General features: G+C 36.8%; 2 protein-coding genes and 1 long non-coding RNA gene across 3 annotated transcripts; 2 read left to right on the plus strand and 1 right to left on the minus strand.

Moving 5' to 3' along the window:
* Positions 1-13,895: 13,895 nt before the first annotated feature.
* LOC114267078 (flowering-promoting factor 1-like protein 2) lies at positions 13,896-14,243 on the plus strand. The gene has a single exon (XM_028208064.2). The coding sequence runs from the start codon at positions 13,896-13,898 to the stop codon at positions 14,241-14,243; it is 348 nt and encodes a 115-aa protein (XP_028063865.1).
* A 2,472-nt stretch (positions 14,244-16,715) lies between these two features.
* On the minus strand, positions 16,716-17,657 carry LOC145800668 (uncharacterized). The gene has a single exon (XM_082890391.1). It carries the CDS (start codon positions 17,655-17,657, stop codon positions 16,716-16,718), a length of 942 nt encoding a protein of 313 aa, XP_082746517.1.
* Positions 17,658-36,426: 18,769 nt separating this feature from the next.
* Positions 36,427-42,421, plus strand: LOC145801288 (uncharacterized). The gene is made up of 2 exons (XR_014342536.1): positions 36,427-37,008; positions 41,860-42,421. It is a non-coding gene; the product is annotated as an uncharacterized LOC145801288 (long non-coding RNA).
* The last annotated feature ends 29,668 nt before the right edge of the window (positions 42,422-72,089 follow it).

Here is a 72,089-nt window from a genome sequence, read left to right on the forward strand (position 1 = left end):
GAAGTGAGGACATCGGCTAAAGTGTGGTTGGCTGGATTAAACCAACTCTTTGTTACTCTTTAGCCGAAGTGAGGACATCGGCTAAAGTGTGGTTGGCTAGATTAAACCAACACACCCCCTAAGCCCAGGATAAGGATCCAGGCTGCAGGACGTTTGGTCGAAACAACCAAACATTTTATTTTAAGTTGGCTGGAAAAACCAACTTAGAGGTTGGCTGGATTAAACCAACTCTTTGTACTCTTCAGCCGAAGTAAGGGTATGGCTAAAGAATGGTTGGCTGAATTAAACCAACTCTTTTGTTACTCTTCAACCAAAGTAAGGGTATGGCCAAAAAGTGGTTGGCTGGATTAAACCAACTTTTGTTACTCTTCAGCCGATGTAAGGGTATGGCTGAAGAGTGGTTGGCTGGACTAAACCAACTCCTAGTACTCTTTAGCCGAAGTAAGTACAATCGGCTAAAGAGTGGTTGGCTGGACTAAACCAACTTAGCGGTTGGCAGAATTAAACCAACACTTTGTACTCTTCAGCCAAAGTAATTATGTCGGCTAAACAGTGGTTGGCTAGTAAGCATAGTCAGATTGACCAGCTAAAACCGGAATAACAGTTAGAACAAGAAAAAAATGATTTCCATTGATCTAGTTCAGAAAGATTACATGGGAGGGGCTCCTAGCCCGGTTACAAGTCAAAGCAAACAAAAGAAAAAGAAAAATTACAGAATCAGTCGAAAAGATTCTCCAGATCGGCGTCAACATCAATAGGAACACTGGTGTCAGAGGTTAATGCAGTCTTAGTTTGAAGCCCGGTCTCTATCGGAAGCATGGTTTCGGTTGTGAAGTCTTCCACCGTTAGCTCCAACCGAGCTGATTGATCATTTGTTTGCTCATTGATAGCCGGAGTTTCAGTTTGCTCATTTTCTTCATCATCAGAATCCTCAAGAAATTGCTTCTGGAGATCGACAGCATACTCCGCTAGTGAGTCTGGTATGAAATACTGTGGAGCATTATAGACCTCGGTGTCAAGACCACTACCAAGCTGCTCCACAGCACCCCTCCAGCCGCATTTGAAAAAAAGGTCCTTCGCAGCTTCGCACTGCTGGATATACAAGGCTTCACCTTCTTTGAAACCTCGGCTTTCAGCTTTCTCCAGCTCCTTCTCAAGTCAGCTATTTCGGCTTTCTTTTTGCCTTCAAGTTTGGCCAACTCGCGTAAGTATTTGTCTTTCACCGTTGCTGCAATTTTTTGTTTTTCTGCTTCAGCCGAGCTAACAAGTCCGGTCAAGCGACCGTTCTCGGACTGTAGCTCGGCTATCTGCTTCTTGGCTTGCTCTAGCTCGGATGTCTTTGCCTCGACATCTGTCATGGCTTGTCTGGTAGTCTTGCGGAGCTCCAGCACTTTCTTATGTGCAATGTTGTTCTTCTGAATGGCCTGCAAAAGAGTAGTGACTCTCTTTAGTCGGACTGACAGTTGGGAAAAGTTAAACAAAGAAAAAGGAGAGCCACTTACTAGGATCATTGATTTTGTTGATGACCGGATGGCCTTAAGCTCGGAGTTTAGTTGTTTGTTGTGGTGCTCCATGTCTTTTGGAAGGCAAACACTCTTGGCTAGATTGAAAGCCATTAAGTGATCCTTCTCAACAACAACCGAGTCAGTTTCCTGAATATCTCGATTTTGAAAGGTGAGACTTGGAGCCCATTTGGAGGAGTCAGCTCGGTCAGAGTACTCCGGTTGAGGGCTTGGTTGAGGGCTGGGCGGAGGAATGGTCTCATCCTCGTCAACAAGTCGTTGCTCGGTTTCACCCGAGATGAGGAAGGCTGTTGAGAAGGAAGGGCCACAACGGCAGGTTGCGTTTGACTTGGTAGAGGTACTTCGGGTCTGTTTGTTTCGGTCAATAGTGCCCTGACTCTATTTCTTTTGGCCATTTCTTCTTCAGCGGTCAGTGGAATTAGTCTTATTTCTGGCAAGGTTGGGTCCGGTTCTGGGGTCTCTTCTAGCAGAAAGTCAGTCACTCACGCTTTTCGGCGGCCGCTGTATCTATAGGTCGGTTCGAACTTTAGTAGCTTGGCCCAACTACGTTCTGGATACCGTAGTGCGGCGCGCAAGGTCGCTAGATTTGGGTAGCTATATAGAGAATGGAGGTGGGCAGAATCTACGAAAGAAGACAACTGTTAGTTCGGCTGAAAAATTGGAAACCGAAATATAGTAAAGCACGCAAGAAAACCGAAGTAATTATACCAGGTGTTCCTTTTTTCCAATTGATGCTTCGGCCAGGAATCTGGGCTTGGTGATCCTCGAAGTTCCCAGACACCCAGAAAAAATCGTCGTCATTCAAGTCTTTGTCCGGTGTGTTTTTTATTATTTTCTCACATCGACGGCGTATTCTAAGATAGTACACTTAGCTGTCTTCCATCGAACCAATGGAGTATTGGTGAAAGATTTCGGCCAGACCGAGGTTGAGACCGGCTTGGCGATTTAGTTCGGCTATTCACATTATTATACGATATGAATTGGTGGATAGCTGGGTTGGGAATAGCTTGGTTTGCCTAAGAAACTCACAAATTAAGGGTTGGACTGGAAATCGTAGTCCGATTTCAATTATGGACAAAAGGGTGAAGGGGACAAAACCTTCATTGCCCCAAGGTATGACATCTTTTTCGGCTAAGATCAGGTGGACATCATCGGGTATATTGTAATCTTTTCGGAATTCGGCTAGATCGCCCGGAGTATCTACTAGAAACCTATACTTTCCCATTTATTGTATAAATTATGAATAAGTTAGTTTGGTCCAATAATTGTGCTCAGCAGCTCGGTCGAGCACGCAGAGGAGTGCCTAGGCAACCTAAGTCTGCAAAGTGAAGAACAAAGGTGTTAAGCACAGATCATTGGGCTGTGCTACAAATTAAAAGCAAGATGAAAAGAAGTCCTACTTCGACTATGTGGGATGCTGCAGGTTCTGTCTCGGTTTCTTCAAGGTAATTGGTAGCTCGGTTTGAGCAGGGCTTTTATTAGCTCGGCCTTGGCAAGCGCCTCAATATCCCGGTTATGGAAACGGTTTTGTTTGACCGGTTGATCATCTAGGGGCAGCTTTCTGAGTTCCGTCTAAAAAACTAAGAAAGCTGGTTTAGCCCTAAAGCCCTAGATCGGTTGAAGTTCAGGTATCTCAGTATGCTAAGTGCAAACTTAGTTCGGTTGGTTACCTCGACAGAGGTAACGCAAGAAGTGGTGTATACATGAAGTGTTAGTCTGGTTGTAAACTGACTAGACTTTTACCTAGCTTAAACAGTGTCCTAGTTCGGTTGCATCATGATTGTGGATCAAAAGTGATGTTCTACAGGTTTCGTGAAGTTGAGTAGTTCTATTACATGTTTTTGCAGAAAAGACGAAGGCTAAACAGAAAAAGTGTTTGCAAAAAGCACACAAAACAAAATATGAATTGAAAAAATACAAAAACAAACAGAGCAAGAAAGATGGATTTGCTTACCAGATTGAAGTAGAAGAGCTGGAAATGGAAGCATCGGCAGTAAAAGAGGAACACGAAGCAAGCTTCACAGTTACGAAAGTTGGAGAGCAATGGATCTTGAAAGAGAGAATGAGGAAAATAAGAAATGCAGTGGTGAATCCAAAAATGAGATTGTTTTGTGAAAAAGACGAAAGTGGAAGGGCGGGAACTGTTTAAATTTTGCGAAGTACGAGGGCGGCAGGACAGCTGCAGAGGGCCAATCAGGACCGGCCACGTGTCATTAGAATAAGAATCGATTCAGTAGCTGTGATTGAAGGGATGTTCTGATCGAACAAGTACGGCCCGGTATGAATTTAGTTCGGCTGGAACAGAAGAGGAATCTTAGCTCGGCTGGAAGTCAAGTAATCCCTATCATGCTTTGCAGATGGAATTAAGGGGCAATTGAGAGGATAATTTATGTGAAAATTGGGCCAAGTTGGGTAATGGGCCGATATGGGCCGCAGTACAAAGGGCCGAGTAAAATGGCCATGTAAGTTATTCCGGTCGTGTGGATATTTTGAGTTTAGTCCGGTCCTAAGGCCGTGAAGCTAGTCCGGTCCAACAGAAAATTGAAGTTAGATCGGTCTAACGGTACTTTGGAGTTAGACCGGTCTTGGAGTTACACCGGTCATGACATGTTAGTTCGGTCTAACCACGCCATGGGTTGTGCATAAGAAGCCGACGTAAGAGCAGTAAAAGGAAGAGCTAGTTCGGCTTATTCTGCGACTATGCATAGTCATGTTTACTTCGGTCAAATTGGAGTTCGGCCATGATAAAACCATCTCACTTGGTTTAAGCAGTGAGGGGGGTGTTGAAGGATAAGCATTATCTTTTAAGAGTATGAATCCTAGGAAGACTCTGCATGGAGAAGTAAAAGTTCTACTAGGATTGTGCTACACGGAACCTATAAAAGCTCACAACATCACCTTTGGAGAGGTAACACAACTTTGTTTTCTGAATACACAGAGCTTTTATCTATTTGTCAAGCTTACTGACTTAGGCATCGGAGAGGTTTCCGGCACACACCCGCCGGGTAGCTCACGTTTGTGTTTTCAGGTGATAAAGAGACGACGTACAGAGGAGTGCAGACTTGATCAACATGATTATATGAGAAGGTTTATTTCTTTCCCGTACAGGTATGATTTCATACTTTTTAATGATGCCAATTTTATAAAAATTAAATTTACATATTAAAAGTTATTTGTAATATAATAAAAAATATAGAATGAATAGTGTTTTGGAGGAGATCCTCTATTTTTCATCCTCCCTCCAAATATAGAGGATTAAGTCATCCTCCTCCCAAATAGAGATGGATTTAGAGGATGGGTTGAAGGAGCAAATCCTTCATATTTGAAGTTATGGAGGATGCATTGGAGATGCTCTAAGCAACAACATAAGACTATTATTTGTTAATTATGAAAAATATTACATGACATTTCTACAAGATAATCTGTTTGTCAACATTACCTATCTATTTAAGTGTCGTCTTCTTATTTATTTATATGTCACTTATTTGTCCAATTAGTTTAAGTATTTATCTATATCATCACCACTATTACTGCTGTCATCTTATTTATTTATATGTCACTTATTTGTCCAATTAGTTTAAGTATTTATCTATATCATCACCACTATTACTACTGTCAGCAGCTCTCACCTCTCGCTACCAACCACCTCCAGCAATGAACTTTTCGACTACCGGTCGATGGTGAGATAAAATCGAAAAACAATTACAAAATAATAATTTATTATTCTCATCAAATAATTTTGTTAAACATATTCTTATCACCAAAAAAATATTAAGTCTTAAACCATACAATCAATGGTTGTATCTGTGTGGGCTTTTCACCAATTATACTTTTTAAATACAACGTAAATTTTCTAACATTGTTGCATCATCATAAGATGATGGTAATATATATTTGGAATAGTACTTTGGCCCGGTTTCGCAATTGGGTTTTGAGTTATTTTTGGCTAAAATTTACAAAAACATAAAATAGATTAAAATAGTTAATAAGACAAAATATCACATCAAATTAATAATCATTTCACTTTTTCTTTCATAAATTTCATATCCAATTACAAAAAAATCAAATCATCTTTTAAAATACAAAAATTTTAACGTACTAAAATAGTCAAAAACTAAAATAGTCTACTAAAATAATAACTTTTCAAACACCCACTTTAAACCTATGTTGGATGTATTCAGGGGCAGAGGCACGTGAGGACCATAAAGGTCACGTGTCCCTTCTCCACTTTTGAAAAATTTCACTTTTACTTCTAAAAAAATAATAATAATTCAATTTAATCCATTCAAGTATGTTATTAATTTTTTAAATCACTATTTTATTTACTTTTTCTCTTAAAAAAAAAAACTTAATTTGTCATTTTAATATTTAATTGTACTAATTTACTTTATTTATTTATTAGAGAAATACTATATGTCACCAATTTTTTTTGTTCTACATCACCTCTTATATGAATACTCCTAATTAGTTCCTTTATTTAGAGATGATTATTACATAATTAACGACAACTAATAATATATTACTATGTAATTCAATAATTTAAAACTGTCAAAAAAATAAATAAATAATATATAGAAGTGTCTTTATATTATTCATTCACATTCTATCTCATTTCTTTTTTTATTCCTATATCTACATCTCTTTTTGTGTGTGCAACTTAATATAATTTCTTTTTCATATTTTATATGACATGTGATTATGTTTTGACCATGTGATCATCATACATAAAATAAATTAAAACAAAACAAAAAAAAAAAAAATCATTTAACTTAAGCTTATACTTAAATATAACATTAACATTATAGTGATTTTTATTCCTGCCATCAAATAAAAATAGGATCAAGTTTGATTGTAATTTTTATTAAAATTTTAATTTAATGGTGTCATTTTAAGCTAAAATTGGAATATATTAGATTAGAGATGTTGAGAGATAAATATCTGGCAAAGTTTGAAAAAAACGATAGAGTTGAGGAGTGAATGACATGGATGGTTGTGCTAAAAAACAATAGGATATTGGATTGGATGATAATGACTCGAGTCAATGTTAGCGGCTCTCTCTTGAACTTAAAGAGAGAATCATCAATAGAAAATACTAGAATATTCAATATTGGCATTTTGGTTGATTTTGATATTGACTTTGATAGATTTAAAGAGAATTTAATGGATTTGTGAAAGCAATAATTCCAGCCAATTCTGTTGTCCTATTCCTATTCTGAGAATGACCTTATTTTTTAAGTTGCTAGCTAGTGTTAAAGGTTTAGCAAAACATTTTTTAACCAGCCCTGATTTCAAAAATATCTTATCACATTGTAAAGGATACGATTTGTTGTTTTATATTTTTTTTTTTAAAAAAAGAGAAATTATAAATAATAAAAAAAATCTTAGAATTTGACACTTGTAACAAAATAAACTCTAAATTTTTATTTTTATTAATTTAAATCTTAATTTTTTAATTTATTATTAATATAAACTATTTATCTATTTTTATTAAGTAAAATCGATAAAAGAATAGTGTTTTAGTCATTAAACAAAAAATAATATTTTAAATATTATATGTACACCTATAGTGATTTTAATGACTAACATATCACATTTTTCGTTGATTTTCCTTAACGAAAATAAAACTTTTGGTTTAAATTGAAAATAAATAAAAAAAATTTATGGTTTGAATTGATAAAATTAAAAATTAATGATTTATTTTTGGGTTAATTATAAATAAATAATTTTAATTTTTTTTTTCAAGATTTCATATGCTTTTCACTTTAAACCCTAGTTTTAATTTCAACAAATTAAACCCTAGAGTTTCATCCGTATTTCCATTTACCCCCTCTGTCCATCTCCGTTTGTGTAGTGTAACGAAGGGGGGTTTGAAGTGAAAAATACTGGGGTTTAAAGTGAAAAATACGTGAAATCTTGAATTTTTTTTTTGTGTAATTAACCATTTTTTAAAAAATTAAAATCGCTAAAAACAAAAAATGATTAATTACAAAATAAATCCCAAGATTTCATGTGTTTTTCACTTTAAACCCTCTCTGTTACTCTACACAGACGAAGATGGACGAATGGGACAAATTGAAATACGGATAGAACTCTAAAGTTTAATTTGTCGACATTGAAATAGTACTAGGGTTTAAAGTGAAAAAGTATGAAATCTTGGGGTTTTTTTTGTAATTAACCATTTTTTTTTTACAATGATCAAATTCTAACTTTTTTTTGTAACTAAAAATTTGTATCAAAAGTTTTTATTTTACAGATCTATCTACTAGAAAAAAATTAAAATTAATATTTTTAGAGGATAGCTTTTAATTTTTTTTTAGAGGATTTTTTTTAAACTATAATTTTTTTAAATTTTTTTTTTTTTAGGTTTGAATAATCTAATATGACATAAAAATGAAAAATCCTTTTAAATTTTTTTAAAAAGTTTACTAAAACAAAAACTGATAAGAATATTACTAAAAAATAATTATCAAACCACTCATATTTTGATTGTGTACTATAATATTTTTAATCTACAATTTTATAATAATATGAAATAAAAACAAAACTCTACTTTTTGTTGCAAATCAACATATATGTCTGCATGAGTGCCTCAAAGAGTGTAAAGGATCAATAGGATATATCTCCAAATCTGTCCCCTTTGGATTCACGTGGGAAGCACGTGAGGATAGTGGGGACTTTGACAGCGTGCACTTCTTGTTGATTGACTTTTCTAAATCTATAAAACTTAGCCCTCGGGTTTTCATGCCAAGTTTTTTGATTTTTTAATTATTTTAATTATAAAAAAATAAAATATATTTTTTAATTCAATAAAATAAAACATCGTATTTAATTCATAATTATTATTATTTTTTTTTATAAAAATTTAAAAATTTATTTTAAACAAAACTTTTCAAACCTAAATTAAAATAATTAAAAAATTAAAAAATCAACCAAAATCCGAAACCTTCAGGTCAATCCTCCCAAGATTCCCTGGTGGGGGAGAAAGACAGAGAGATAGTAAAGTAGGAAAAGCCTATACAACCTAACATAGATTCTCTACCTTTTAACACGAACAACACACCCCCTGGCCATCCCTTGTATCCTAGTTTTTAACCAAAGGGGACCCACAATATCTGTATTCTACCAAAATTGTATCCCATTTTTTAACCAAAGGGAACCCACAATATCTGTATTCTATACCAAAAGGCAAACATGCATACGTACGTAAATACAAAAATGGTAATAACACAAAATTAAAGGGTGATTTAAATAGTGTTAAATTAATATTTTCTAATTTTTACAAATAAATGTGAAATATAAATTAGATTTAAAACGATGTAATAGAGAGGTGATGTGATTCAAATAAAATGATTACAATCCAAATAAGATAACGTGTTAAAATAGCATGTGTTACTTTAACACATACCAAACAAAGCCTAATACCCATAAAATATTTATTATATGATTTAAATTTATTTGAATTAAGTATTATGTAGGTCATTCTTAAATTGAATTTAAATCATAGTACACTAAACCAAATCAAACCAGACTAAACCTTAAGTCTCATCAAATAGGATTGGCTGCATGAATCATTCTTCTTCACTCGACTATATCTAAGGTCATTTCGTTAGTTAAATTAAAGAGATTCATATCTCTATTTACTATTTAATGCAAGTCAATCTAGGTCTACCTTTCACCTAACACTACCATCTACCGTCATTATATCGCATCTATTCATTATTTTCTCTGTTGGTCTTCGTTGTATATGATCAAACCATCTCAATCTATTCTCTCTCAACTTATTTTCTATCGATACTACTTCGACTCATTCTCGAATATACTCATTCTTAACTCTGTCTTTCTTGTTTTGCCACGCACCCACTTTAGTATCCTCATCTCTACAACACTCATCTTCACTACATATTGTTTTTTAGTTGCCTAACAGTCTGTCCCATATAATATTGCTGGTTTAATAGTCGTTTTATAGAACTTTCCTTTTAGTCTACTGGGTACTTGTTTATCATATAGTACTCCAGACACACTCTTTCACTCAAGCCATTCCACCTTAATTCTGTGGACAACATCTGCACCAATCTCTCAAATTGTTGTAATAATTAATCCTAAACACCGAAAATGTTCACTCTTAGGTAGTTCTTAATCCTCAATCTTCACTTCTCTTTTGCTCCCATTGTGACTATTACTAAAATTACACTCTATATACTCTGTCTTAGTTCTGCTTATCCTAACTTCTTTAAATTCAATTGTTTTTCTCCAAATCTCTAACCTTTTTTTTTTCTTTTTTTTATCAGCAAAATGAAACTTTATTAATAAAGAAAACAAAAAAAGCTAAAACTTATATCAATAAAGAAGGAAAGTGCAAAAAGTATCATCGCTAACCTTAATAATCCTAACTAGGTTGGCACCATTAAAGAAACACAATCATATGCGAGCACTAACCCAAAGATTGGTGAGAAGCCAATCAAGAGTAACAAAAAAACAAAAAAAAAACAAAAAAAACAGCAAAAACAGCCTATAGCAGTAGCATATTGCTGCAATTTAACAGCCTACAGCAGCAGACTTCACCCCAGCATCCAACATTGCACCAGATCCTTGATTATACTAGCCACACAGCAGGAACATGCTACCCCAGCAAACTCTTCCAGAACTTATAATCAATACACCAACATGCACTAAATAATTAACACCCAAGAGAACCTCAAACACAACAGCCAATACACCAGCATCTGTCCAAATTTGAGTTTGTGCTTGAATTTGCTCAGCAACAGAGGTTCTGCTTGACTTTACTCTGCCACAGATCAACATGCATTTGCTCTGAAACAAGTCCTTTGGGCCTTCTTGAAGAATCAAAGTTTCTGCTTTGCAGCAGATCAGCAATTCAGCCTAATTTCCAAATCATTGAACCCCCATTTTTTATACAAACTTCACCAAGATTAACCCAAATTCTCATGCCAAAATTTTCAAAAAGCCCAGATACAGAGCAAGACCATAAACACCTGCTTCTACACACCAGGAGATTTGGATGTCATTGTAAATTGCAACGAACCCTACCACCTAGACAAGCTTTAACATGATTAAAATTGAAAATTAAGTCAGCCACAGAGTAATGGATGTCTTTTACTTAGGCCTTGAGTCGTAATGCAAGCCTAAGCTTTATAAGCTCACTCAAATCAAAGCAATTAGGTTGCGCTTCATTGTAAATGCAATCATTCCTCTGCTTCCAAAGTGACCAAAGAACAATAAGAGGTAAAGCATCCTAGATCCTCATTTCAAGTCTTTTAAACTTGCCACCCTTCCACCAATGGAAAAGATCATCAATCGAACTAGGTATCACCCATTGAAGCCCCTACCACTGCATCATTTCTGCCCAAATGTTCCAGGAAAATGGGCAGAAAAGAAGTAGATGAGTAGCTGGCTCAGGTTCTGTTCTGCAGAAAGTGCATAAAGTGGTAGCATTGATACCAAAAATCCCAAATTTCTGAAGGAAAACAGCTGATTTGATTCTGTCTCTCCATGCTAACCAGCTGAAGAATTGAATTTTGGAAGGGATGTCTTTATTCCATATGAATTTGCAGATTGAGAACTTGGGACCAAGAGAAGTAAAGCAAAATTTATACACATCAGCAGCTTTAAAAATACCTGAGTTTGAACCCAGCCAAACAGGACTGTCATTCACCCCATTCCTGAGTAAGGGAGCAGCTGATAATACATTTGACAACCTAGCAATCTCCTCATTTTCCCATTCATATGGATCTCTTCTAAATGATAAATTCCAATCCCCTGAAGTTGATCTTCTTGCATAGTACAAAGGTAGTGTGTCTCCTTATTTGTTGATAATCTAAAAAGACTAGGAAATTCATCTTTTAGGTAGAAGTTTCCACACCATTTATCCAGCCAAAATCTGACTCTTCTTCCATCACCAACTTGAGAAAGTTGTCCAAAAAGAAATTGCAGAGGGGTTGCTTGTGAATGGTAAGGGAGATGACATCACTCCATACTCTAGAGTAATTGCAGGAAGTCCTCAAAGATGGTTGCCACCTGAATTCATCAATCACGTATTTGCTACAAAGTATCTTTCTCCAAAGAGCAGTGAAATCACTTCCAAACTTCCACCACCATTTTAATAAAAGGCTAGCATTAACATCAGTGATTCTTCTTATTCTTAATCCTCTAAGAGTTGTGCTTTTAGTGACATCTATCCACTTCACCATATGAATTTTCTTCTTTAGGTCAAAACCTCCCCATAGGAAATTTGCTTCAATTTTCTCTAGCTCTTTGGCCACTCCCACAGACATTTTGAAAAGGGATAGATAATAGATTGGTAGATGAGACAACATTGATTTGATTGAGGTAAGCCTACCTGCGAAGGATAGTAGTCTTCTCTTCCACCCTACTAGTCTTGACTTGAATTTGTCTAAAATAGGTTTCCGGGTGGACTTTCTTCCAGGATTTGCACCAAGAGGTAAACCCAAGAATTTTAATGGTAGCCCTTGCACCTTACAATTAAGGAGATCAACAAAGGAAAAAAGTAACCCTTCATCAACACCAACTCCATATAATAAACTTTTGTGATAATTTATTTTCAGTCCAGATAGCAACTCAAAGCATCTTAACACTCTTTTAATGTTCACTACTTGCTTCCTATCTGCTTCACAGAAGATAATTGAGTCATCAGCAAATTGAAGGTGGGAAATGACTACTTCCTTCCTCTCAATTTTCACACCCTTAAGAAGATTCAACTCATAAGCTTTAGTCATTAGTATGTTGAGCCCTTCTACTACTAAGTTGAATAGAAATGGTGAAAGGGGGTCACCCTGCCTCAAACCTCTTTGTGGAGAAAATTCTGCAGTTGGAGATCCATTGACTAGAACAGAAAGCCTTGCTGAGGAAATACATTCTTTCATCCAAGAAAGCCATTTTGAACCAAACCCAAAGTTAGAGAGTAAGGAAAAAAGGAAGTTCCAATTGATCGAATCAAATGCTTTTTCGAAATCAAGTTTGATAATGATACCTTTCTTCTTGGATTTTTTCCAGCCATCCACAACTTCATTGGTAATTAGTACACCATCCAAAATATTCCTATCTCCAAGAAAAGCAGACTGAGTGGCACCAATAACTTCGGGAATAACTTTTTTCAGCCTGTGTACTCAGACTTTTGAAAGGATCTTATAAATGGAGCCCACCAAACTGATAGGTCTGTAGTCCCCCAATCCCACAGGATTTTCAATTTTGGAGATAAGAGTGATAAAGGAGCTATTAATCCCATATGTAAGTTTGCAAAGAATGTGAAAATCTTTCATAGTGTTAAATCCTTCTCTAGCATCATTTACTAACACGATATCATCTACAAAAAGCAAACACCATGGCGTATTATCCTGAATATTGCACGCCAAATCATCCATAACTAAAGTAAAAATATACGGACTTAAGATTGATCATTGGTGTAACCCTACATAAATTGAAAATCACTCGTCTCCAGCAGGAGATCTAATAGTGGTCACAACACTTTCATACATATCCCTTATCACATCAATGTAACCTTTTATTATCTCTTTCTTCTCCAATGCCCACCAGATCATAGTATACTTTTTATTATAAAAATAAAGGGATAAATTATTAATCATTCTTATGTTTGAAGAAAATATAATAAGTCATATACGTTCTACATAATTACATATGATTCTTTTATAATTTTAATTTATATAACATTTAATTCAGTTTTTATCAGAAATTCGTTAGTCATATGAATAAAAAAATAATGTTGTTATCTTTTTTATATTAAAATTAATATTTTACCTTATATCTTTGCGCCTTCATATCATCTTTATCGGTCTTAGTTTTTTTGAGCTTATCAAAATAGAAGTTAGGGGTCTTTTGGGAAGTGGATTATAATCCACTTCCCATATTATAACACACTTCACTATCTCACAAAAAGCTGTTAACCAAAAAGCTAATTATAACCATCTTTCCAAAATAGTGCAAGTATGTAAAATTGGTAGAATTTATTGTATTTTCTTTTAAATCTTAAAAAATTATATTTTAATTTGGTACAAGTAAGCTATTAATGTAAATATTATCACTCTAATTCCTTTTGTGCCCCACTCCAAAGAGTGAGCGTATTTTGCCCTTGTTTAATATGTCCCCCATGACACCCTATATGTAGCCCTCCCACAGTGCCTCATCTTTCACCAACCAACCCACACATATCCAAGAGAAGTGCCATTCCTTCCTTTCTTTCTCTTCCGATACCCCAAACCACACCAGAGCATACCAAGAAAAACAAACTAACAAACTTAGTAAGTCCAAACTAAAATTTCCTACCAAGAAAAGACCCAATATTAATTTTTATTTTTTTTTTTAAAAAAAGAAAAGAAAATGTCGGGTGTATGGGTGTTCGAAGAGAATGGAGTGTATCGGCGAGTGGAGAATCGATCAGCGGCTGAGCAGCAGGACGGAAGGCAAGGCAACGCGTCCGGGAGGAGAACAGCGTTGGTGTACTTGGCAAGTGGGGAAGTGGTTTCATCATACACATCGCTGGAGCGAATCCTAACCTCCTTGGGTTGGGAAAGGTACTATGGAGGTGGCCCAGACCTCTTCCAATTCCACAAGCAATCTGGCAATGATCTAATCTCACTTCCTAGGGACTTTTCCAGGTTCAGTTCAGTTCACATGTATGACATTGTCATCAAAAATCCCAACGTCTTCCACGTCCGAGAGATATGAATCCAAACCTCGCACTTGGTAATTCGTTATATGTCTGTGTTGTTTGTTTGGTTGTTTGTTTCCGACTCCTGTGTTTCGATCCCTCCCTCCCCAGTGTTTATGCCCTCTTCTCTAGTCTGCTTTCTTGTCTTGTAATATATATTCAACAAATAACTGTATGAGCTGCTGGTGTGAGTATCTATCAGGCAGTGTGTGTGTATCAGTGTCTGTGTCTGTGTAAGCTACATATTGTCATCCTTTGTAAGCTCCTAAACATGGCTTTGTTGCTTGGAATATATATATAATGCCATGAAGTTTCCTGTTACTATTGCTATCATGAAAGTATCTACAAATTTTTTATTCAAATGTTGTGGCATCTTTATAATACTCAAAAATAAGAATTACGATATATAAGAAATTACATCTTTGCCGATTAAAATTCTAGACTTTATAAATTTAGTGATATATAAGTGACATGATTGATTGATAATTAAAAAGTCTATGAAAGAAGAAAAAAAAAATAACTCATGAAAGTGATTGGTTGATTGATCATTAAGCTTGAAAAGTAAATTTAATTTTTGAGTTATAATGAGCCAACAGTGCCACTTATAATTTGAATATATATATATATATTTTGATTGACGAAAATCAGTTGTTAGTTAATAGATTCATTCGTATGAGAGTTAGTCCCCCCATCCTTTACAAATTATCAAGTGTTTATCCTCTCAATTCAACTCTCGTAAGGGGATCCACCAAAAAAAAAACTCTTGTAAGGGGGGTTGAACTTATAAGTTCTTAAGAAAGTTATGGTGGTCAACCAAGTTAACTCCCATATATTAAATTTTTGTATAAATTTTCTATTTATAAATTATTTTATGAATATGATTCTTCATATACATATTACGTAGTTGCTAATCAGTATATATGCCAGGTCACATAACCACGATCCTTGTGCCGTTTTCAGCAGACTTTTACCCAATATATATCACCCACGTAATTATATATGCATAAAATTTGTAAGCACAAGTCAAGTTTGAGCTGTTTGAGATTCTTCATATATATACAAATAAAAGTAGTCGTAAATGAAAAACAACAAAAGTATGTCTGGAAAAGTGATTGGGTACTTTCTTGTTTTCACTTGAACGAAAGCATCTGAACTAGTTGGTGTTATGTTCTTCTCATCATCACTGAATAGCAATGAATTTAATGAGAGGTTCATATATTCTTAAGGTTGTGAAATTGAACCCACCTCACCTCACCTCCTGCCCACACTTTTTGGTTTTGTGATGAATTGATGGGTAAAAGTTGACCACTGGATTAGTTTATATAAATAAGACAACAAGCCAAATAATTCTCATGGGACAGGCAAGAGAGAATCATAATCCAATCACCACAAGGCTACTTTTTGATATCAACAATTTAGGGCCATCTGTGTTTTAAAATAATTATATTTTTTTTAGACGATTACTTTAATAAGAATGTGTAATTATTTTAAATTTGTTATATATAAAGATTAATTACACTATTAATCCCTAAATATATGCTCTATATTAATATGTACCACAATATTTTAACCATATCAATTTCATTCTCAATATATTAAATGTATCTAATGTGCTCCTTTGTCTCATGATGTTGGTATTAGCCATCAAGATGAGAGGTAAATTTAGAAACTTAAATTACACCTTAAAAATAAAATTATTGAGAAAACCCTCTGAATGACAAAGTGCAACTTCCCTCCCCCCCCATAATTTACCTCCTATTTTGATGGTTAATATATACACTCAGACACGAGCCACTTTTGAACATATTTAATATTTTCAGATCAAATTAACCAGTGATACCTCATATTCCTAACATGAGGTCAACTTTATGTGACAACATCATGAATGCATTTTCATCTCGTGGTGTATTCATCTATAATAAGTAGCAGGCCCGGTCCTGAGATTTTCGGGACCTAAAGTCGAAAATCAACTACTAAATTTCTGGGCCTTTCACATTTTTTTTATTGAATGAAAAAAAAAATTAAGGTAAAGGACAAAAGGTTTGTATTAAAATCACAAAAATACTTAACATTACATTATAATAACTAATAAATATCACTTGATCCTCACTCTTCTTTTATTTTTAGAAGCAAATAAATCAATCATACTTGCATAATCTAGTTTTTTTTTGCAAAATCATTTTCAATGGATAAAAATGCTAATCCATTCAATCTTTCTTGTGACATAGTTGATCGAAGGTAATTTTTGATGATTTTCAACTTTGAAAAGCTTTTTTCCCCCTATGCAACTGTAACCGGAATAGTCAAAAGTATCCTATAAGCAACCCATGAATTTGGGAAACAATTTGCCATCAACTGCAGATGATTGAACACTTCAATTGGTTTATTGACATCTTTTGGCAATCTCTCTTTCAAGACTTTTAGCTTCATCAATAAATCTCTTCCATCAATATCGGAAATCTCAATATGTTTTAAAAATTCTTCAAGGTTCACACACCCGTTTTCAACGATTCATCGCTGCACTTTTTCAAGTCAAACAAAAAGCCAAAGTTTGTCTCATATACTTTGAATTGTTCGAACCTATTTTTGAGTGAACAAAGGGCTTGATTAACAAAATAAAGGAAGTAACCAACTCTAAATGACTCTTCAACCGACTGGGTCACCTCTTCGCTAACATTCTCATCAAATTGTTTCTTTCCAGAAATAATGCGTTTTTCAACAAATGTAGGTTCAATTCCCAATTCACTTGCCATTTCTTTAGCTTCAACCATAGCCTCCATGAAACCAAGTTCTCTATACATTGCAACATACTTAACAAGCTCATCTAGCTGTTTTACAGCAATTGCTATATCTATATCTTCACTTTGAAAAAGCTTGCTAACAGAGTTCACATGAAACAACAAATTATACCAAATTATAATACTAAACAAGAACTCAAAAGTCTCAAGTTCATGAGTTACCAGGGATTTAGCTTCACTTTTTGTAATCGAATCTGTGGTAGGATTGTTGTACAAGTCAACTAAAGCACCTCTTATTTTTGAAGCATGGTATCTTAGTGGTTTAATACTTTCAATGCGACTTTCCCAATGTGTTTGCGACAACGACTTAACCGTGAGGCCTTGCTTTAGATTATTTTTTAAAATTGCCCAACGTTGAATGGAAGATGAAAACAATACATATATGCGTTGTATCACACCAAAAAACGTTTTTGCTTCAGAGCAAGAGTTGGCCATATCACAAAGCACAAGGTTAAGACTATGACAATCACACGACGTATAGAATGCTCTAGGATTTACTTGAAGTACTCTTGTTTGAACACCTTTGTTTTTGCCTTTCATGTTAGAGCCATTGTCATATCCTTGCCCTCTTAAGTCACCAATATCAAGTTGAAGGTTAACTAATGCTTTTTGAAGTTTATCAAAAAGTCCCATCCCCAATGTATGATGCACATTCAAGAATTCCAAAAAAAACTCTTTCACTTTAATTGGACTTGTTGAAACATCCACTCATCATACAACAAGAGACATTTGTTCTTGATGGCTTATATCCGGTGTACAATCAAGTATGACCGAAAAGTATTTTTCTAGTTTGATTATCAACAAAATTGCACTTTTGACTTCCCCGGCCAACATTTGTATGATCTCATTTTGAATTTTGTGACTCAAATAATGGTAATGAATCTCACCATTTTCTATCTGCCGCAAGTGTTGTTCCATCGTTGGATCAAACTCGCCAATCATTTCAATTATGCTTAAAAAAAGTCAATTGCTCTCTTCATAAATCTTCTCATGGCTTCCACGAAAAGGCAAATTATTCTTGGCAAGTGTTTTCACAACTGCAATTATCATCAATAAAACCCGTCTCAAGTGCTCTCTTTCTTTGTAAACTTGTTCTTGTATACTTTTATCTATTGTTTGATGCTTTCCCAATCTTTCCTCCAACTCAATCCATTTGCTTATGCAAGTAATGTGCTCGTTATCACTTTCATGGCCTTTAAGTCTCTCACCAATATTTCTCCAATCTTTAAATCCTTTGGTAGCCAATTGAGTCTTATTGCCCTCCTGCTTAAACAACTTACAACAAAAGCAAAATACTCTATCCAGAAGTTCCGAGTATATCAGCCATGTCCTATCAAATTTTTCTCCATTTGGTAAATGTCGAATGTAATGAACAGGTGAGAAATGCCTATGCCTAGAAGAGTCATCCTTAGGAAAGTTGAACTCACAATTTCTTCTTACAGGACCTCTTTCGACTAAAAAATCTCATAAATTGTGGTCAATTATTTTCCAAGTCCCTGGATCATCTATATTTGAATGCTCACATTCCGTATTCATCTCATCATCTTGATTGGCTTCTGCACTCCCAAATTCCCCATTTCCTTTTTCATCCACCAAATTTTCATTCTCATTATCCACCAAATTTTCATTTTCATTATTCACCGAAGTTTCAAATTCTTCACTATTCAAGTCTTCAACTGATTGTTCTGTTTGTTTGTCACTCGTAAAGAATTTATCAATAGCTTCTCTTTGACACTCAACTAATTTTTTGACTCTTTTCTTCTTTTTCCTTTTTGCGAATCCAGACGGATAATTTCTTTTAAGAGTCATGATGAGTTAAGATCAAAATATTTTTTTAGATCAAAATTCAAAACAAGAGCACCACCACTTAACAAAACACAAAACTTTTAAATTATGTGATGTGAACTATTAAACTTAAACAAATTCTTCTTGATAATGTAAATACCAATATTATAATAGCAATTAATTGTGCAAAAGACAAGACAAATATTTAATTAATTGAATAGGAAAAAAAATTACCTGTGCTTGTTGTGCTGAGATCAAAATATTTTTTTAAATCAAAATTCAAATCAAGAGCACCACCACTTAACAAAACATAAATCAGAAAACTTTTAAATTATGTGATGTGAACTATTAAACTTAAACAAATTCTTTTTGATGATGTAAATACCAATATTATAATAGCAATTAATTGTGCAAAAGACAAGATAAATTTTTAATTAATTGAATAGAAAAAAAAAAATTTACCTGTGCTTGCTGCTTCGTCCGTCCGTGTGCTGCTGTTGCTTCGTTGCTTTGCTTTGTGTTTGTTAGCTTAGGCTGCTGGTGCTATTAGGATTAAGAGAAGATAGGGTTAGTGTTAGGAATTAGAAAAAAAAAAGGGCCTTTCAAAGTGTTGGGCTGGGCCTTAACTATTGGCCTTTTAATGGGTCAAAAAAATTAAGTTAGTTTGGGCCTTTTTTTAATTTTTTTTGGACTTAAAACATACCTAACATATTATACTAAATATTAATAGGAGGGGCCTCTTTTTTGGGCCTATTTTGAGGGGCCCTAAGCCATGGCCTTGTGAGCCTATGGCCAGGGCCGGGCCTGATAAGTAGAGCCTCTTTTTTAATTAGTTGACCTCCACTCTATTGAAAAAACTCCATTCCTATGGTGATTTTATTAACAAACACATCTCAGACTGTATTGACTAACCTAACCCTCAAAGAAGCGTTGCCATAGTTGAGTGCTCCACTTGAGTGCGATTGATGAAAGTTAGGTTAGATTCAGTAATACCCAAAATAGAAGACACAAATTTATAATCGTCAACAAATCATAATAGTAGTAGCTTTTACTCATTGTTACATCCTCTCAACTATCAAGATACACTTGAATCCTTTTTTAATTTTAAGCCAGTCGCTAATTTCATAACAATGCTGGTTGTTCGCCTTCAGTTAGAAGTACTAGTAGTAAATTGGTCGGTGTTCTTCCTAACTACTATAGTAAACATTCTAACACCCCATTAAATCTGGTGCTTTTGTCCTATTCTAGTTGCTAGACTGTATCTTGTTACTAAAAAAATGTAATAGGCTATTGCAACTTGCTTTGCTCTTCCAATGCTACCCCCTTTACTCAACCTCACTCTAAAAATAAAATTTAATAAATAAAATACCTTTATTTTTTTAATAAATAAGTAAACTTTAAAGGTGTAATTTAAAGGTTTTTCCATCTATGAGACTATGAAATATCCTCTCACATGGATGTTGTAGAGATCCAACGAAGAGATGAACTTTGTCTCAGTGTGTCTGCAAAGATGAGCATGATCGGCGCCACCCAACCAGGGTTGCCGGCCGGAGACACTCCGATACTAAAGTTAGTCTTTTGATTGAAAGAATAAAGCTATGGAAATCAAGAGTGTTGGTGTGTAGTGTAGGGAAAGATCACATACCTTTCTTCTGGGATGCCCCCCTTTTATATAGATAGGGGGTTGTGATATTTGTTTGGGCTAGACCCATTGTAGGCCTAGTTTGAGTTAACCCCAATGAGCGAATACATATTTTTTTCTGGCTCCTACAATTGCTCCAAAACTTTCATTGTTTGCGGTAGAAGGAATGAGAGTTTTTCTAGCCGAGTTACGTTGTTCAAATATCTGTTAGGTTTTTTGATAAAGAACACTCTGGATAAATGAATATAATGTATGAATGAATAACTGCATGTATGCTTGAATGTATGCATAAATGTACGTATGTCTTGAATATATGTATAAATGTACGTATGTCTTGAATGTATGTACAAATATACATATGTCTATCATAGGATGAAATTATATCACATGAGTTCCAAACAAATCATAATGATGGGCCACAGAATTGTTACCCCCGGGCAAGGGCTGTAGGCCGCGGTATTATTACCCCCGGGCGCAGGTGTAGGCCTGCGGTATTATTACCCCGAGTGAGGGTGAAGGCCTGCGGTATTCTAACCCCTGGGCATGGTTGTAGGCCTTTGTTGATGGCGCTCCATGCCGAGTGCGAAGATTACGTTATACTCGGAGACTTAAGCTAATTTTAAGTGGCGATCAAGTGCTAATATTGCAAGGATTTTGAATAATGCATACCAAATGAGGTAGACGTGTTAATCACAAATAATATTGCTTCGCTTGTAAGGAATTGTCAAGTAGATATTGGGCCAACTATTTAATTGCCGAGTTGCTTGGTTTGCGTTTAGTCTCGGTTTGGGTTTAGTCCAAGGTATACTTGCCCCATTGCTTTCGAATGACAAGTGTTAGTCGGAAGGAATGCAAATTCCCAGTGCCTTATGTTGCAGGGAAGATTCGGCTTTGGTAAAATGACAGCGCACAACAATATGCGAACTGCTGATTGCCAAATGTGAATTGCCGCCTGCCAGGTGCTAACGCCCGACTACCAAGTGTGTAATGTATTGCCCCAAAACTGGCGTTTGCTTGGAGCGGTGTGAAAAGGAACGGGAGTGTGGAATTCAAGTAAATGTCGTTGTAATGTTTGTACCAAGTTGGCTGAGTATGCATGCATATCAAAGGTGCCGAGATGATGATTGGCTGATGTGCCTCAATTGGAAAGCGAAAAATTGACTAAGATGTCCCAGTGGGCAATTGTTTTGCCAAATAATGTTGTTAGGCATATGAAGTTGCCAAATACTGTGGCCAATGTTGCTGCATAAAGTTTGACAATGCATAAAGTTGACCAACAATGTTGTTTAGCCAAATAAAGTTGATGCACGGCTGAATAATGATCATACATAATGTTGAATTAATAGTGGTGTCGAATAATATTGCCATGTAAAGTTGATCCACTGCCGAGTAACTAGTGTCAAAACATCGGTGTCCGTTTCCATAGATAATGTAATTTTGCCGAAAAATTGGTCAGCTACACTTGGGTCGGTGATTGTGCCGATCTTTTGGTCGGTGATTTTTCTTAGTTTCGCGATGTATCGGCATCCCTTTGGAGTTGGATTTGCTAAGAACTTGGTTGGCAATGGTTGCCAATTTATTGAAGTTGAGTTTCTTGTCCAATGTATATTTGCCCCATTGCTTTTGAGTAAGATTTGTTATTCGAAAGAAATAAAATTGACTTGGGCCAAAATTGCCGAGTAGGTCGATAACAATTTGAAACGGATTCTGTGCCCCTGTTCGGTGTCGTGGCGATATCGGAATGAAGCCGAGACAAAGTAGGGTGCTTAATGATATGCGAAGTGAGCCATCGCGCTCAATTTTTGAATGAAATCTGCAAATATATATATATATATATATATATATAGCTGAATTTGCAAATTCTGACCGTACGAATGGACTCAGAATGCATCAAATAGCTGGAAAGGATTATTAGATCGCTATGATCATACTCCTGATGGCATAATTGTAGCCAAAATGGATATGAGGGTTCAGATCAACAGGGTGTAAGGCAACTGCGACGCACAGGATTATTTCTTCATTGCTTGCTGGGTCGTTTTCTCTAGCGAAATAATTCATTTTTTGGGCAAACTTTGATCGGCCCGTACGGCTTCATTTTAGTACCGATTTTGACGTGGTTTGTTGCATTGGATTCATCTCGATGAGTACTTCACATTGGGATGATCAAAGCTTGATTTCGATAACTTTGAAAATTTTAATGTTCGGAAAATGTGGTCCGTTTCGCAGTTTCCAGTGAACTTTGGTTTCTTCTTGGCTGCTCGGGTTGGTGGGTTTGGACTCCTTGATTTGATACGAATCCTCTTGTATATTCAGACGTTGATTTTGGCAAGCCTAGATGCTAGTTCTATGTCGAGATAATAAGCATGAGATTTTCGCCAAAGAGGTAGGCACGTTAATAATTGTAGTTTTGTGCCAAGGATGTCCAATGCTATGGAGCATGTTACGAGCATGTAGTTTTGAGCCGAGCATGTAGTTTTGTGCCGAATAATGTTAGCCAAATTGCTGAATGATATGCCGAATAAATAAGCCAAATAAATGACATGCAAAGTAGTTTTGGAGCTTTGCCGAGCAATTGGCTATGAGTTCTCAGTATTGCCGAAGTGCAATATAAATGGAAAGTCTTGCTGGATTGCCTAATAGCTCTGTCCGTTTGGCCGAATGTTATGGAATTGAGTGTTCCAGTCGTTGGCAGAGCTGTCGACTGGGCAGCATCATGTCTATACCGAAAGTGAGTTAACTCACTTGCCGCAAGCCAGTGGTCAGCCTTCGCTTTGAGTTTGACTGGCCGAGAACAAATGTGCAGCAATTCCCTTCTTGGCTTGCCAAATACGTGGTCGGCATGTTGGCAACGTGGGCTTGCCGAAATACTTCGACAACTCTTTGGTCGAGAATACTTGATCATCTCCGTTTGGCTTTGTTTTCGCCGAACAATAACAGTGACCCAATCCAACTCAAACTATGAAAAAACTTTAGTAAAGATCATAGTTTTATATAAACAATAAATTGGTGAAATTATACCTAAAGAGATAGAGTTAGAAGTTTAAGGAAAGGAAATATGATGAGCCTTTATGGTAATTGAAGTGGCTCTAACATTGTCAAATTTTCTTGCCGATGAGACTTCTAGAGAGGGTGAAGATGGTATAATTGCAATACGTGATTCTTGAACCCAGCCGGTGATTAATAAAGTTTCGTATGCATGCAAGTATATATATATATTTGTTGTTGTTGTTGTTGTTTTTTTTTTTTTTTTATTATTATTACCTGCAAACGCAGAATTGAAAACATATGAAGCCGAGAGATAAATAAATAAACAATATATGTTAACTTCATATTATATGGGAAGATCTACTAATTTTATTTTAGCCGAGAGATAAATAAATAAATAACGACCAGGGGTGAATTTGGATATCTTCGGTTTTGTCAAGATTTTGGTCGGCGTCATCATGAGCCGTTCATGACAATTGAAGTTGCCTCCAGATCAAACTGTTTGAATTTATATGCAAATATATATATATACATATATACAGCTTGCCGACTACCACAATTAATTAAATAATAATAATAACTTTTTTTATCATAACTTATGGTCCATCCTATGGCAATGTCTCTTGTTGGGAATAATTCTAGAGAGAGAAAACCTGAAGACCCAGCCATTTTGAGAAATAAAGAAGAATAAATAAATGAATGGACAGACCCATGTGTAGATTTAGCCAAACAACTATATTGTATTACTGAAAAAATGTTTGCACCAAGAAAGGTGTGAAACCCATTTTTAGAGAGAGAAAACAGCTACAAACTTCATCTTGTTTTGACAACCTTTCTAAGCAATATTAATATTCAACAAGGGTTTGATCAAATCTGTGAGCATAAATAGATACATACATAGACGTGTACATATATATATGTATACATGAACTTTAGCAAAAAACATAATCAGAATGAAAGAAGCCAAAAACCCAGCTGTGGTCTCCTTTTTTAGAAAGAGAACGGTTAACCTTAGTGCTCACTGGCCTAAGTGTACCTTGGGTGTCGTATTGATTCTTCTCTTCGTTGAATTCTTTAGCTCTTTCCCACAGACGGCGCTAATTGTGAGACCATGAAATATCCTCTCACATGGATGTTGTAGAGATCCAACGAAGAGATGAACTTTGTCTTAGTGTGTCTGCAAAGATGAGCACGATCGGCGCCATCCAACCGGGGTTGCCAACCGGAGCCTCTCCGATGCTAAAGTTAGTCCTTTGATTGAAAGAATAAAGCTATGGAAATCAAGAGTGTTGGTGTGTAGTGTAGGGAAAGATCACATACCTCTCTTCCGGATGCCTCCCTTTTATATAGATGGGGGGTGTGATATTTGTTTGGGCTGGACCCATTGTAGGCTTTGTTTGGGTTAACCCCAATGAGCGGATACATATTTTTTTCTGGCTCCCACACTATCATTCAAAACCATAACAAATCGAATGAAACATATACTCTAAGAGTTAATAATATAATTAACCTAAAAAATGTTTAAAAAATATTGCATTTAATAAAAATAAGTGAAAATGATTATATTAAAATGGAGATGCAAGTGAATGCAAATGAAAGTTGTGTTACATGCCATAGTATTTATTTGCACCATGTACAATCGAACTTATATTTTCATACCAATATAATTCTCATTAAATTAAAGTAGGTAAAAGACAAATCCTAAATATGATATATAATAATAAAACATAGAGCAACACATTATAAGTCTTGATGGAAAAAACATCACTTAGTGTGGACCAATCAAAAACATGTCTTTACCTTTGTAAATTGTAAAACTCTTAAGTATTAATGTGCCTTTAACATTTTAGGGGGATTGAATTGGAGGAAAATTTCTTTGAGGTCCCCTAGCCAGTAGAACAGGAGAAAGAGTGGTAAGAAAGAAAGGGGGAGATGGAGGGGTTTACGTGAAGTGGATTGTGAATACAATAAGCCAAAGACCTACACACTACAAGAAAATGGGGAAAATAACACGGAAGCATTTGCGACGGCACCACTTGTCGTCGCCAATATATCGGGTTTTAGTGAGGGCAGCACTTCCTGTCACAAAAATGCAAGTTTGTGCAACGGCAACAACCGTAGTCGCAAATAATGCCCATTTTTTGCAACGGCAACCTCCCCGTTGCAAATAAAGGTTTTTGGCGATTACAATTCCCTCGTTGCAAATAAAAAATTTATTGTTTAAATTTTTATTTGTGACGATAAAACTTGACGTCGCAAAAAAAAAAAAAAAAAACCAAAACGTGATTTTCCCTTCGCGCTCATTTTTCCCCCATTCAACCAAAAATCCCCAATATCAAAAATCCATAATATTTTGAACCAAAAACCCTATCAAAAATCCCATCTCTTCTTACGACTCTCTCTCTCTCTCTCTCTCTCTCTCTCTCTCTCTTTCTCTCTCTCGACTGTGAGTAGTGGTAAACAGCAGCGAGCATCGAATCGACGGCGGCGAGTGACGGTAGCGATGTAACAACCCCGATCCATGATTAGCGCTAATTCATGCTTAAGTATGTCTAACAAGTAATTAAGAAGAAATCCTGAATTAATTATATGTGCATTGCATTATTTTGTGTTTATATATGTTTAACATAGGAAAATCTGTTCATGTTTTCGTTTCGGCTTGCGAAATGAAGGTCTTATCGGCATCCGATTCAGAAATTGACTTGATCTATGTGTTATTTAGAATTTTAAGAATTTTACGGTAGGTCTAATTGAAATTCGATTTGGAATGATTAAATTAGAATAATTAATGTCAATTAATTAACCAACTTTTAATTAAGCTTATATAAGACTAATTTGAGACCACTAGTTCATTGTTGCACCCTCATTTCCTCATCTTCAAGCTCCAAAACGTGTAGTGAGAGAGAGAGAGAGAGAGAGAGAGAGAGAGAGAGAGAGACTAGGAGAAGGTTGAATTCAAGCAAAGGAATTGCTAGAGAACTTGGAGATTGGTTTGGAACTTCAAATAATTACCTCTATAGAGTATAGTTGGACACTTGAGGTAAGGAACCAAACTCTTAGTTGTGTAGTTGAGTTGGTTCATGTAAGAATATAAGTTGTAGAGATGGGTTGATATGAGAATTGAGTTAGAATTAAGAGACTTTGAATATATCATGCATGCATGCCCATTTGAGCACAATTTGAGTTTGATTTCAAGAAATTCCCTCATGCATGTGTTCATCTTACCTTTATTTGGAAAATTCAACTTGTTTGATACCATTTTATGGCAAATGATCATGGTTTTGAATCTTGAAGGCAAGATAAAGCTTGCATGATATACATGTTATGTTTTCAATGAAATGAAGAGTTATTTTGCACAATTGGCAAGCTTTTGAGCCTTAATTTTGTGAGATGATCTTTAATTCACCATGTGTTCCAAATTTATACAAGTTTCCTCAAGTTTTTGGCCCAAATGATAAGTTTTGAAGTGTTGAAATCAAGATTTGCAGCTAGGAAGCAATTCTGGAAATCCAGAATTCTGCTTCTACGCTCGAGCGTAGGAATCCATGCTCAAGCGACCACTCTGAGAGTGTGCACTTCCGCTCGAGCGACCAAAAGTCCGATCGAGCGTGAAATGCATGCTCCCAAAAGTTCATGTGTTTTTGTAGATCGCTCAAGCGACAAAAGTCACGCTCAAGTGAAGCTCTGAGTCTTACGCTCGAGCGAGGATCGAGCGTCCGTTGAGCGTAAAAATCAAGCAACCAGTATTTTTTCAAAGTTTGCAGACCACTCGAGTGAAGGAAGTTGCGCTTAAGCAGACCCTCGCATTTTGCATGTCCGCCCGAGCAAGGAAAGCCACACTCGAGCGTAGACCCTGTTTTCAGCAAGTTTTAAAAAATGTTTTCAAGTACATTTTTGCATTCTCATTCCATCCTAGACATTCCTAAGCCAAGATTAAGACACCATAACGAGGATAAAGGCTAGAAATACACTAAGAACAAATGAAATAAGTTGTATACAATCCGAGCGTGTGCTCAATGTATGTATTTGTCATGTTATGTAGGTCGCGCACCTCAAGTTAAGTGAATTGCCTATTCTACTCATCTTTTTGGAGCCACCAGCTATCTGTAAGTAATAACTTTGTAAAGCTATGTTCAATTATAAGTATTTTCTGCATGATATAAGATGATCTGTTTCTGAAATATTATTTTCTATATGAATGAATGATTGTCCAATGTTTGTGAAATGTATTCGTGGCATTCTTAGCTTCAGATGACATCTGTTATCTATTCTGTTACGTCCCAATTATTTGTCAACTGTATGTCTCATGAGCCAACTGTTATGGATCCTTATGTATACGTCCCATTTATGGGCCAACTGTACGTCTCATGAGCCAACTGTACCGTCTCCGTGCACGTGAGTCAAGTGTATGCCTTTATGGCCGTCCCTTTATGGGTCAACTATTTCTGCTAGTGCTAATGGATGCACCACGTATGATTAATTGCAAATTTTGATTATGAGTATGATTCTGAATCTGTTTCTATTATGAACTTTGATTTCTGAACATGACTATGAACCTATTTTTGTTTTCTATAACTGTATGGACAACATTCATTAAAACCCTTTACTTTGTTATTATTCACTGGGCTCCAGCTCATTATTTATACTATGTATGTAGGTGAGTAGGCACGTGACCAAGCCTAGAGTTGATGGCCTAAGATTCTGTTTTGTTAGCCAACTATCGTGCCTCTTGAGGAGGTTCATTTGTGAGGATCGTGTCAAGGCTTAGTTGAGTTTGTTATGTATATCTATACTTGGGCTAAGTTCCCTTCGACTCAATCCGTGTAATTTGGTGACATAAGACTATTGTATTTTTGACGTCACATCCGTACATATGTTTATAAGTTTGTTTTGAAATTTCAGTCCCATGTATGTCTGCACAGCTCTATGGACTATGTAAATTTTGCATATTTGCTTCTGTAGCCCTTATTATATGTTATTCTGTTCAGAGGCCTTTGGTAACCCAAGGGTTGCTGGCCAGTTACAACGCTAAACTCATAGGGGTGGGTTCGGGTCGTGACAAGCGAGCAACGTGCGACGGCAGCGAGCTGCAAACGATGGTGACGAGCGAGCGGCGTGTCTCTCTTCAACTCTCTCAGTCAGTCTCAATCTCTGAACTAGGTTAGCTCTTCTTCTTTTTCGTCTTCATGTCTCTGCTTTGCCGAGTTAACCCTTTCCCTGTTTTCCTCCCACTTCCCACAGCCCACAACTATTCTACCCCTCTAACTCTCTCTCTTTGCTGCCGTTGTTTTCTTTTCTCACTCTTCATTCACTTCATTTGCTCAATTATTTGGTATTTTTAACTATAAATTTGAGCTATTTTAGTTAAATAAATTTATGAGTTTGCCGAATTTCGATCGATAGATTAGTATTACAAATAGTTGGATCTCTTGACAGTTGGCTTTATTTAAGTGTGTAAATTGAGCTTTGGGTTTGATAAGAAATGCATCCCTTACTCCAAAGGTCCCCCCTTCACCCTCTCTCTACAATTACTTGGCTACAACTTTAGTTGCTTTAGTCTTTTTTAATTGCAATTTTTTTCTATTTCAGTTATAAATTTATGACTTCTGAGAAAACAAAGGAAAAAGAAATCTTTTGAAGTGAAAGAGCAATGAACAAAATTTGAAAGTAAGCCTATTTCTAGTTATTTCTGAAACCTTCCCTATTCCTTCTGAAACCTTTCTTGTTCTAAAACTGTCCTATATCTCTAATTTTTACTCTATTTTCTCTCATTCTCTCGAAATTTTGATTTCAGACTCTCTCTCAGCACTCACTTATTTGGAATTTTGTCAGCTGACTTGGTAATGATTTTATGCTATTTTGGTATTTATATATTTATGTTGACATTTGTAATGGAATAATTGGTTAATTTGCTCTAGGACTTCGTTTGAGTTTGTTGCAAAATATGTCATCTTGTTTTGTAAAATTCTAGTAGGTGACCCATGCCTACGGCACTCCCAACCAAAAAAAAAAAAGAAAATTTCTACATCTAACTTAACCATTTTTTGACAATTGAAGCCCCTCCCCCCCCCCCCCCAAAAAAAAGAAGAGGTTATGCACTTCAAAATTATGCCTAGCAAATTATCGATGCCTACGACACCCTCATTCTGATAAAAAATCATTTGCATTTTTTAGTTATGATCTATTGATCATTGCATATTGACACAATTACAATCATTTCTAATTACCTTGCTTTGCAATTACAATTAAGACTAACTCATGCACGTACTTCATTACTTAATTGAAACCAAAAATAAAAAATAAAAATCATGAATTCCTATATGTATACTCTCAAGCATAATGACCCACTTAAGCTTGGTTCAACATCTCCATATGCATTATAGGTTTGATTAGTTTTTATTGCTGGTGGCACACCATCTTCAAAAGCTGCTATTATCAGTACCTGAAACACAAATTAAGTTTAATTAAGTTAGATAAATTTACCAAAATAGAAGAATCTAATACAAAGAGAACAAATCCTGAGTGTTTAGCATTTCTGAATCATGTGTCACATTGTAGGCACCATACTTTCTCATTGCTCTATAGAGCTTTACATAATTTGACCCCAAAAAAAAAAATGATTCTTAATTCTTGAGTTATCATATGACTGGAAAAAAAATTAATACTACTTGACTTTATCAAACTCGTTGCAGCACATTCAAAATGATTTTCCATTGAAACAAAATGATGATAGGATAGAATAGGAACCTCTTCCATAAAAGGTAAACCACATAACTATATAAGCAATTGCATAATTGATTGAAAAATCGAATAAGGTAATGAACACATGTAGAAGCAAACATAAGTTACACATTTTGTGAACATAGTTATGAGTTTTGTGAAAAGCGTTACAATATTTGTGGTTAGTAAATGCATTGCACAAAGTTGTCATTTTACAAGTTATACATTTTTTGGTTAGAGTTATGAATTTTGTGACAAAGTTACAATATTTTGTAGTGAGCAAAAGCCACACATTAGTTATATATTTTGTGCTCAAAGTTATAAATTTTGTTGAAATATTTATGAATTTTGTTAGAAATGTTACGATACTTTGTGGTCAGTAAATCCATTAGACAAAAGTTATAACATTTTAAAAAGTTACACATTTTGTGGATGTAGTTATGATTTTGTTGAGAAAAGTTACAATATTTTGTGGTAAGTAAATCCTTACACAAAAATATGACATTCTCTCTTATCTTGAAACTATACCCAATTTCCTATTTTACCTATTCAAGATAGAGAGAAAAAATAAATAAATAAAGAAGAAGAAGAAAAAGAAGAAAATGTTTGATTATAACGTTAGTTTCCTAGGTGGAAGGGAATATGATTTGGACCAATAACAAGCTTACTTTACAAAGTTACTTTAGAGGAGCCGGATTGTAATTGATGTGTATTTATTGGCATACTTATTTATAATTGAATGTTCTATGGAATTTAAATTGGAAAATATGATAGCAAAGGTTAAGTTGAAGATGATTGTGACACATTGTGATTGGTTTTCAACACTAGTTACCAAACCGTTGAGTGAACTTTCTCTTGCCTTGCTACACTTCAAATCTTTTACCAACATTGTTTTTTAAGAGACCTGCAAATACAATGACATGATAATGTTGATATAGGTGTCAACCATAGCACTATTAATCAATGGTTTGCTTGGGCTTTGTCTGGATTTGGTCCTAATTCCCTTGTTGTCGTTGAGCTTTGGCTTTAGCCTTGTTTGCCTTGACCTTGGGGTGGCCTTAGCTTGGCCTTGACCTGGGGATGACCTTAGATTGCCTTGGCCCAGGGGTGGCCTTGTTTTTCTTAATCTTATCCTTGGTTCTAAGCCTTATATTATTTTATCTTAAATTTCAATATTGTCTTTTAGGTCCAATGTCTATATTGCCTTGACTTTGGGGGTGACCTTCATTGACTTGGCATAAGGTTGTTTAAGGGTGACCTCCAATGTCTATATTGTCTATATTGTCTTTTGGCGTATTGGTGTGTATTCCCTGAGTTGGGACTTTTGATATGCTATTTACTTTCCTTTTTGATTATTTTCTTTGTTGTACATAAGGTTGTTTATGTGATTATTTAAATTTTCTAATCTGACTTTAGGAACACCTCATAAAAACTGGCTATGGTTTTGTGTCTGTTACTATGTTTGGAGATCCAGACAAGCCAACTCTTGTTACTTATCCTAATGTAGCATTGAATTGTAAGTACAGACCAAATACCATTTTAATCAATAGTTACAGTTATTATCATCATGAAAATAACAATAGTTTTTAAAATTATTATTATTTTGAGAGATTGACTAAACCAAGTTGTCCAAATACTTGGAAAGTTATATTCAAAAGTAATTAAGAACTTTTTTTTGTCAAAGCTAAAAGGAAATTTGAATGTTTGTACTTGTTTGAATTTGCTTGCATGGAACCATGATCTTTTTCTGATCCTTCATTGCTTAAAGTAACTTCCCTTTTGTTCTTGTGTACATCTTGAGAAGATGTGTCTTGCTTTCAAGGGTTGTTCTTTTGTCCAGATGTATTTTCCTTGTTGCTCCACAACTTCTGCATCTACCATATTAGTCCAGATGTATTGTTTGATTTGAATTGTTTCCCAATTTTCGGTTTAGGCAAACTAGATCCTTAAAAAACTTAAAATTCGAGGTGTTGACGTCCCAAAATCACCAAACGACATCGGATTAGCACGAAACTTGGCACACACGACCACTTTGGCACGAGAGACTTGTGGGAGAAGATAGGACTCAAATCGAGTTCCTGGTTTGGAGCTAGAGGCAGATTTTGGTCTAGACAAACTAGTTCCTTAAGAAACTTAGAATTCGAGATATTGATGCCCCAAAATCACCAAACGGCGTCGGATTAGCATGACACTTGGCACACACAACCGCCTTGGCACGAGAGACTTGTAGGAGAAGACGAGACTCGAATTGGGTTCTCAATTTGGGAGCTAGAGCCGGATTTCGGTCAAGGCAAACTAGTTTCTTAAGAAACTTAGAATTTGAGGTGCTGACGCCCCAAAATTACCACATGGCTTCAGATTAGCATGAAACTTGGTACACACGACCGCCTTGCCACGAGATACTTGTGGGAGAAGACAGGACTCGAATCGGATTCTTGGTTCAGGAGTTAGATCCAGATTGCAATCTAGGCAAACTAGTTCTTTAAGAAACTTAGAATTCGAAGTGTTGACGCCCCAAAATACCAAACGGAATCGAATTAGCATGAAACTTGGTACACACGACCGCCTAGTCACGAGAAACTCGTAGGAGAAGACGGGACTCGAATCGGGTTTTCGGTTTGGGACGTATAGCTAGATTACGGTCTAGGCAAACTAGTACCGTTAGAAACTTAGAATTAGAGGTGTTGATGCCCCAAAATCACCAAACGGTGTTAGATTAGCACGAAATTTGGCACACACGACTGCCTTGGCATAAGAGACTTGTGGGAGAAGACATGACCTTAATCAGATTCCCGGTTTGGGAGTTAGAGTTGGATTTCACTCTAGACAAACTAGTTTCTTAAGAAACTTAGAATTCAAAGTGTTAACGTCCCAAAATCACCAAACGGCGTCATATTAGCATGAAACTTGGCACACACGACAACTTAGGCACGAGAGACTTGTGGGAGAAGACGGGACTCGAATCGGGTTCCCGATTTAGGAGTTAGAGCCGGATTTCACTCTAGACAAACTAGTTCCTTAAGAAACTTAAAATTCAAGGTGTTAATGCCCCAAAATCACCAAACGGCATCGGAGTAGCAGGAAACTTGGCACACATGATTGCCTAGGCACGAAAGACTTGTAGGAGAATAAGGGATTCGAATTGGGTTCCCGGTTTGGGAGTTAGAGCCAGATTTCATGCTAAACAAACTAGTTCTTTAAGAAACTTAAAATTTGAGGTGTTGACGCCCCAAAATCACCAAGCGGCGTCGGATTAGCACGAAACTTGGCACACACGACCGCCTAGGCACGAGAGACTTGTGGGAGAAGACGAGACTCGAATCACGTTCTCGGTTTAGGAGTTAGAGGTAGATTTCGGTCTAGGCAAATTTATTTACTTAATTATCTTTGTAATTGCATAGTAGTTAAATTTTTATATTTTTATTTGTAATTAACATATTAACACATAATTATATTGTCATTAATTATTTTTATTTTTATTTTTCAGATATTTCCCGAGTAGGAGTTTACTTCTTGTGGAATGTGTACCTGTGAAAAATGCAACTAACTTTTGTTTTTGTTACCCACGGAGAATGATGAGGAAAACTTTTAATTTTGATTTATGTTATTTTGAGTTATGAACAACATTATGTATTTAACATTATATATGTATTATGGAACATTATGTAGTGTGGTAATTTTGTTGATGTGTAGTTATGGATGGAATAATATTTTTATTATGGAGAAATTGTTACTTCTATACAGGAATTTTTATATTATTATGCAATTATTGGTTTCTTTTTTAATTATTTTTCATCTAATACAAATAATTTTAATATTGTTAATAATTATCTTGTAGATTTTCTTTTTTTTTTTTCTTCTTTACAACGGCACCACACCGTCGCAAAAAATAGGTAATTTTAATATTTTTATTAATTTTATTTTATTTTTCATTTTATTTTTTTTTTTTTTTTTTTGCGACGGCACCATACCGTTGCAAAAAACATTAGAACCATTGGCGACAGTGGTCGTGCTGTTGCAAAAAAAAAATACCATTGACAGTATTTCTTGCGGTCTCAAATAAAACTTTTAGCCACGGTAACACAGTGCCGTCGCAAAAGGTCTTAATTTTTTACATATTATAGGCGACAATAAAATGTAATCGCAAAAGGCCACAAATACCGTCACAAAAAAAGGTGACAGCACGATGCCGTCGCTAAAACTTTTTTGCAATGCCCTCTACTGTGACCCCCCATTTGTCGTCGCCAAAAGTCATTTGCCATCGCTACAGGTTTTTTGAGACGACATTAGGAGCATTAGTGACGGTAAACCTGAAAGTTTTGTAGTGACGTGTCATCCATCAGCTAGTGTGTGATTGGTTCATTCACTTTTTGCTCTTAGCTCAGAGTTGTGTGCACCTGCACATCATTCCTATCAGATGATGAATCAGGAAAGGCCTTAGATATGTGACTGCAAGCCACATAAGCCAATTTTACAACCTAGAAAAGAAAATGAAGCAAAAATGACTCTGCTCCAAAGTCTATACCATGTCACGCAAAATAGTGCCACATGGTGCATATCAACAATCTCTCTCTTTATTTTGGAAAAATTATCAAAGATAAACGGATAAACTACATTAACCACTATGCATTTTCATGGAGCAAAGAGGATGGCAACTTGTGTTTAGGAGAAGACACGAAAATAGTGACTTAAGATCAAGAGGTGGTATGCATACTGTGTTCGTAGACAACATCCCAGATTCTATGCATCCAAAACAACTTATTCATCTATTCACAAATTTTGGAATAGTTAAGGATGTCTTTATTCCAAGCAAAAGGAGGAAAACATTAGGGTCAAGATTTGGATTCGTAAGGTACAATTGCCCAATAGCAGTTAAGATGGCTATCCAAAAAGCCAACAGAACATGGTGTGATGATAAAGTGTTAAAAGTAAAGAAAGCTGAGTTTGGTAAGGAGCAAGTTAAAAGCAAAGGCAGAGTTGACACTCATCTTCAAGCACCACCGAGAGCAGTGGGGGTAAGGATGACAACTGCTGCAAGCAATGTAAGGAGAGTGTCATATATCGAAGCACTTAAAGGTGGGAATGATCTAAAAGAAAAGGCAATAGTTTTCAAAGCAGAGGAGTATGGAAATGGATAGATGTACACAAGTGTGGTGGTAAAACCATGGCTGAAATACTGTAATGGTAAACTCAAGGAGGAGTTGCTAATCAGAGGTGTAAAGGATGTACAGGTGAAGGATGGGGGTGGAAGAATAGTGTACCTATCATTCCCCTCACTAGAGGAAATGATGAGTAGCATAAAGGTTATCCATGGGTGGATCCATGAATGGTCTGAATCGGTTATGGAATGGAAAAAAGGAATGAAGATTGAGTTTAAAAGATATGTTTGGATATTTGGAGTCCATCCTAATCTTTGGAACACTCTAAACTTTCTAAAAATTGATCAGATTTGGGGTGAAGTGGTGGAATTAGATAAGAATATATCTAATTTGGCTTCTCTGGAATGGGGTAAGATGAGAATCCTTACCTCACAAGTGGAGTCTATTAATAATATTGTTTATTTGGAATGTAAAGGCTGCATATATCCAGTTTGGATGTGCAAAGATATTAAGCTCAACCACAGAGATTAGGGCTATAGTCTCAGCACCCAAAGAACCACTGAATCTGGCAAGGGCATTATCAATGAAGACTAAAGCTCAAAGAATCACAGTGGAAGGGAGGAAGAAGAAGATGATGTAGCAAGTGTAGAGGGTGACCTGGCAATCCATGATGGTGCTCTACAAAATGAAAAGGGAGTACCCTGCAAGGAGAGGGGTGTGGTAGACAAAGGAAATGATTACCCACCTATCTCAGTCGTAAGTGAAACCTATAATATTGTGAGGAATAGAGATGGGGGTGGCCATTGCACAAGGGTCGAAGAAAGCATGCACAGAAATTTAAATCACAACTCTGATAGGGGAAGCAAAAGAGGTGTAGGTGTTTTGGTCTCTGATGGGCCTATAAGAAGCCTTAGTAGGATTACATCTCCACAGCCCAACATTAATTTAGAAGTAGTTTTGGATCATGCCCAATTTGATGGTCTTTTGAATGGAATTAATTTGGGCTTGTCTAAAACAATTAGGCTGGACAACTCTGAGATTCTTGATCTAACACATTTTGAAGCCTAGATGGTAAAGGATAAGGGCATTGCTATAGTCACAAACGAAAGGGAAAGTCAAAGTAATCAAGCTCCACAAACCAGCAAGTCAATAAAAGATAAAGTGAGCAGGGGAAAATTAGTGATGAAATCTGGGTTTCAAAGAAGGGCCATCTTTAGAGCAGTTGCTATTGCAATTTCTTCTTCTCTATCTTATAACAGCCGCTCAAGCAGTCAAAACAAACTACTTTTGAAGAAGCTACTGTACAGCTTGGGAAAGAGCTGGGCATAGATTTTGAAGGCAAAGATGATGAAGTTATGAGGAAAATTATTGAAATGGAAGAAAAGGACATGGAGCAAGCTATTGCAAAGAGCAATGGTGCTGGGGCTTAGAATAGCTTCAAGGGAGGCTCAAGAGTAAAAAATATTTTTTATAAAGATTTTTTCTTAGAATATTAGAGGGCTTGGCAGGCCTGAAAAGAGGAGGCAAGTCAAAGAAGCTATCAAAGAAAGAAAAGTGGACATGGTGCTATTGCAGGAAATAAAAAAGGGAAATGTTTCAAAGCAGTTTGTGAAATCTATCTGGCCTCATGATCTAGTTGGCTACATGAATATGGATGCTGATGGGAGGGCTGGAGGTCTGCTTTGTGTTTGGAAGCTTGAAATTTTCTCCTTAACTAACTGCTGCTGTAACAGGAACTTCATCCTATTATCAGGTACTTTATTTAATAGTTTGGAATGTGTGATTGTGAATGTATATGCACCCAATGATGTGATTGATAGGAGAAAATTATGGGCATCTTTGATCAATATTAAGGCTGTTTTCCCCAAACCTTGGTGTGTAAGGGGGGACTTTAATGAAATAAAATCACTAGATGAAAGGAAAGGTTGTGTAAGAAGGAATAGGGGAATAACAGATTTTGGTAACTTCATAAGCAGCCTGGCTTTGATTGTTGGAAAGGAAATATACATTGTGTAATTCAGTGAAAGATGAGAGATGGAGCAGGTTAGACAGGTTCCATGTTAGCCCAAAATGGTTGGGATGGTTTAGATACAAACTCTGGGGTCTGCCTAGATCCATCTCAGATCACTGTCCAATTATCCCGATGGATGATGAGAGAAATTGGGGCCCAAAGCCTTTTAGATTCATCAATGCGTGAGCATCTCACCCTTCTTTCATGCATGAAGTGAAAAAAGTATGGGAGGGTACTCAGGTAGATGGTTAGGCAAGTTACAAACTAAAAACCAAGCTGAAGGCACTTAAACGAGCTTTAAAGAAGTGGAATTGAAGTGTTTGAGAATATGGACTCTAAACTGAAGCAAGCTGAAGAACAATTACATGCCTTGGATTTAACTGCTAAGATTAGAAACCTGGATGAAGATGAAGGTAGGAAGAGAAGAGAGTTGAGTGGGGAAGTGTGGAAGCTCAGAAGATGATGGAAGGAATTTGGCTACAAAAGTCAAGGCTGAATTGGAACTAAAAAGGAGATAAAAACACTAATATTTTTCACGTCATAGCTACGAAAAGATAGAATATTAAGGAAATTGACTTTATGACAGTGAATGGGGCAGCAGTGAAGCATCCTATAGAGGTGAAACAAGCTGTGTATAATCACTTCTGGTTTAGCTTTAATGAACAATGGAAGTCCAAACCCAAGCTACTGGGCCCATTTAAAGTGATTCAACAGAGCCAGCATTTCAGTAGTTTGGAAATGGAATTTCTAAAGATGAAATTTGGGCTGCAGTTACAATTTGTGATAGCAACAAGGCACCTAGTTCTGATGGGTTTAACATGACCTGCTACCAAAAAGGGTGGAAATTCATGAAAGGTGATATCCTCACTTTCCTGCAGGAATTCTATATCAACAGTAGTTTGGTTGGAAGCTTAAATAGTTCCATCATTACTTTCGTCCCTAAAAAAGACAACCCTTCAGGCATTCTAGACTACAGGCCTGTTAGTCTTATAAACTCCACATATAAAATTATTTCCAAGGTTCTTACTAATAGATTGAAAAAAGTTCTTCTTGTTGTTATAGATAATGTCCAATTTGCATTTCTATGGCAAAAAAATATTTTGGATGGTGTATTGATAGCTAATGAGATGGTGGACTGGTGGAAGAAACCTAGAAGAAAGGGATTGATATTGAAGTTCGACTTCTAAAAAGCACACACAGTAAATAGGAACTTTCTTATCCAAATGCTATCTAATTTTGGTTTTGGTTCCAAGTGGGTGAATTGGATCTATACCTGCATTTCTTCAACTAAAATTTCTGTGTTGGTAAATGGTTCACCCATACCTAAATTTTTCCCTAAAAAAGGACTAAGGCAAGGCGATCCATTATCACCTTTCCTATTTAACGTGGTAGCTAAAGGCCTAAACTTATTACTTACAAGAGCAAAAAATTTGGGCTTGGTTAAAGGGATAACCGTTGGGTTCAATGGCATTAATATTTCCCATCTCCAGTTTGCGGATGACACAATTATTTTCTGTGAAACTGAGTGGCCTGAAGTGTTAATTGTGAAGAGAATACTCAAATGCTTTGAGATTATTTCTGGGTTGAGGATCAACTTTCACAAGAGTGTTATATGTGGTATAGGCATTCCTGATGATATTGTGCAAACTTTTGCTTCAAGACTGAATTGTACCTACCAAAAGCTCCCTTTGAAGTACCTTGGAATGCCATTAGGGGCCAATCCATCAAGAAGAGTAACATCGAAGCCTGTGGTGGAGAAATTCAAGAAGAAACTAACAAGTTGGAAAATGAGGTTGTTGTCCTTTGCAAGTAGAGTAACACTAATCAGATCTGTACTATCCTCACTACCTGTTTATTACATGTATCTGTTGAGGTTGCCTAGTAGTGTAGGAAAAGAGATTGATAAGATTCAAGCAGCTTTCCTGTGGAGAGATTTTGAGGTCAAGAAAAAAAGTCCACCTGGTGAAATGGAAGGATTTAACCAAGGATAAAAAGCAATGAGGGTTGGGGATTAGAAACTTAAGAGTTGTGAACACTAGCTTGCTTGCTAAGTGGTGGTGGCAATTTGGGATAGAAGACAACTCATTATGGAAACAGCTCATCTACAGTAAGTACAAGTCAGAGGGGGATAGATGGCTTCCTTTTCATGTGGAGGCAAACAATATTTTACGATTGTGGAGTGACATTCTACTTGTTAATGAATCTAACAACAGTGTGTTCAACCATTATTTGCACAATGCCGAATTCAAGATTGGCAATGGTGAAAGAATTAGTTTCTGGGTTGATAATTGGATGGGAACCAGTTGTTTGAAGTCCTAATATCCTAGATTATACTACTTATCAGTGGAAAGAGACATATCCTTGTATGTGCAGTGGTCTAGGGCCAAAAATCAGATCAGTTGGGCATTCAATGTCAAAAGACCCTTATTGGCATAAGAGGAAAATGAACTACAAAGACTTCATGATGTTCTAGAAGAGGGTCCTGAATTGAGATTGGATTCTAATGATAGTCTTTTGTGGAAAGCTGATCCCGCAAGTATTTTAAGTGTTAAAGGCGCTGTGAACTGGTGTGAATTATCTAACGATCCGGCTCTAAAACTTCCTGATTTGATCTGGCACAATCCCTCTCCACCTAAAGCCCAATTTCTCTCTTGGTTAGTCTGGAAAGGGAGGTTAAAGACTTCAGATTATTTACATAGAATTGGTATCCTAAGTGATGAAGTCTGTAATGAGTGTGTGCTTTGTCATGCGAAGATTGAATCACTTAATCATGTTATATTGATTTGCCCCTTTGCTTGGAAAGTATAGTCTACCATAATCAAGTGGTGAATGGGCCTCCCCTAGTTCAGTGGACATGCTAGGTTGGACTTATAGAAAAAATGAGAAACAATTGTGGAGATCAGTTTTGATTACTGGTTTGTGGTCCCTTTGGAAATGCAGGAATGACTGCTTGTTCAATGAGTTACAACCCATTTGTAATGGCCTTTGTGAGTTAATTAAAATTAGACTGGCCCTTTGGATGAAAGCACATTTGGATGAAAGCACATTCATTTGGGCAAGGGTATGCGGTGGATGAGTTTGTCTACAATATTTAACAAGTTAAAAGCTGCTTATAGTTCTTCTGCTGAGTCTGTGTGTACTGATTTGCTGCTATGATCTGTTTGCTGTCAGTAGAGGGCTGTAGAGCATTGGGCTGCTATTACTGGTTTGTTTTGCGTCTGCTATTCTGTTTGCTACATGTGGTGTTTGCTAATTATGTTGATTGTTTGTTACTACTGTAGAATTTTGCTGTAGAATTAAGATTGTCTGCTGCTATATGTTGCGGTCTTGGCCTGCTGTATGTTGTTGCTGAAGAATTATGCTTTGGAGCTAGTGAAGAATTATGTTGATTGTTTTTTTTTTACTGTGTTGTTCTATTTTTTAGGCTTTTGGTTGCTCTTGATTGGCTTCTCACCAATCTTGGATCAAGTGCTTGCATATGATTGTGCTTCATTTGCAACCTAGTTGGGATTGTGAAAGTTAGTTATGATGCTCAGTGCACTTCCCTGATTTGTTGATGTATTTTTGCATGTACTTTGCTTTTATCATCAATAAATCTTTTATTTTGCTGATTAAAAAAAAAAAAAAAAACTACACTAACCACTCTTTATGAGAGTTTTTATTTCCACATACCAAATATTTTGTTCGTACACCTAATAAAAACAAATTTATTATAATTTTGTCTTAAAATAAAATTACTAATTTATCTTCATCTTCTTCCTTTAACACCTTAATTTTTCAAATCTTGAATCCTTAAGCTCCAAAGCTCATCTCCTTCTCCAACCAACCTAACCCTTCCCCAACCCTCTTCTACTACCGTCACCCCTTCTTGCATCTTCCTTTGACCACCCGAACCTCTTCTCCATCATCCACGACCTCCTTGACCTTTTCCAGCCTTGGGTCATTGGCACTGGTTAGAGTTAGAAATAGAAAGAGAAAGGGATGAGTCATGGTGAAAAAGGGTTTGCGACAAGGGTGGTTGGCATAAGGGGGTTTGCGATGACGAGTTGGCAACAATATAGTTTGCGACGGTAAAAAGTTCACGACAGAGGCAGTTTGCAACAGTAGTTGCGAAAAGGGCTCTACGGTTCATGTGAATATTCACACCTTATATTTGACTGTGAACATTCACAATCAAATATATAATGTAATGATGTGAACATTAACATCATGTATACTTCGTGTTAGTTTAATAGTTGTAATATGTTATTATTCCATATTTCACTTGCTAGCTTCCTCCCATTTTTTGGTCGTTGTCCTTGTTGGGGTTGTTGATTATAATCAAATAAATTGAACTCCCAAAATTTTGTTCATTTTTCAGATACATGAACTAGTGACATGATATATGATCAATGTGAATGTCCACACTATGTATTTGACTTTTATTGTTTTATCCTATGTTGTACTATGTTCATATGAATATTTACATCATGGTTTTACTCAATGCAACCATGGTCACATCATTCCACTATTCACAACACATATAGTTTGCACTTGTTATCATTTATCATTTGTGACCATTAACAATAAATTTATTTCCAATGGAACAAACAGATGTTGCTCATAGATTTCATGGCAAAAGAAAAAGAAAATAGTTCCACGTCAAAGACAAACTTGAACAAATAGCCAGCCCCCCCTCCCGGAAAAGTGAACATGAAAAAGGTCAACTACTGATCTAACATCATTGGGTTAGTGAAACTGATGATGAGCAACAAGTTCTCGGATCATCAGTTGGATTGTTTGAAGGAAATGCCATTTTGACAGTTGTTTGATGTATTGAGGACCGGTAAAGTTAACCTCAACAAATGCATGAAGTTCAATGATGTCGTCGTATGCGTGCTAGAGATGTACAAGCCATTGAAAGACACATTTTACATTGGCGATAAAAATATGAATATGAATTCTACATCCTTTGCAATTTTGTAAGTAATTAGAATACATTGGAAAAAAGAACCATAATTAGTTATTTTGATTCTGCCTAAAAACATACAATGGTATGTTGTCATAATATTTGCACAAAGTCAATGTTAATATTCATATTGGTTTATGTTGTTTTATAATTATGTACACATAACCATTGGTTTAATGTAATTAAATTAATTTATTTGATGTTTTATTCATGATGTTAACATTCACATTCAATAATCTGATTGTGCATAAACATACACTTCATGTTTGTGTATACACAGAAATGATGGTTTATGGTTAATGCAATGTTGATATAGTCATATTTTTAGAGATTAAAAAATCAAAGTGAACCTTCATATTGTTGTCAACTGCTTTACAATTGTGTACACATAATAATTGACTTAACGTGATTTGTGGGCAATGCAATTTTGATGTAAACTTTAATATCACCATTCCATATTAGTAATTAACTCTTTGAAACCATAGTATCTTTATCTATATTTCAGAATTCATATGAACCTTCACATTCGTATGTTTTAGTATGAACATTTACATCACGTTTGTATTCAATATGAAAGTTGAGGCTTGTGGTTATGTAATTTAATGCAATGCTGATGTGAACCTTAACATCACCTTATCACAGTAGTAATGAACACAGTGAAAATATATTCACCATTTAATATTATACGGATGTGTGAATAATATTGACGCCAATTAACAACACAATGATATTAACACTGATTAATTATATAAATATTTACATCATTTTTATATTAGACACATTACCAATCTCAAAAAATCATTGCTATATTGAAATCCAATAACAAATAATCAAAATCAATGACAATAATAGAATCATAAATTCAAAAATCTCAGTCTCTCAAAAAATAAGAAATCATCACATACATCTTCCTCTGTATCTTCATAATCTTCCTCTTCGTCTTCGTCTTCATCTTTAACATTATCACTATTATTAACACCTCATACAATTCCACTAATATAGCAATCCAAATCAAATGAAACCCACCTCCTCTCTTTACCAAAAAAAAAAAAAAAACAAAAAAAAGCCTCATTATTGTACCAGAGACCTCACTTTTCACAATTCCAACACTTATTTCTCAAACTTCTAAACAATATAAAATGTGAACATTCACACTGATTGACAAAAAAAAAAAATCAGAAACAATGGCAGCAATAGGAATTCCAAAAAAAAAACTCAATCTCTCTAAAAATAAAAGATTATTACACACATCCCCATCTTCATCATTATCACTATTATTAACAATCCATGCAATTTTACCATTCCACCAATCCAAATTAAACCAAACCTACGTTTGAAGAATATGTTTGTAACAAAATCGTCTAGATATAAACAGAGTTTCGACTTGCAACAATGGAAAAACAATGTTTTGAACATAGAGCAACTACGGACGAACACAAAGTTTCGAACACAAAGCGACAATGAAGGAACACAATATTCTCTATGTGTAAACTATAGCTTCAAAACCCTACCAAACAGAGAGTTTCAAAACCCTAGCACAACGAAACAATACCAGAAACGTGAATGAAACTTATCAGAAGGAAACACAAAAATAATGGTAACTACCAAAACAAAGGAAGTAACAAAAAGGAAACATGTATATCATTTTTCTGTGTAATACATATCAACAATAGATATAAGGGTATAATAGTCCAACAAACAATATAAATCAAGAAAAAAGAATCTCATGGAATAAAAGTATAAATACATGAGACTAACTAGGCTATAATTTTTTTTGGTGGACTTATTAGGTTAGAACACCTCTAAATGGAATTTATCAGTAAAAAAAATACTTTTAATATATATAAAATTATTCATTTCAAAAGAAGAAAATTATACAATTTCATACTTTTTTAATCATAACCAAAAAAAATATAAGTCATACATAATTAAACACCACCACATGAAACATAATCAAACATCACATTAATCTTAACTAAAATACTCTAGTACAATTTTATTTTTTTATCCCTCATAAATAATCTATATATGTACGGGAAAGAAATAAATCTTCTCGTATAATCCTGTTGATCAAGTTTGCGCTCCTCTGTACGTCGTCGCTTTATCACCTGAAAACACAAACGTGAGCTAGCTGGCGGGTGTGTGCCGGAAACCTCTCTGATGCCTAAGTCAGTAAGCTTGACAAATAGACAAAAGCTCTGTGTATTCAGAAAGCAAAACTGTGTGTTACCCCTCCAAAGGTGATGTTTGTGAGCTCTTATAGATTTCGTATGGATCCTAGTAGGACTTTTACTTCTCCATGCAAAGTCCTCCTAGGATTCATACTCCTGAAAGATAATACTTATCCTTCAACACCCCCCTCACTGCTTAAACCAAGTGAGATGGTTTTATCATGGCCGAACTCCAATATGACCGAAGTAAACATGACTATGCATAGCCGCAAAATAAGCCGAACTAGCTCTTCCTTTTACTGCTCTTACATCGGCTTCTCCTGCACAACCCATGGTGTGGTTAGACCGGACTAACATGTCATGACCGGTGTAACTCCAAGACCGGTCTAACTCCAAAGTACCGTTTAGACCTATCTAACTTCGATCTTCTGTCGGACCGGACTAGCTTCACGGCCTTAGGACCGGACTAAATTCAAAATATCCACACGACCGGAGTAACTTACATGGCCATTTTACTCGGCCCTTTGTACTGCAGCTCATAATGGCCCATTACCCAGCTCGGCCCAATTTTCACATAAATTACCCTCTTAATTGCCCCTTAATTCCATCTGCCTAGCATGATTGGGATTATCTGTCAACCAGCCGAGCTATAGATTTTTAGCCTATCCAGCCGAGCTACTCTCACACCGAGCTCTGGCTGTTCGGTAGTAACGTCTCTTCAATCACAGAGACTGAAACGTTTCCCATTCTTATGGTACGTGGCATGCTCTGATTGACTGAGGACGGCTGTCACGCCGTCTTCATACTTCGTGAATTTTGAACAGTCCCGCCTTTTTTCCCTTTACCTAAAACGAGCCTCTTCATTTTGACACACTTTGCAACTTTTCCCTCTCTATGCCCTCATTGTTTCTTCAACTTTCTGAGCTCGTGTTCCCCATAGCTGTTATTCTCTCTTCAGCTCTTGCCTCTTCATCAGGTAAGCAGTATACATCTACTTTGTTTTCGTATTTTGTTTTTTGTGTTTTTGCAAAACATATTTTTCCGTTTCGCTTTGCTCTGTACTTTTCTAGAAAAAACTTAACAATAGAACACATGAGTATATGTAATATCCTGTAGAAAACTAGTTTTTGATCCAAAATCATGATGCAACCGAACTAGGACACTGTTTAAGCTAGGTAAAAGTCTAGTCAGTTTACAACCGGACTAGCACTTCATGTTTACACCAGTAGTTTTAATAAGTCAAACCACCTCTTGCGTTACCTCAGCCGAGGTAACCAACCGAACTAAGTTTGTACTTAGCATACTGAGATACCTGAACTCCAACCGATCTAGGCCTTGGGGCTAAACCAGCTTTCTTAGTTTTTTAGACGGAACTCAGAAAGCTGTCCCTAGACGATCAACCGGTCAAACAGAACCGTTTCCACAACCGAGATATCGAGGAGCTTGCCAAGGCCGAGCTAATAAAAGCCCTGTTCAAACCGAGCTACCAATTACCTTGCAGAAACCGAAACAGAACCTGTAGCAACCCACACAGTCGAAGTAGGACTTTTTTTTATCTTGCTTTTAATTTGTAGCACAGCCTAATGATCTGTGCTTAACACCTTTGTTATTCACTTTGCAGACTTAGGTTGCCCAGGCACTCCTCTGCGCGCTCAACCGAGCTACTGAGCACAATTTTTGGACCGAACTAATTTATTCATAAATTATACAATAAATGGGAAAGTATAGGTTTCTAGTAAATACTCCGGGCGGTCTAGCCGAATTCCGAAAAGATTACAATATACCCGACGACATCCACCTAATCTTAGCCGAAAAAGATGTCATACCTTGGGGAAATGAAGGCTTTGTCCCATTCACCCTCTTGTCTGTAATTGAAACCGGACTACGATTTCCAGTCCAACCTTTAATTTGTGAGTTTCTTAGGCAAACTAGACTATGCCCAACCCAATTATCCACCAATTCATACCGTATAATAATGGGAATAGCCGAACTAAACCGTCAAGCCGGTCTCAACCTCGGTCTGGCCGAAATCTTTAACCAATACTCCATTGGTTCGAAGGAAGACGGCTGGGTGTACTATCTTAGAATATGCCGTCGTCGTGAGAAAATAATAAAAAGCACACCGGATAAAGACTTGAATGACGACGATTTTTTCTGGGTGTCTGGGAACTTTGAGGATCACCAAGCCCAGATTCCTGGCCGAAGCATCAATTGGAAAAAATGAACACCTGGTATAATTACTTCGATTTTCTTGTGTACTTTACAATATTTCGGTTTTCAATTTTCAGCCAAACTAAAAGTTGTCTTCTTTTGTAGATTCTGCCTACCTCCGTTCTCTATATAGCTACCCAAATCTAGCGACCTTGCGCGCCGCACTACGGTATCCAGAACGTAGTTGGGCCAAGCTACTAAAGTTCAAACCGACCTATAGATACAGCGGCCGTCGAAAAGCGAGAGTGACCGACTTTCTGCTAGAGGAGGCCCCAGAACCGGACCCAACCTTGCCAGAAATCAGACTAATCCCACTGACCGCTGAAGAAGAAATGGCCAAGAGAAATAGAGTTAGAGAACTATTGACCGAGACCAACAGACCCGAAGTACCGCCACCAAGCCAAACGCAACCTGCCGTTGTGGCCCTTCCTTCTTAACAGCCTTCTTCATCACGCCCATCCAAGCACGCCCAGTCTATCCCAACCGAGCAGCGTCTAGTGGACGAGCACGAAACTACGCCTCCATCGATTTTACAACCGGAACCTTCTGACCGGGCTGGCTCTTCTAGGTGGGCACCGAAGTTGAAATTTCAAAACCGCCTTATTCAAGATACCGATTCAGTGGTTGCTGAGAAGGATCACTTGATGGCCTTCAATCTTGCCAAGAGTGTTTGCCTTCCAGCAGACATGGAACACCACCAGAATCTAACCGAGCTAAAGGCCATCCGATCGGCCACTAAATCCATGATCCTGGTAAGTTGCCCCTTTGTCTAAAAATTTTTTCCAATTTTTAGTTCGGTTCCGTCATTGATATCTTTCCATTCATTTCAGTCTCTTCAGAAGAGCCAAATTGCCTATCAAAAGGTATTGGAGCTCAAGAAAACGGCTAGGCAGGCCATGGCAAAGGTTGAAGAAAAAATGACTGAGCTGAAGAAGTTCCAACAAAAAACGGCCGAGCTAGAAGCTGAGGTAGCTCGTCTAACCAGACTAGTTACCTCGGCTGAGGCTGACAAACAGAAGGCGTTGGTCGTAATGAAAGACAAGTACCTTCGTGAGCTAGTCAAGCTTGAAGGGAAAAAGGACGTTGAAATAGCCGATCTGAAGAAGAAGGTCGGTGATGCCAACGCCGAAGGTTTCAAAGAGGCGGAGGGCCTCTACATTCCACAATGTGAGGAGGCGAAGGACTTATTCTTTAAGTGTGGCTAGAGAAATGCTGTGGAACAGCTCGGCTGTGGGCCCGAAGCCGAGGTCTACAATGCTCCGCAGTACTTTATTCCGGCCTCACTAGCGGAATATGCTGCTTCTGTCCAACAACAATTTTTGCAGGGTTCAAATGATGAAGATGAAGAAAACGAACCAACTGTTACTCCGGTAGTTAATGAGCAAGGCAATGATCAATCAGCTCGGTTGGAGCCAACGGTTGAAGACCTGAGTGTTGAGCCGCCGACTGACATAGTTGCTACTGAGACTAATCTTCCATCTGCAACCGGTGCTCAAGTTGATATTGACGCCGACCTTGAAGACCTTTTTAGCTGATTTTGCACTTTTTCTTCTTTCTTTTGTAAATTTTTGCTCTTGTAACCGGGCTATGGCCCCTCCTTTGTAATTGCTTTTTGATGAATGAAAATTTTCTTGTTTTGAACTCTTATTTCTGTTGATCTGCATGTTTGTACTTGTAATGACTTTTCCATGATCTTTTCACTTCCAACTGTTATCTTAGTTTAAATTCTTGTTTTGAGCTTGGTTTCTAATAGTAGTGTGGCCGAGATATTTTATTCCGGTCTCAGCTGAGCAATCTGACTAAGCTTACTAGCCAACCACTCTTTAGCCGATGTCCTTACTTCAGCTAAAGAGTACTAAAAGTTGGTTTAATCTAGCCAACCACTCTTTTAGCTGATGTCCTTACTTCGGCTAAAGAGTACTAAGAGTTGGTTTAATCCAGCCAACCACTCTTTTAGCCGATGTCCTTACTTCGGCTAAAGAGTACTAAGAGTTGGTTTAATCCAGCCAACCACTCTTTAGCCGATGTCCTTACTTCGGCTAAAGAGTAATAAAAGTTAGTTTAATCCAGCCAACCACTCTTTTAGCCGATGTCCTTACGTCGGCTAAAGAGTACTAAGAGTTGATTTAATCCAGCCAACCACTCTTTAGCCGATGTCCTTACTTCGGCTAAAGAGTACTAAAAGTTGGTTTAATCCAGCCAACCACTCTTTTAGCCGATGTCCTTACTTCGGCTAAAGAGTACTAAGAGTTGGTTTAATCCAGCCAACCTCTAAGTTAGTTTTTTCCAGCCAACTTAGAATAAAATGTTTGGTTATTCCGACCAAACGTCCTGCAGCCTGGATCCTTATCCTGGGCTTAGGAGGGGTGTTAGTTTAATCCAGCCAACCTCTAAGTTAGTTTTTCCAGCCAACTTAGAATAATGTTTGGTTATTCCGACCAAACGTCTTGCAGCCTGGATCCTTATCCTGGGCTTAGGAAGGGTGTTGGTTTAATCCAGCCAACCTTTAAGTTAGTTTTTCCAGCCAACTTAGAATAATGTTTGGTTATTCCGACCAAACGTCCTGCAGCCTGGATCCTTATCCTGGGCTTAGGAGGGGTGTTAGTTTAATCCAGCCAACCTCTAAGTTAGTTTTTTCCGGCCAACTTAGAATAATGTTTGCAATATACCTAATTTCACTAAAGCTAACTTTTACAGAGAACAACTTATGCTGAAAAAAATCGATTTGTTTTATTGAGGAAAGAAAAAATTACATATGTTTGAAAGAGAAAAGTTAAAAATAAAATAACTTGAGATTGGTGGTGTTCCATGGCCTAGGGATTGCTTTACCGTCCTTGTCTTGTAGGTGGTATGCCCCTTTGCCTGCTAACCCAACCACTTTGTAAGGACCTTCCCAATTTGGCCCTAACTTGCCATCTCTTGGTATCAAGGTGTTTCCCATCACTTTGCGCAGTACCCAATCTCCGATCTTGAATTGTCTTGGATGCACCGTTTTGTTATATTTCCTGGATAACTCTTGTTGATACGAGGCAATGTGGACTAGTGCTCTTTCTCTTCTTTCTTCGGTGAGGTCAAGCTCCAATGTTATGGCCTCTCCATTCAAGCCGGGATCGAAATTTTCGCTTCGAATTGTGGGGAGGCCAACTTCCAGTGGGATTACTGCTTCCATTCCATAGGCTAAGGAGAATGGTGTTTCTCATGTTGATCGTCGAGGTGTGGTGCGGTAAGCCCATAAAACATGAGGAAGTTCTTCCGCTCACTTGCCTTTTGCCTTCTCTAACCTTTTCTTCAGTCCATCCAAGACAACTTTATTTAATGCTTCTGCTTGGCCATTTTCTTGAGGATACGATGGTGTAGAATTGTAGAACTCTATCTTGTATTCTTCACAAAAGCTTCTGAAAATTTTGCCATCAAACTGGGTGTCGTTGTCTGATATGAGGGCTTTAGGTATGCCGAATCGAGTAATGATATTTTGCCAGACAAACTTCTTCACATCTTTTTCCTTGATTGATGCCAATGCTTCTGCTTCCACCCACTTTGTGAAGTAGTCTGTTGCTGCGAGAAAGAACTTCCTGTTGCCGGGTGCTGTTGGAAGTGGTCCTACTATGTCCAAGCCCCACATTGCAAAAGGCCATGGGCTAGTCAATGGTAGGAGTTCTCTAGCTGGTTGATGTATTTGGTGTGCGAATTTTTGGCAATTCTCGCACTTCTTCACATATTTCTCTGAGTCTGCCTACCTGTATGGCCACCAGTATCTTTGTGAAATGGCCCTGTAAGCTAGCGATCTTTCTCCTTAATGGCTTCCGCACCCCCTTTTGTATATCTCATACAAGAATGCTTCCACTTTGCTGGGGTGGACACACTTTAGATAGGGTCCTGAGAACGACTTTTTGTATAATGCCAAAGATGGGAAGAGCCAAAATCGCTGTGACTTTGCTCTAATTTTGTTGGCTTCTTTCTTTTCTTCCGGTAGGACGCCATCTTTCAAGAATAGTATGATGGGATCCATTCATGAGGGGCCTAGATCGACACAACATACTTCTTCTGCTTCGGGGTCTTCGATGCTTGGTCTTGGTAAGTAGTCGATGAGCAAGAGAGGAGGGATGGATGTATCTGCCATTAAAGCAAAGCCTGCTAGTTCGTCTGCTCTGCCGTTCTCTTCCCTGCCTATCTGTTCTATCCTTACTACTTCAAATTTCTTGATCTCTGTTCTGACCAATTCTTGGTACTTGGCCATCCTATCATCCTTTACTTCATAGTCGCCAGAAATTTGGTTTACCACTAGTTGTGAGTCGCTGTAGACCATTAATTCGGTGGCCTTCATGTAGTATGCTAATTTGAGTCCTGCAAGAAGTGCTTCATACTCTGCTTCGTCATTTGATGCTGGGAAGCCAAGGTTGATTGCTTGCTCCACAATCAGGCCGTCGGGTGAGATGAGGACTATGCCAAGTCCTGCACCATGCCGGTTGGATGCTCCATCCACAAAGAGCTTCCACATCTCACCAACGAACAACTTCCAGCAAGTGGAGGGGTCGAATGATGTCGTGGGGTCAAGAATGTTGCTGGTGTTTTCTTCAAGGTCCATGCTTGCTGTCTGCCCCTCGCTATCTGATTGTACCCAGTCTTTATTTGTTGGTGAGTCTTGGTTTGCTTCTTCCTTGCTGTCTTTAGTTTGGTCTGTCTTGGAGTCAGACTGAGTGCCTTCTGCTAGGGTTTGCGCTATTCCGGCGTCAACTTCCATCCCTAGTTCGGTTGTGTCAGTTAGGTCGACTGGGCAGATATGATGACTTCCAGGAGTAAACTCTACGACGAAGTCTGCCAAAGATTGGGCCTTTACTGCGGTTCTAGGTTGGAACTTGACGTCGAATTGTCCCAACTCTACTGCCCACTTCAAGATTCGCCCAGAAAAGTTCGCCCTCTCAAACAAAGTTTTTAATGGGAAAGCTGTGAAGACGACTATGGTGTGGGCGTGAAAGTAATGTGCCAATTTCCTAGAGGCCATCATTAAGGCTAATGCCAGTTTTTCCAGTGGCAAATACCTTGTTTCGGCTCCCAACAATGTCTTGCTGACATAATAGATGGGCAGATGTTGAATTCCTTCCGCACGGACCAACACTGCGCTAATTGCGTGCTGAGAGACTGCCAGGTACAGGAAGAGTTCTTCTCCTAGTATTGGGGTGACCAGCAACAGTGGAGAGGACATGTATTTTTTCAAGCTTTCCAGAGCTTGGTCACATTCTTCGTCCTATTCGAACTTGGCTTTTAAAGCTTGAAAGAATGGTCGTAGTTTGTCTGATGATCGGCTTATGAACCGATTAAGCGCGGCTGTCATGCCGGTGAGATGCTGTACTTCTTTTACTGAGTTTGGTCTCTCCAAATCCTGGATTGCTTTGATCTGGGAGGGGTCTGCTTCTATACCCCTGTTGGTCACAAGGAAGCCCAGGAATTTGCCAGATCCTACTCCGAATGCACACTTGGATGCATTGAGGCGTAACTTGTGCTTCTTCAGGATTTCAAACATCTCTCCTAGGTCCTTGAGATGGTCATTCTCATCCTTGCTCTTGACCTCCATGTCGTCGATGTAAGCCTACATTGTTCTGCCTAACAATGGTTCAAACATCTTGGTGACCATTCGTTGGAATGTTGCCCCCGCGTTCTTTAGGCCAAAGGGCATGACTTTGTAGCAGTATAGTCCTCTCGGACTTGTAAAGGATGTGACCTCCTGGTCTGGTTCATGCATGGCGATTTGGTGGTAGCCTCTGTATGCATCCAGAAAGCTAAGTCGGTTGTGTCCCGCCGTTAGGTCTACCAGTTGATCTATCCGTGGTCGAGGAAAGCTGTCTTTTGGGCACGCCTTGTTGACTGTTTTATAGTCGACGCAGACACGCCACTTGCTATTCTTCTTTGGCACTACGACTGTGTTGGAGATCCATTTTGGGTAGTGCACTTCTCTAATTGCTCCTGCCTCCAGCAGGTTACCTACTTCTTCCGCCACTATCTCGGCATGGTGGAGTGCCGATCTGCGTGTGCGTTGGATGATTGGTCTGGCAGATGGGTGGACATTAAGTTGGTGACAGATGAAGTTTGGATCAATGCCTGGCATGTCGTAGGGCGTCCAGGCGAACACTTCGATGTTAGAGGTTAAGAATTCCAAAACCTCTAATCTCTCAGTGCTGGATAACGACGAACCGAGCAAAAAGAACTTATCCGGGTTCTTTTCATCTATTCTTACCTGTACCAAGTCCTCCACTGCTTTCTGATCAGCCGCTTTGCCGACATCTGCGAATAGCTCATTACTCTCAGGTTCTTCCACCGAATGAACATATCCTTTGGCAGTGCGGCTGCCATTCACCGTGACGAAGCATTGCTTTGACATGATCTGGTCGCCATAGACTTCTTTAATTACCCCGGTATCGTTGGGGAACTGCATTACTTGGTGGTAAGATGACGCTACTGATTGCATGGCATGCAGCCATGTTCTGCCCAAAATGATGTTGTAAGTGGAGGGGACTTTCAATACCCAGAACTCCACTTGTTTCGTCACACTTCCTGCTCTGACTGGAAGAATTATTTTACCAACGGGCCACTCTGGCATGGAGTTGAATCCAATTAGGGGAGATACGGCAGGCGCCAAGTCTTTGTCTTGCAGCTTCAATTGTTCAAATGTTTCGTAGTACATGATCTCACATGAACTACCTTGGTCAATCAGAATCCGCTTGACGTCAAAATCCTTGACTCGGAGAGTGACAACCAGGGCATCATTGTGAGGGCAATATATTCGTTCCAAGTCTTTATCCGAAAAAGACATGACGTTTGTGGCCTCTGTTTTCCCCTTCTTGAAGGTAGTTTGGGCACTTAGCACCTCTCTTAAGTGTTCAGCCTTTTTGATTGATCCCCTGAGCTCGCATACACGCTCAGGTTCAAAGACTCCATGTATCACATTGATAATGCCTTAAGGTGGGGCGTCGACTGGCATCCCGTTGGGGTTATTATGGTCCTGGGGGGCTGGTTGCGTCCCTCCTTCAATGTACTTATCCAAGTGTCTTGCTGCCACCAGCTCCTCCAGATGCTGTCTCAATGGCATGCAATTTTCAGTGCGGTGCCCCTTTTCTTTGTGGAAGGTGCACCGTGATCTTTCGTCATAGTCCTTCTGAGCTTCCCCTAGCTTGGCTGGCCATCTGACGAAAGGTTCATCTCTTATTTCACTGAGAATTCGATAGATCAGTTTCTTGAAGACCGTGGTTATGGCCGTGCGGACCCTCAACCATCTTTTATCCGGGTCCTCTCCATTGTCACGCCTGCCACGTCCGTTTCTGTTCTGACGATCTACCGCATTGACTTTTGCTGAGGTTTTCTTTTCTGGTATTGTGGTCGTGCCAGATTTTATTTTGGCACGTGCGCCATCTTCTTCTACCCTAATGTTCTGATGCACTCTTTTCATCAAGGCTTCCATGGTGAGGGGTGGTGTCATGGTGATTGAGTCCCTTAGTCTATTCCCGACTGGAACGCCTCTTTTGTATTGTGCAATGGCGAGATTGGTAGGGCAGTCCCCAATTTGGTTGAATGTCTCCCAGTAGCGATTATTGTAGGATCTTAGGGTCTCTTTGTCGCCCATGTTGATGGAGAACAATTGGTCAATCTCCACCGGGGTTTTAGTGTTCGTTCTGAACCTTGTGACAAACGCCTCTGCCAATTGCGCCCAGGAGGCTATGCTGCCTTCTGGAAGTTTCTCAAACCAAGTCAAGCCTAGATTGCCAAGGCATGACGGGAAGAGGATGCACATTAGAGCCTCGTTTCGCCGATATACCGCCATAACCTGGCGAAAGTGGCTTAGGTGAATGTAGGGGTCTGTCTTCCCCTTATGCGTAGTGAATTTAGGCTGAAGGAAGCCTATAGGTAGACGCGCGTTTTCGATTGCCGGAACGAACGGTGAGGTCTGCAGCCTTGCTAATGCCTTGTCCGTTGGTTCGTAGGCAGGGCGTGGTAATGGCATTCCAACCTTGACGCTTTCATGCGATTGAGGAGCCAATCGTTGAAGGGCAGAAACTCTGCGGGGGTCGCGCGCCCTGGTGTCCTCCTTCCATCGTGCCTTTTCTTCCAGCATGATCCGCAAATCGGATGATTTGGGCAACTCCGTCTGTTTGGATGATGTCTGGTGCGAGTGCGAGGGTCTGTAGGTACTTCCCTCTGTGTAAGACCTCTATGATCTCGTTCTCTCAGACCTGGAGTAACGAGTTCTGGAGGTTCTAGACTGAGTATCGCCTGTCCTGAGGCTTCTACTCTCTGCTTGTGATGGTGTGAAATATCTTCCATGGTCTTCTGAGCGGCGAGGGGGCGTCTTGTTTTTGCGCCCCTCTCCTGTCGCCACTCCTTTTCCCTTTATCTGGCATTTGAAGGTCTCCATGTCCGCCGCCATCTTCCTTATTAATTCGTCTTGCTCCTTCACGCGGTCCTCCAGAACTTGAGGATCAATCCTCCGCCTTTGTCTGTCAGGACTTTGTGAATGAGAGCGATGGGGGCTGTGAGTCCACCTCCCGCTAGTATCTCTCCTGGAGTTATGTCGTTGGGGCTCCAAGTCTGCCATGGGAGGGATAGAAGGTAATCCTTCACGCCTTGCACCCCCATCTGGTGTTTGCCCGTCGATGGCGGACTGTGGTAATTCTTCAATGTGCGCCATTGTTCCTAAAGAGGTAAAGCTTGATCAAGAGGTTTTGTCCTGTCTGCAATTCCCACAGACAACGCCAATTGTACGGGAAAGAAATAAACCTTCTCATATAATCCTGTTGATCAAGTCTGCGCTCCTCTGTACGTCGTCGCTTTATCACCTGAAAACACAAACGTGAGCTAGCCGGCGGGTGTGTGCCAGAAACCTCTCCGATGCCTAAGTCAGTAAGCTTGACAAATAGACAAAAGCTCTGTGTATTCAGAAAGCAAAGTTGTGTGTTACCCCTCCAAAGGTGATGTTTGTGAGCTCTTATAGATTTCGTGTGGCACAATCCTAGTAGGACTTTTACTTCTCCATGCAGAGTCCTCCTAGGATTCATACTCCTGAAAAATAATACTTATCCTTCAACACCCCCCTCACTGCTTAAACCAAGTGAGATAGTTTTATCATGGCCAAACTCCAATATGACCGAAGTAAACATGACTATGCATAGCCGCAAAATAAGCCGAACTAGCTCTTCCTTTTACTGCTCTTACATCGGCTTCTCCTGCACAACCCATGGCATGGTTAGACCGGACTAACATGTCATGACCAGTGTAACTCCAAGACCGGTCTAACTCCAAAGTACCGTTTAGACCGATCTAACTTCGATCTTCTGTCGGACCGGACTAGCTTCACGGCCTTAGGACCGGACTAAATTCAAAATATCCACACGACCAGAGTAACTTACATGGCCATTTTACTCGGCCCTTTGTACTGCAGCTCATAACGGCCCATTACCCAGTTCGGCCCAATTTTCACATAAATTACCCTCTCAATATAATATATCTATCATTTATTTTTCACAAAAAAAAAAGAAAGAAAAAGAAAAAAAAAAAGAAGCCCCACTAGGCTCGGCCTGCGGTCCTGGTCCTATTTCGAATAGACTTGGGCCGAACTTTTCAGCCTGTGAGTTGACCCAAAAAAAGGTAGGAACCCACGAGGCCAAAGATGGGCTGAGCCAGACCAGCCATAATTACACTCGTACAGAAAGAACATGTTATGTTGGTGGGTCTACTACACTTTTTTTAAGAAAAATTTAATCATTTTATTTTATATAAAAACACATTTAAAGACAACACGCATTTTAACACATAATTTAAATGCACTATTGAAGAAAACACTTTTCTTTCTAACTTAACAAACACTTAATACATAAAATTAGACTTCATTTTTATTATTTTGTATCATATAACACACTTTAACTCATAAATTTGATGCATAATTTACATCAATAAAAGATAAAGATGATACAAAAACATACAATGCCTTGGTGTTCATTTTACATTTGTAAATGTGATTTTTTTTTTTTTTGTAATAACCAGGTGTTCAAGCCAATTTATGCACACTTTAACTACTCCTAAAATTTTAAAATTAATGAGCGAATAAATTTTCAGTGACTCCAAAACTTAGAATGTTTAACCTTGTAAATATGAAATATGTTGGGTGTTTCCTTGTAGTTTCTTCGCACACATTTGTTGGAAATGGTAGAAAAATTCTGGGTAAAACCAGAATTTTTTCTCAAGTTTGGTATATTTTTTAGGTGGGCCCCGAGCGTCGATTTACTCGGGTCAAAGTGGTAACGCGTTCTATGCCGCGTTGTGATTCACGTGGTATATTTGGTTGCTCAAAACCATTACCGAGTGAATGGGAAATTGAAGCCAAAGTGTGCTCCAGGAAGATGGAGTTTTGGTGAAAATTCCTTAATGTTGTAAAATGGCTTGTCCCACATTGATTTGGTAGGAAGTTTTGAAAGGGTTTATAAGGCATGGGGTTTGGTACTTGGGGTGTGCCCCAAGGGGTACCCAAGTGTTTTAGAGGGAGAGGTTATGGGCAAAATGGGCTAGACCCATTGGACCCAAAAATCACCACACGCACGCGTGCTCCGCCGCCGCCGTAGTTGGGTTGGGCTTGTTCGGTCCAATACTAATCTTTTTGGGCCAAAAACATTTGAATTTAATTTTATTTTTGGTAAAATAAAATCCAGAATTCAAATTAAACTGATTTGAATTTTCTGTACATCCAAACAGGGCCCTTCCCGTTTTCAAACAGAAATAAACTAGTTTGGAATTAGTGCACACCCAAACAGGGTCCTTCCTGTTTTTTGCTATCTGTTTGAATTATTAACAGATTCAAATCTGTTTGAATTCAAAACCAACAGGTATCATACCTATTCAATTTAAAACCAAGAGCCACCTTTACATCTATAAATAGGACCACCCTCATTTTGATGTTATTAATTCAGAAATTTCGTATTTCACCTCTGCTCATTCTATTCTTCATTTTGTTGCATTTTATTTCTAAAAGAAAGAGTGTAAACACTCAGTGTGTTCGTAAGGCAAACAATTTGCAGTGCTGCTATTGTTTGTGGTAGATCATTTCAACCTGGGAGATAGACGTCCAAATTCTGAAAGCACCGTGGAGAGGACGAATCTGTCTTAAGGACACAGTGTCAAACACTGGACTTGATCAAAAAATAATTCGAAGAAATTAAATCAAGTAAGTTATTTAATTTATTTTCAGTGTTATTCTTATTTATTTAAATCAGATTTTAATTTTATTTTTGTAATAAAATAAAATATGTTTTTATTTATTTATTTATTATTTCGAGTTTGATTTTTATAATCAAACAAATTCTCTCCTTTTCTTTATTTCTTTAAATTCTAATTGTTGTTGTGTACACAATAGAATTAAATCTTTTAAATACAGTGAAGATTGTCCAACAATCTTAAGACAGACTCCTTTTTTGGTATCTTCATTGTATTTAATTTTCTGTGTTTTCAAAGTAATATTCTGGTTGGAAAAACAAATAGTGATTTATGCTATTTGACAGATAGTAGTAATATACTGTCTCTTTTCTTTGACAACTAGTAGTAATATACTGGTGTCATTAACAATCGCAGAATATTATTTGGTATTACAGAAAATTATTGTGATATTTTATTTTTCTAGTTTTAGTAACAAGGAAAATAAAATTATTTTGTTGTTATAATTTATTTTCTGATTTTAGTAACTAGAAAATTAATTTGTGTTTTAATTTTTTCTGATTTTTGTAATCGGAGATTATGGCTACTACAACTGAAACTGCATCTGGCAGTGGTACTCCTATTGTTACACCTACATCGGTCTCCCTATCCAGAACCATGTTCATGTACCAATCAATCATGGAGAAAAATCGAAAAAATTTAACGGTACCGAGTTTAAGAGATGGCAGCAGAAGATGCTGTTCTATCTTACAACTCTTAATTTGGCCTGGTTTCTCCATAAAGAGGCTCCAGCACTTAAAGAGGGTGAAAGTGATCGGCAAGTTGTTGCCGCTGTAGATGCTTGGAAACATTCAAATTTCCTGTGCAGAAACTACATCCTAAATGGCCTTGACAATATGATGTATAATGTATACAGTCCTCTGAAAACAGCAAAAGAATTGTGGGATTCTTTGGAGAAGAAATACAAGACAGAAAATGCCGGCACGAAGAAATTTGTCGTCGATAAATTTCTGGATTTTGTTATGGTAGACTCCCAAACGGTAATATCTCAAGTTCAAAGTTTTCAAATAATTTTGCATGATATTCATTCAGAAGGTATGTCTCTTAGCGAGGCATTCCAAGTCGCTGCTTTAGTGGAAAAGTTACCACCGGCTTGGAAAGATTTCAAAAATTATTTAAAACATAAACGCAAAGAGATGACTATGGATGAATTGATTGTAAGATTAAGAATTGAGGAAGATAACCGAAAGACTGAAAAGAGGAATGGGAAAAATCCCATTGAGTCCAAGGCTAATGTGGTTGAACAAGTTCATAAACCACATAACAAAAAGAGGAAGTTTACTGGAGATGGTCCTAAACAAGGCGATAGTAGCAAGAAGTTCAAAGGAAAATGCTATAACTGTGGCAAAATTGGACATCGAGCTTCTGACTGCCGCCGCCCTAAGAATGATCATGGAAGTACAAGTAAGAAGACCACCAATCAGGCCAATGTAACAGAATTAGATTACATCTCTGACGGAGTGAATGACATCAACCTTTCTGCTGTGGTGTCTGAGGCTAACTTGGTTGGAAATCCCAAAGAGTGGTGGGTTGATACTGGAGCAACTCGTCACATATGTGCGGACAAGAAGATGTTCACTACCTACAATGAGGCTGCAAATGGTGAACAACTTTTCATGAGAAATTCTTCTACTTCTACTGTGGCTGGACAAGGAAAAGTTATCTTGAAGATGACATCAGGGAAGGAACTGACCCTCAACAACGTATTGCATGTACCTGACATCCGGAAGAATTTAGTTTCTGGTTCTTTGTTAAGTAAAAATGGTTTTAGGCTTGTCTTTGAGTCTGATAAATTTGTATTAACAAAGAGTGATATGTATGTTGGTAAGGGATACATGAATGATGGTCTCTTTAAGTTGAATGTAATGACAGTTGTACCAAAAATTGCTATGAATAAGAATAACACATCTTTTGTTTATATTCTTGAGTCAAATTTATGGCATGGTAGATTAGGACATGTGAATTTTGATGCTTTTGCGTAGATTAATTGGTTTAGATCATATACCAAAGTTTGAAATTAACCATAATCATAAATGTGAAATTTGTGTAGAAGCGAAACTAACTAAGGCTCCATTTAAATCGGTTGAAAGAAAAACCGAACCTCTAGAATTAATTCATACTGATGTATGTGATTTAAAATTTATTCAAACTAGAGGAGGCAAAAAGTATTTCATAACATTTATCGATGATTGCACAAGATTTTGGTATGTTTATTTACTTAAAAGTAAAGATGAAGCCTTAGAAATGTTTAAACTCTACAAAACAAAAGTTGAAAATCAACTTGGTAAAACCATTAAAATGGTTAGAAGTGATAGGGGTGGTGAATATGATGCACCATTAAATGAATTTTGTGCACAACATGGCATTATTCACCAAACTACAGCGCCTTATTCTCCACAGCAAAATGGAATTGCTGAAAGGAAAAATAGAACCCTCAAAGAAATGATGAATGCCATGTTACTAAGTTCAGGTTTACCACAGAACTTGTGGGGGGAAGCAATATTGTCTGCTAATTATGTTCTTAATAGAATACCCCACAAGAAAACCAACAGCACTCCTTATGAATTGTGGAAAGGTCGACCACCTTCCTACAAATAATTAAAAGTGTGGAGGTGTTTGGCAAAAGTTGAAGTTCCTGTTCCTAAAAAGACTAAGATTGGACCAAAAACAGTAGACTGTGTGTTTATTGGTTATGCTCAGAATAGTAGTGCATATCAGTTTCTGACTTATAAATCAGAAATACCTGATATAAATGTGAACATTATTATAGAGTCAAGGAATGCTGTGTTTTTTGAACATGTCTTTCCTTACAAGAAATGACAGGAATTAAGTTCACAGAAAAGAACTTATGATTGTACACAAAGTCAAGAGACTAATGACAATCAAACAGAAGAGACTAGTAATAGTCTCGACCAACAGGATTTAACTAATGATGAACCAAGACGAAGTAAGAGAGCGAGAACATCAAAATCCTTTGGTCCAAATTTTCTGACATACTTGTTAGAAAATGAACCTCAAAGCTTTAAGGCAGCAATGACAGGTCCTGAAGCACCTTTGTGGAAAGAGGCTGTTAATAATGAAATTGAATCCATTATGCAAAATCATACTTGGGAATTGGTGAATCTTCCACCAGGTTCTAAACCTCTTGGATATAAATGGATATTCAAGAGAAAAATGAAAGCAGATGGTTCAATTGACAAGTATAAAGCAAGACTTGTTGTTAAAGGTTATAGACAAAAGGAAGGTCTGGACTATTTTGACATATATTTCCCTGTGACAAGAATAACATCCATTCGCATGCTTATTTCTATAGCAGCGTTGTTTAATTTAGAAATACATCAAATGGATGTTAAGACAGCTTTCTTAAACGGTGATCTAAATGAAGAGATCTATATGGAGCAACCCGAAGGGTTTGTAGTATCAGGACAAGAAAAGAAAGTTTGTCGACTTGTAAAATCCCTTTATGGATTAAAACAAGCACCTAAGCAATGGCATGAAAAATTTGATCATGCAATGCTTACTAATGGGTTTAAGATAAACGAATGTGACAAATGCGTCTATGTTAAAAACACTGACCAAGGATATGTCATAGTTTGTCTTTATGTGAATGACATGCTTATCATTGGAAGCAGTCAAGACATAATCAAATCAACTAAACAAATGCTTAACAAAAGATTTGATATGAAAGATATGGGGGTCGCAGATATTATATTAGGAATGAAAATTACTAAAATATCTGACGGATATGCATTATCTCAATCACATTATATTGAGAAAATTCTTGGTAAATTTATCAAGGATGATATGAATTTAGCTAGAACACCTGTAGACGTTAACCTTTATTTATCAAAAAATAAAGGCGATGCAGTGTCTCAGTTAAAATACTCCCAAATCATTGGAAGCCTAATGTACCTAATGAATTATACTCGTCCTGATATAGCTTATGCTATCAGTAAATTGAGTAGGTACACTAGTAACCTTGGAGAAGACCATTGGAAAGCGATCATTCGGGTTCTTAGATATCTAAGATTTACTCGTGATCATGGTTTGAACTTTACTCGATATCCAACAGTACTCGAAGGTTATTGTGATGCCAATTGGATATCGGATACTAAAAGATTCAAAATCCACTACTAGATATGTCTTTACTCTAGGAGGCGCTGCTGTTTCTTGGAAGTCCACGAAACAAACTTGCATCGCACGATCCACAATAGAATCTGTGTTCATTGCTTTAGACAAAGCAGGTGAAGAAGTAGAATGGCTTCGTCACTTCTTAGAAGACATTCCAATGTGGCCAAAACCTGTGCCAGCTATTTGCATTCATTGTGATAGCCAATCTGCAATAGGCAGGGCACAGAATCACATGTATAACGGTAAGTCACGACATATTCGTCGTCGACATAATACCGTAAGGCAATTGTTGTCAAACGGAATAATCTCAATAGATTATAGAAAATCTAAAGAGAATATTGCGGATCCGTTAACAAAAGGTTTGACAAAAGAGCTAGTGTATAGTTCATCGAAGGGGATGGGATTAAAACCTATTACATAAGAGTCGTCATAATGGTAACCTTACTTATATGACTGGAGATCCCAAGAACTAAGTTCAAAGGGACAACTAAGTTATGTATGGCTCACCAGAAATCACCAAGGGATTAAAAATTCCCTACCCATTCCTATGGTGAGAGTGATATCTGCAACATATGTTGTATGCAGGGGTATAAGGATAAGCTTTGCTTTTAATGATTACTTATATCTTGATTAAGGTATAAAATCAAGACGAGTATAAAGAGATACTCACAATGAGAATCACCTATATGAGTGTTGAACTGGGGCCGGTTCTATGAGAATGAAAAGGCTAAATTCTCTAGAAACACTTATGAAAACCAGGTGCGTTCAAGGCTAAAATGAATACAACAGTGAGAACCACGATGTGTTAGAAGATATTTTGTGTGAAATCTATTGTCTTGGCTTACACAAACGGCTGAACAATTCAAGGCATCGCGTCCATTGGTTAGCCTGTAAGTCCGATAGGTTATCACTAGGGAAGGTTCAAGGCTGAAAACTACCTATCCTGATGCAAGATATTTTCGACTTATACTCTTTTGTTAAAGTCTGCATATTGTTGCATTTCCTTTGTCATCAAATTCCATTCATGTGGGGGATTGTTGGAAATGGTAGAAAAATTCTGGGTAAAACCAGAATTTTTCTCAAGTTTGGTCTATTTTTTAGGTGGGCCCCGAGCGTCAATTTACTCGGGTCAAAGTGGTAACGCATTCTATGCCGCGTTGTGATTCACGTGGTATATTTGGTTGCTCAAAACCATTACCGAGTGAATGGGAAATTGAAGCCAAAGTGTGCTCCATGGAAATGGAGTTTTGGTGGAAATTCCTTAATGTTGTAAGATGGTTTGTCCCACATTGATTTGGTGGGAAGTTTTGAAAGGGTTTATAAGGCATGAGGTTTGGTACTTGGGGTGTGCCCCAAGGGGTACCCAAGTGTTTTAGAGGGAGAGGTTATGGGCAAAATGGGCTAGACCCATTGGACCCAAAAATCACCACACACGCGCGCGCGCGCCGCCGCTGCCGCAGTCCATCCGGTCGGGCGGGCTGGGCTGGGCCTGGGCTTGGGCTTGGGCGCGGGTGCATGGTTGGGTTGGGCTTGTTCGGCCCAATACTAATCTTTTTGGGCCAAAAACATTTGAATTTAATTTTATTTTTGGTAAAATAAAATCCAGAATTCAAATTAAACTGATTTGAATTTTCTGTACATCCAAACAGGGCCCTTCCCGTTTTCAAACAGAAATAAACTAGTTTGGAATTAGTGCACACCCAAATAGGGCCCTTCCCGTTTTTTGCTATCTGTTTGAATTATTAACAGATTCAAATATGTTTGAATTCAAAACCAACAGGTATCATACCTATTCAATTTAAAACCAAGAGCCACCTTTACATCTATATATAGGACCACCCTCATTTGATGTTATTAATTCAGAAATTTCGTATTTCACCTCTGCTCATTCTATTCTTCATTTTGTTGCATTTTATTTCTAAAAGAAAGAGTGTAAACACTTAGTGTGTTCGTAAGGCAAACAATTTGTAGTGCTGCTATTGTTTGTGGTAGATCATTTCAACCTGGGAGATAGACGTCCAAATTCTGAAAGCACCGTGGAGAGGACGAATCTGTCTTAAGGACACAGTGTCAAACACTGGACTTGATCAAAAAATAATTCGAAGAAATTAAATCAAGTAAGTTATTTAATTTATTTTCAGTGTTGTTTTTATTTATTTAAATCAGATTTTAATTTTGTTTTTGTAACAAAATAAAATCTGTTTTTATTTATTTATTTATTATTTCGAGTTTGATTTTTGTAATCAAACAAATTCTCTCCTTTTCTTTATTTTTTTAAATTCTAATTGTTATTGTGTACACAATAAAATTAAATCTTTTAAATACAGTGAAGATTGTCCAACAACATTGACGCTGATTGTTATCATTTATGTTTAACTTTGTGATTGTGGGGGTGTGTGGTCCTTATGAAGTTAATTAGAGGCTTTTATATATATATATATATAGAAAATTACAGTAAAATGCTTGAAGTAGCTCTTGTTTATATATTATATAAAAATAATATTGGGAAGTATGATGAGATGTGCTGTTAGCTTCTGCATTTTTATTATTAAACAGCCCCTATAGCTTTTTAAATTAATAGCTTAAAGAATTAAAATGAGTAGTAAATATGTTTGGTGCAAATTTGATAATCTGCAGAAAAAAAGTTGAAGTTATTTGATTAAATAAATTGTTATGTATATCGTTTTTATTGTATAAATATCCATAATACCATCAAAAGTTATAATTAAAACACAAGAGATAGCACTATTTTATTCATACATATTTAAAGGTTTCAGATAAGTTTTAAAAAAAAATTACAAATTGTAACTTAAAAAAAAAAATAAAAACTTGGCTAAAAAACCTCAGCTATAATTTGCACTTGCAACCAAACACTACTAGTTAACTTTTTTTTTTTTTTTAGGATAAATTACAAATACACCCTTTGAGGTTTGTTTAAAGTACAGATTATCTTCTATGGTTTGGAAAATTACAAATGCCCCCTTATTAGAATTTTTTATTTAACAAAATTAACTAAAAAAATGAAATCTATAATTGTTCTCCTATATAATAATAAAATTACCTAAATTTTTAATTGAAACATATTTCTAATATCATTAAAAATTGTTAATTGACTTGATGATTTATTAATAAAAATGACGATTTGTTATGAAATTAGAAACCTCAGGGTGTGGAATGTAATTTCCAGAACTACAGGGTGCGATTCGTATTTTAATCAAATCTCAAGGAATGTATTTGTAATTTACCTTTTTTTTATAAAAAAAAATTTTAAAAATAAAAATTAATTAATTAATTTATAAGGGTTACCAAACACAGTTATTTTCTTATATTATAGGATTATCGCTATGAATGGTATTTAAGGAAAATATTGGCTTTATTACCTAAAAAATAAAGGAAAAATTGGTCTAAGGTCCCTACCCAACTTTTAATATAAGTAGAGATCTACAATATTATTTTTGGATGCCTAAGGTCCCTCCATGTTATTTTAGTTTGTGAAATACCTATTTTACCTTTCTTTATAATATACGGTTTTCAAGTTTCAAAACTGAAGATTACGTTGCTATTTTTGTAGGAGATTACTTGGAGATAAACTTGGCGACGGAGATTTTGATGATGCAGATATTCGTGGAGATTTTTTAGGGATTTTGTAGTCGTGTAGAAGTTGATTTTCGTTGATCGTGTAGAAGTTGTTTTTCGTTGCCCATGTAAAAGTTGAAGTCGTGTTGAAGCTCGGAATTCCAGTGGAGTTGAATCAAGTAAGTTTAATAACCAATGTAAGTTTTTGATTTTTCATTTGATTTGTATGTAAGGACTCTGATTTCAGAGAAGTTTTTGTAGTATATTTTAAATTAGGTTTTTGTTTTCAATTTTGATCAATGTCAGAGAAAAGCTAGCTTAGTGTAGTTTTGTTTGATTTTTGAAGTTGATTTTTCATTCTTTGTTATTTGACAATAGAGTTGATTTTGATTTTTCGTTCTCTGTTATATGTTTATCAATGATAAGTTTTGTTCTTTGTGTTTGGAGACTAGCTTTGTTTTTCTCCTCTTTCCTAAGTTTTGTTCTATGGTTTTTTTGCACTTTTCATTTATTCTGCAGTTTTTTTTTTCTTTTTCTGCACCTTTGTTTGTAATCCAAAGAAAATTGTATGTTTGTTATTATAATCTAACGAAAATCACAGATAAAATTGTAAGCTTCTAGTCCAGTGAAAATCACAGAGAAGATTATAATTTCATAATAGATCTTCAATGTGATTTTTGTCAGTGATTGTGTTTAATAGTTAGCATTAATTTTGTCTGTAATTTTCTCTGAAAAATTAACTTCCAGAGAAAATTATAATCTTATCTGTGATTTTCACTGGACTCATTAATTTTCTTTGTAATTTTGTTTTTGTTATCTTGAAGATGAATATAAGTTGATAAATTTCTCTGTATTTTGATTTGAGTGCAATAATGGACAAACACATAGAGAAAATTGTAAGTTTGTAATCCAGTGGAAATCACAAAGAAGTTTATAATTTCATAATAGATCTTTTGTGTGATTTTTGTCTATGATTGTGTTTAATAGTTAGCATTAAATTTCTCTGTGATTTTCTCTGGATTCATTAATTTTTCTGTGATTTTGTTTTTGTTATCTTGAAGGTGAATATAAGTTTGTAAATATCTCTAGACTTTTATTTGAGTCCAGAGAAAATTATAATTATTGGAAATTTCTCTGGACTTTTATATTGTTCTTGTGAAATGTTTTTATGTTGAACAAATTATTTTTCATATTTTTTCTTTCAGTTTCGATGGACAGTGCAGTGTTGTTGCTGTGCAAATATGGAAATGATACTATTGTCATTAATGTTTCATGCGAATTGAATTTTGAGGAATTGGTTGGCATTTTGTGTAAAACATGGGAGAATTTGAAATCTGAGACTATGTGTATCTCATATTCTATTGTGGGCTATCCGAATTGTATGGTTCGAAATAATATTGATTTTCTGAATATGTTGAGGGTTGTTTGTGCACGTGGTGTTGATATAGTTGTTGTTTCAGTTACTAGGTGTAGTACTTCTGATGAAGAGGATAAAGTGGGGTCTCATTGGGTAGATGTTGTAGATGGTGAATGTGATAGGCTGGTGGATTTTGAAATGAATTCACTCTCTAAGTTTTGTTCTCACCAAGAAAAGGTGTTATTGCCAGCTGGTTGGCGAAATAATATTACGAGTGTTGGACAAAAGTTTGAGGGTGGTATGGTTGAGTTCCGTACTTTTTTATGCAAGTATGCTATTGAGGTTGGTTTTCAGTTTACGTATGTTAAAAATAACAAGCTGAGGGTTACAGCAGAATGTGCATATAAGGAATCAAGGGGATGTATGTAGCGTGTACATGCTTTAGTTGAAAAAACAAATGGGTTCTTTTACATAAGAACTTTGAACAATGAACATACGTGTGGTGTGGCGGTTCGCACTAGTAAACATGCTAGGATGACTTCTAGCTTAGTTTCTGGGCTGATACTTGAAGAGATAAGTGCAAAACTTTTAACTCGTCCAGTGGATGTTGTCAAAGAAATGAAAGACAAGAATGGGGTCTCAATCAGTTATAACTGTGGTTGGTTGAGGGTTGAAAAAGTAAAATGTAGTACATATGGGGATTCTTGTTTGTCATTCGATCAATTACGATGGTATTTTGATGAGACATTGAAGAACAATCTAGGTAGTCATGTTGAGTTAGATTTTCAAGATAACAAGCATTTCAAAAGAGTGTTTGTGGCTTTTCATGCATGCATTGATGGTTTCAATTATTGTCGGTCATTGTTTTTTCTTGATGGAACATTTTTGAAAGGACGATACAAAGGAGTTATGCTTGCTGCGACGGGGACAGATGGGAATGAAGGTAATTGTAAATATATCTAATTTTATCTAAGTATGTGAATGTGATTTTTTTTCTGACACTTTGAATTTTCTCTGGTTTTGGCCACTGGGTGGATTTTCTCGAGTTGTGGCCACTGTGAGAATTTACTCTGGATTTTGGTCAGTGTGTGAATTGTCTCTAAATGTTGTCATTGTGTGAATTTTATCTGCAGTTGATCACTAAGTGAATTTTCTCTGGATATTATCACTAAGTGAATTTTGTCTGGATGTTGCCAATGTGTGAATTTTATCTGTAGTTGGTCACTAAGTGAATTTTCTCTGGATATTTTGATTGTGTGAACTTTCTTTGTAGTTGGTCACTAAGTCAATTTTCTCTTGATGTTGCCAATGTGTGAATTTTCTTTAGAGTTGGGCACTAAGTGAATTTTCTTTGGATGTTGGCAGTGTCGAATTTCTCTGGTTGTTTATTATTCTAATTTTCTCTGCATGTGTATATCTAATATGCTTGTTCCTATTTGTTTTGTAGGTTTTTTTCCTATAGCTTTTGCTGTTGTTGATGCTGAGGATAAAGACAATTAGTGTTGGTTCCTTGAACATTTATGTGAAGTATTGGGATCAGAGAGGGTGATAAGTTTCATATCAGATCGACATTGCGGTATTATGGAAGGAATTGCTAGGTTTTTCCCTAACTGCTTTCATGGATTTTGTCTTGAACATCTAAAGAGAAATTTGAGGGATAAGTTGTCACGTGGAAACACAAATTTGGTTAGGAAGACGATTGTGTCCAAGTTTTCATAATGTGCATATGCATCAACAAAGGCATCATTTCATTTCAAGTTAAATGAATTAAAAAGTGAGGGGGGAGACGTTGTGAGTGTTTTCTTGAGAAGTTTACCATATGAAAATTAGAGTTGGAGTAATACATATTTTGAGGGGAAATGTTATGGTGAGATGTATTCAAATGTTGCTGAGTCATTCAATTCATAGATACGAGAAGCTCGGCATTTGCCAATAACAAATTTGGTGGACATGATACGGTTGCAAATCATGAATATGAGGTCTAATAAGAGGCTGCTCTCTAGTAAATGGAATAAAATTCTCTGTCCTCGTATGGATAGTGTATTGGAGAAGTCTTTCTTGGATGAGAGGACATGGAATGTGAGTTTATCATCTAATAATGTCTTTGAAGTGCATTATTTTCCTTCAGTTATGGTTGATCTTGGATTGAGAACTTGTTCATGTCGAAAATGGGAAATAAATGGGTATCCATGTTAACATGCTATTGCCGCAATTTTTAGGAGTGGAAAGAATTTGAATTCATTTGTTGAACTATTTTTTCATGCTGATATGTATCGTCAAGCATACTTGTTTTCGATTGGCCCAGTTCCAACTGTTGAAAAACCTGTGTGTAGCGTTGATGATGCTATGATTTTACCTCCATTGAGTAAGAGACCAGCTGGGAGGCCAAAGAAGAACAGAATTGCTTCTACTGGAGAGTTTAAAAGGGTGATTACGTGTAGTCGTTGTCAAAGTATTGGTCACTGTAATAAGAGGACATGGAAGGAACCTTTGTTAAATAGTTGAGGATTATACATTTTATTGATTGAATAATACATTTGATGATTATTTTGTGTATTTTGTTTTGTGAAATGTATTTTTTAGACAGTGTATATAATAATACCAATCAAATTCATCTAGAGAAATTTTTCAATAACAGTGAAAGTGTGCATTGTGTTTGTTGATACATACTATAGACAGTGGGTTTGTAATACAAGTCAAATTCATCTAGAGAAATTTGCCTATGGCAGAGAAAATTCTCTGTGTATTGCGTTTTGAAGCTTTAAATTCATCCAGAGAAATTTACCAGTAGTAGAGAAAAGTACTGTGTGCATAGTGTTTTTTGAATTTGATAATTGTTTTGTACTAACACAGTACATTACAGATTGCATGATCATATAGGCACCCTCTTTGGCACGATACAAGTTAAATTTCTTTGTGAATTTCTAGTAACTTCATGCCAGTCAAATTCATCCATAGAAGTTTGCCAATAGAAGGGAAATTTTTTATGGGCATTGTGTTTGTTGAAATGTGCATTGTGTTTTGTGAGGTCCAATTCATCTAGAGAAATTTGCCAATAGTATTGAAAATTACAGTGTGCATTGTGTTTGTTAAAACATACTATAAGCAGTCTGTTTATAACACCAGTCAATTTCATCCAAAGAAATTTTCCACTGGCAAAGAAAATTATCTAGGCATTGTGTTTTGAAGCTTCAAATTCATCCAGTGAAATTTGTCAATAGCAGAGAAAATTACTATGCGCTTTGTGTTTTTTGAATTTGATGATTGTTTTGTACCAACACAAAGCATTACAGATTATATGATCATATAGGCATCTCCTTGGGACGATACGAGTTAAATTTCTTTGTGAATTTTTGGTAACATCATACCAGAGAAATTTCTGCAGTCAATTTTCTCTATGTGGATTGTGTTGACAATCACAATAAAAAATATATATATTTAACCATTGATAGGTATGAAATTTACATTAGTCAAAAAATGATATATACATGTATGTCAAGCATCATCATTCCTTCAATGTATGAAAAAAAACAAATTGAATGGTTAATCCTAATTATATTCTGTACATTGTCATCTTTTCAATAGTTTCACTATTACACTTTTGGTTCTTCTTCTGGAGGTATTTGAATTGGTTCTATCCATGACCGGCCAACTTCGGTCACAAATCTCTCTATGATTTCTGCCCTCATCAACCTTATGTCTTGTGTGAACAATTTCGAGCTGATAGGTTCATGCTTGCTATATTGTCTCATTATATGGCATACAAAGAGGCCACAATCCAGATTGCATACAAATTATAGGTATAATTAGTTTTAAGAAACATTCAAATTAGATTATCTTATTTATAAATGTTGTATGAAACTTACGAATCACTGTCTTGTTGTGGAGCATTGTTGACATACTCAAAGTCGTAATTTGTGTTTGTGAGTTTATCAATTTGAAAGAGGGTTGTGATTGTGCCTCTCTTTCAAGGCAAGCTTTCAAAAAATTCTCCACATAATCTTGCTGCAAAAAAATAATTTTTAAATAACAGAGAAATTTATAGACAAATCAATGGAATTCTATAAAAATTATCATCACATAAACATTATGATGGATTAGAGAAATTTGCACTCGTTTCTAATTGTTTTGCATCTTTGACATATTTGTCTTCTGCATCAGCCCTCCTTGGCCTTAGTGAGTTGTAGAACCTCCATAAATTGTCTTATTTGTCCAGGACAAGCAAGGTCCAGTGATTTCCATGTGTTGACTTCTCATTACCCCCAGTATTTATTGGAAAATGGAGGAACCTGTAGTTCCTTCATGCTGTTTCAATATGCTTGTCAAATAATGAGACTCGAAAAGTTTGATTTTCCATCATCTTGATGAAATTCTGTGGTCAGAGAAAGTCAGAGAAAATCAAAAAATGGTTATGTTACGAGAAAGTTGAAATGATAGGAATTTAAAAAATATACACACAGAGAAATTTTAAATGCACACAACTAGCCAAAGAAAATTAGACTAGTGACACAACTGGCTTCAAGATGTATCTTAACCAGAGAAAGTAGTAAGTAAATTCTAGAGAAAATCAAATAAAAAAGTAGTAACACACTAAGCTCATGGATGTGAAAAAAAATGAAGTTGGTTATTGTCTTTCTCTCCTTTGGTCAGCAAAAAGGATCTCTCCATAGCTATCAATGACCTGAAAAATATCATTTATAATTGTAATATTGGTTAATAAAGGCTGATGGAACATTGCAGAGAAATTTTGATGAAAGACTTACATTGTTGGCAATTTCTTTTTGCTTTATTAGGTTTCCAATGTCTTCGAAGGTAATGAGATTCAACTCACTTGTCCAGATTAAAGCCCTACAAGATGACAAATAAGGGATTTTATAGTTGTTAATGCAATATAAGTTAGTAAATTGTTGTTTGTAATCTTTTATTTTATTTGTTGTATTTACTCAAGTCTAGACACATTTGATATGTGCTGCAAGATGTCTTTTACATGATCTTTTATCAATGTTGAAACCGGTAGAGGTTGTGGAAAAACCCAAGATTTTCTTATGCTTGATGGTTGAGGCAACACGTACGCATCAGCATCAAGTACTTCTTTGCTTTCGTGGTTTGCTCGGTTTGCTTTGCAGCATGCTTCGAACCTCTGGTCACTTTCGCAACTTTCAGATATTGAAATTTTGGA

Source organism: Camellia sinensis, chromosome 10, assembly GCF_055761805.1.
Source record: "Camellia sinensis isolate YWXY chromosome 10, ASM5576180v1, whole genome shotgun sequence".
In the NCBI taxonomy this organism is placed as follows: domain Eukaryota; kingdom Viridiplantae; phylum Streptophyta; class Magnoliopsida; order Ericales; family Theaceae; genus Camellia; species Camellia sinensis.

What these genes read in the sequence shown, in the direction of transcription:
- LOC145800668 (XM_082890391.1), bottom strand. Translation starts at nt 17,657, where the DNA reads ATGGGACTTTTTGATAAACTTCAAAAAGCATTAGTTAACCTTCAACTT.
- LOC114267078 (XM_028208064.2), top strand. Translation starts at nt 13,896, where the DNA reads ATGTCGGGTGTATGGGTGTTCGAAGAGAATGGAGTGTATCGGCGAGTG.